The 72,089-nt window shown below is 42.9% G+C and overlaps 1 protein-coding gene and 1 pseudogene across 1 annotated transcript; both read left to right on the plus strand.

Annotated features, from left to right (window-relative positions):
* Positions 1–1,097: 1,097 nt before the first annotated feature.
* Positions 1,098–1,441, plus strand: LOC147427874 (uncharacterized; annotated as a pseudogene).
* An 11,586-nt stretch (positions 1,442–13,027) lies between these two features.
* On the plus strand, positions 13,028–34,316 carry LOC147427875 (uncharacterized). Its single transcript, XM_086496438.1, has 5 exons — positions 13,028–13,314; positions 33,633–33,674; positions 33,748–33,799; positions 33,873–33,963; positions 34,046–34,316. The coding sequence occupies exons 1-5, from the start codon at positions 13,191–13,193 to the stop codon at positions 34,127–34,129; spliced, it is 393 nt and encodes a 130-aa protein (XP_086352564.1). The 5' UTR covers positions 13,028–13,190; the 3' UTR covers positions 34,130–34,316.
* The last annotated feature ends 37,773 nt before the right edge of the window (positions 34,317–72,089 follow it).

Genomic DNA, 72,089 nt, shown 5'->3' on the forward strand with positions numbered 1-72,089 from the left:
AAGAGGAGAAGAAAACGCTAAAGGAAAATGAAAGAGAAGAAAAACACCTATTTATATGGGCACAAAAGGTCTTTTGACTTTCCACCTTCATCTGTCTTTTGACTTTCCATCTTCATTTTTCTTTTGACTTTCCACTTTCCTCTGTCTTTTCATTTCCTAAAGTTACCCTTCACTTATGCATTTAATATGTTTTGAAAGAATTTTTATTTTTCTGAGATAGGGGAGACCTAATAGCCCAATTAATTTTCATGACAATGTAATTGAATCACAATTTACAGCGATATATTTGACTATCCGGGATGCCCAAGTACTTGTAAGGAAATCTACAATATTTACTTGGGCTCTAATGTGGAAATTTGTATCTTTTTTGGTGTGGCTTTTCATCTACACTTGCCCCACGTCTACTTTAGTAGCATTTGTAGCAAAGTTTAGTAGAGACAATTTATATCACCATAAACACTTTTTTTGTGCAAGGTCTTTCTCTTTGTTTGCACTACACCTACTCCTGCTTCATGTATGTGCCAACACACACACACACACACACACACACACACACACACACACACACAGAGGGGGGGGGGGAGAGAGAGAGAGAGAGAGAGAGAGAGAGAGAGAGAGAGAGAGAGAGACTTACTTGATGAAGTTGCAAGCCAGCGAGCTGGTGGGCATTGCAGAGAGCGACAACGATGGGAGGTCACCAGTGCTAAGGTAGTGCTACAACTCATCGATCTATTCGCACAGTTTTATTGCAGATTGGCATAGCGTATCGCCATCTCAACATTTTTTCTAAAAGAATAATGTTCACATTTTACTTATAACACCCACATGACACTTTCTCAAGAACCCTCTCTCCATTATATAAGTTTGATGATAAATGCATTAATTAACAATGACGATGATGCCTATGCTAAGTAAACGAATAGAGCGCATCATGATGGAAATTATCCGCTCGTGGGCACTCGGAGGCTGTGGAGTTTCATGCAAGAGTCCCGAGCAAAGACTGAGCGCTTTGCTCAAACTGGAAACTCCTATAAGATTGATTTGCACTCCAAATGACGATGCCATGAAGCTCTCCCTCTGCCGCTGTGAGCTGGCCGATGCAAGTGGCAAAGTCCTAATCGGGGGAGCTTCTCGAAGTTGATGTGGTAGGTGGAGATGATGAGCCACAGAGAGGAGATGGCATTTCTGATCCAGGCATCGAGGCGGTGGGCTGGAAGATGGAATTAGGGTTTCCACCATCGATGCTAGCGAAGAAGGTGATGGAGGGGTTGGCGGCTTTGATAGTGGCAATGGCGGAGGGAGACAGACGAGGCTGCCAAGTGGCCTCAAAGAGGCCATCGATGGCGAACGCCAAAATGAAGAAGAAGTCGAAGGCAAAGCTGGCGGGGGGCGATGGGGACATCCAACAGAGTTGCATCGCCGCCGCCGATGCATTCCATGAATATCGGCTAGACCGACGCCCCCCTTACGGGCGTTGGCACTGCTGCCATTGCTAGTGCGCCCTTCTCACAAGCCGCCCGCCTCCTGCACTTAGATACAGACAACATGTCTTACAAATTCACGCTCACGGACTACACCAATATGTCTGGTACCCCAAAGAACACACGATAATGTGCTTGCAGAATATGAACGCCCTCACCTACTCCATTCTCTGCAATCACGCCTGATGATGATAGAACCCAGCTTGCTACAGCCACTACAAAATCACCAATCCCCCATGAATTGTATCATCGTCTAACCTATCGTATAGAGAGAGAGAGAGAGAGAGAGAGAGAGAGAGAGAGAGAGAGAGAGAGAGAGAGAGAGAGAGAGAGAGAGAGAGAGAGAGAGAGAGAGAGAGAGAGAGAGAGAGAGACCCTTACTTGATGAAGGCTGCAACACTACGGCGCTAGTGTGCACTACAGAAAAAAAAAAGAAGGTAAATGTACTCCCTTTCCATTGACAGATACTCTTTTTTTCTGTAAACTATGAGCATTCCCGCTGGTAAGCTATAAAGTGCATCTTCGGGCATTACCTAGCCGCAATTGAACCCATGATCCGGGTCACGGAGGTCTATTGTTTCAACCAACTGAGCTAGCTCCTGTTGGAAAAGTACGAGCATTCCTGCTCATCAGCTACAAAGTGCCCCTTCGGGCATCACTCACCCGCAATCGAACCCATGACCCATCACCTGGGTCGCAGTGGTCGATTGCTTCACCAAAACCGAGCTAGCTCCCGTCAACGAAAAAAGATAAAATATTGGCAGATACCCTTTTTTACTCCCCTTGGTTATAAGAGGGCTACCCTATTGTACTCCTTTCTCCTATAGAAGGGCAATCTTTTAACAATCCTTTCCATTACAAAGAACCTTCCATGTGCCCATCTCCTCGTAGCCAGACATGCAGACAAAAACTGCTATGCAACATGCCAAATTAAACTCGAGCATGGGAGTTGTGCGGTAAATCCATCTACGCTAACCATGTGCCCATCCTTTCCATTACATAGAACCTTCCATGTGCCCATCTCCTCGTAGCTAGACATGCAGACAAAAACCGTTATGCAACATGCCAAATTAAACTCGAGCATGGAGTTGTGTGGTAAACCCATCTACGTTTCCTTGCAAGCTAGCATGCCATTGGGTTTCCTCTTTCATTCTAAAGGGGAGATCTTCCAAGATTTCACATAATGAACCCCAAATCCAAGATTGGACCATCCTAGTGACAGCTAGCTGGCACGCCATTGGGTTTTCTCTTTCATTCTAAAAGAGGGGATCTTCCAAGGTTCCCCTGAATGAACCCCACAAGATTGAATCAAAATTACTATCTAATGGGTCTACTTGTTACTTTAGACATTGATTTGTTTTGGAGATTGCCTTGTCCCTACCCAAAATAGCAACAAAAAAACACACACAAAGATGCACATGTTTTGCAAGCCCGCTACCTCCATGTCCGCCTTTGCCCCCGCTTATACTAAGCTTCACCTCCATCTTGCCTCTGCAAGAGGACACGCCTTGTAGGCGTGCTCTACCTTGGCTGCACTCAATGACACAGCCGATGTTTCTTCTCCACCGAATTTCGTCATGAAGCTCATAGCACTTGTTACATACTTGGACACCAAAGTCGGAAATCCGGCATGACACACAAGAGAATCACTTAAAAAGTACTTCATAATTTTATCACACTTTTAAAACAGTCGACACGGCTCGTCGTAGTTATGTGCCCAGAGGTATTGGCCCCAAAATGTGGGACCCCTTTAGGTATTTCTTTTTTATATTAATGCTTGACCAAAGTTACAACTCCCGTGGGCCCTCTCTCATTAGAAGCTCGTCAGCTAACTGAGGAAAAGAGGGGCCTTGGGTTCTATTTAAAGGCCCTTGGCCTCAAAAACGGTTATATGAAAAGCTTTAAACTCGAAAGCAATTTTACATGAAAAGCTTCTAACTCAAAATCAACCAGCATGATTAACGAGAATCCATACAGCCTGCCATGTGGCATAGTGCAAATCACGAAAGTCTGTATTGTTGCCACCTCAGCATGCCAATGCAATCTACAAAGATTTGTATTATTGCCCACGTTATCAAGTGGTCATGTCATGTCATCATTTGCGACACCACCTATCGTAGTCAACGCCCATAATGAACCCTAAAACCAAGATTGAACTACCATAGCTAGCATGCCATTGGGTTTCCTCTTTCATTCTAAAGGGGGGATATTCCTAGGTTTCCCTAATGAACCCCTAAACCAAAGCCAAGATTCAACCAAAGTTACTATCTAATCTAATGCTTTACTTTTCAAGGAAACCCAAAAATAGTGAAAAGTCAATGGGAGAGAGAGAGAGCGTGCATACTTGCCTCCGTGTTCGCCTCACTACCCTCTACCTCTGCCTACACTATGCTTCACCTTCGCCTTACCTCTACCAGAGGACGCACGTCCTGCAGCCCTATTCTACCCTCGCTGCTCTCCATTACACATGCAATATTTCTTCTTCCTCATATTTTATCAATGCATTCACTACTCCTCTTGCCACTTGCCATCAAGCACATCACCTATCATGCTGCCTGTGCATCTACATCACCAAGAGAGAGATGTCTGTGTCCGCATGCCACACACACACACATACACACACACACAAAGAGAGAGAGAGAGAGAGAGAGAGAGAGTTAGATGGTGCGTGTCCACCTACACATGCTTCTTCCCTAGGTTTGCATGTGGACTTGCTGTTCCCCTTCCCATCAAGCACACAACAAACATTGTTTGCATCCTTGGATGCTCGCGATAGTCAATAGAAGATAGGATGCAGATCACTGCTTGTAGAGAAAATCTTCCTCTCTCTCCCCCTTTCAACCTGACAGAAATGCATTCTCGCATGCCATCTATCTCCTTTTTCACTTAAAGCCATGAAAGCATCCCCTAAGATACCACTTAATGAAGCCTTTACAAAAGACCAACATATTTTTATATTTGAAAGGAGGAGAGTAATGCCGTGTGCTAGTCTCCACCCAACCATGCTATCGTATAGCCTCCCTGTAGCGTACACATTGTGGTTAACCATTTTGGTTTGACCATGTGTTTGTGGATGATCAGTCGTACTAAGATTAAGTGTAGTTTCCAACTTTTGGAACACAGCTCTCCAGAAGTGATTATCGATCTCCGTCACTAATGATACTAGCTAGAAGACCATAGAGTCTATATATATGCTCTATAAATAGCCGTGCTAATTTCAGTGTCTTGACCGTCGTCTTAGTGGGGATGAATCGACACATCTTTGTTAGACAGTCTACAATTACCCATTTGGCATCATGGCCACGATTTGTATTAGGTATTCCTACTACAAAATCCATACAGATACTCTCCCACTTACATTGTATAGTCTCTAAAGGATGTAAGAGGCCACCTACCTTGAGGCGCTCTATCTTATTAACTTGGCATTGTTGGTAGTTTAGTACGTACTCTTGAACATCATGATGTAAGCCTAGTCAATAAAATTGTCGGCGAACTACGGCATATGTCTTACAAATACCTTGATGGCCAACACTTGGACTATAGTGACACTCAAATAATATTTGGTGCCTAGTGTATGAGTCCTTTGGCACACATACTCTATCCTTGTGGAGTAAGTAGCCATCGCCAACTGAATAATTCTTCCATCGCTTAAGCTCATCCTGAGTAGGGGTGGAGCTCTGTGTGTAGGAGTTTTTATATGCGCTTGCAGAAACATGTTGATTTGATCGTGCAAAGACATGTGATTGTGAGGGATCCCTTCTTAAGACTGCACTCCACACCTTAGCATATGATTGATCTTGTGCACACTTGCTACGTAATGATTCAAAAAATTCACTCTTTATTTTCGTGAAAGCAACTGAATTAATCTGAGGCATCCAGCTTAGTGCATCTACTACTACATTGTATCTCCCCTTGCATTATAGTAGCTTACAATCATAATCTTGAAGGACATCCACCCATCTAGCTTTACGACCCTTCAAGTCTGTTTGAGTAGAAAACCATTTTATACTCTCATCGTCAAAAAATCACTTCAAACTCGACACCATATAAATAGTATTGCCACTTTTGTAAAGCGTGAACTATGGCATAGAGCTCCCTCTCATAGTCAAAATAATTCCGTTGAGCTCTATCCAAATTTTAACTTTCAAAGGCTATAGGTCTTCCCTCCTGGAGAAGTATTGCACCAATTGCTTTATCACTAGCATCAGTCTCTACCACAAACGGCTTAAGTGGATCAACGATTGCTAGGATGGGAGTAGTGGCTATAGCTACCTTGAGCTGTTTAAAACTGCGTTGTTGGGATTCTTCCCAAGAAAAGGTCTTAACTTTTTCTTTAAGTTGATCCGTCATAGGAGTAACAATTTTGGCAAAATCACGGATATATTATCGATAAAATTCAGCCATGTCTAAGAAGATTTGAAGCTCCTCAATTGTGTTGGGATGTGGCCATCGACGAATGGCAGCGACCTTGTCAGTGTCCATCTTGATGCCATAATAAGAGATCATATGACCAAGGTAATGTATCTCTACTTTAAAGGAATCACACTTGCTTGGCTTAGTGTACAGGGCGTGAGTTTTTAGCTGTTCGAACACTAAGTGTCCTATGTGTTCATCTTCAGTCTTACTGTAAATGAGAATATCATTAAGGAAAACCACAACAAATTTTTCAAGATAGGGATGTAAGGCACTATCCATGAGTGTCGTAAATTTAGATGGAGAATTGGTTAAACCAAAAGGCATAATCAAAAACTCATAATGTCTGAACTGTGTTCTAAAGGAAATCTTACAGATATCTTTCAAAAGAATACACACCTGGTGGTATCCTGAATGAAGATCTATCTTTGTATAGTATCTTGCTCCATGAAGTTGATCAAACAACTCATCCATTTGAGGCAGAGGATACTTGTTCTTGATGATTATGGCGTCTAATCCGCGATACTCTACGCACATGCGCATACTCTCATCTTCCTTTTTTACAAATAGAATTGACAATGCCCAAGGCGAAGTGCTAGGTCTAATAAAACCAAGAGCAGGTAGTCAGCTAGCTGATGCTCAACCTTCTTGGCCTCACTATCACTCATACAATAAGGTGGTTTACTCACCGGTTTAGTGCCCGACAATACATCTATGCTATGTTGCACATCACGTGTAGGGGGTAAACCCGACAGTCACTGGAGAATACATCACTATACTCCGTGAGTAAGTGACTCATCTTTTTTCATGCAAAAGGAGAAAGTAAAGTAGAATTATGCTAGGATGGAGAATCTTGTAATTCCTTTAATGTTTGTTTTACAACAGTTGCACGTTGCTCAACATAATCAAAATTGAGAGCACTTTGCTCTTTAGAATTGCTAGCACTTACTTGGGACCATGAAATGAAAATCAATGAATGATTTATTGCCTCAAACCTATATACATATGGATGTACACGTTCGTATTCAAAGCATGTGTTGTAGCTAGTTCTGCCCTATATTGTGATGGTGGCTATCAATACACACCATACATGCGTGTTCCTTAGATACACTCATTTTCCATGTTTCTCAACCGTGCAATTAAGTTATGAGCATTGACACAATGTGTAAGGACCTTAGGATCGTGAAATCAAAATTGATGAATGATTTATTGCCTCAAACCTACATATATGTGGGTATATACATTTGTGTTCAGAGCATGTATTGTAGCTAATTCTACCCTGTATGTGATGGTGGCTATCAATGACCTTATGAGGATGCCTTAGAACAACCCTTTTACTCTTGTGGGATACCTAGAACTTGCAATTTCTAAAAAATGAGTGTGGCCATAAGGCTTTTAACAGAGCTGTGATAGTATCTCCAAAAATACAGACCATTACTTGAATAATTGCAAATATTCACATAATGCTCGCGTATGGAGGAGCATTTATTGACACCGTTAACTTTCATTTTGAGATAGTGTTGGGCATGAGCTTCACGTAGTTACTAGTAGATCTTCATTGTTTTATTGGAATGTTTTCCACTAATAAACTACTTGAGGCTAAGACACCAAGATAAAAAGACATTCGTAAACTGGTTGCAAAGAAAGACATTAGTAAACTGGTTGCAACTTAAGAAACTATCCAAGCAAGCTCTTGGATTTCAATCTTTTAGACGTTCAAGGCTTGAACACTAGATGTGGTTTCTTATAAGAAGCCTTTGCTTGATTATCAAAAGGAATTTTATGGAGTTGATTAAATAAGACATAGGGAATGTAACAAAATTGGACTTGTAACATGGAAAGTAGCAGAAGTAGAATAACTATAGTGATCATTTTTAAGAGAATTCTTCAAGAGCATAAAGAGAAGACTTGATGATAGATAGCAACATATTCATTATACCTAATTAGCTTGGCATAAACAATACTTTGCAAGAGAGAGAATTAGAGAAGTTGACAACGGTTGAGGACTGAATTTCCTTGGAACCTGTCCCCCCTCCAAAAGGCTTTTGTATTATAGATTCTCCCATAATGAGAGACTTGGTCCAATACAAGATTTGTGTTTCTTAAGACCTAATCGATGCAATGAATATGGAAAGCTTCATGCATCAAAATTATGCCCTTAATCAAATTAATGAAAGCATTAACTTGTCCCCGGCCTCAGTTCCAAGACCTCAAACAACTTCAAAGGTGGAGAGAGCTAGGAGGGAATGAGGGTAGGGAAGAGAAGAAGACGTAACATACGAGAAAGAAGTACCTTCCTCACCATAGATTACTCTTGTAGCTTAGATTAGCATAGTATATAGATGGTAGAGAAGATAAGCATGCCAGTGAATCTTGGCTCTTGGTTGGATTTGCATTCCATAGCCAAGAGTTGTTGGTGTAGGCTCTCAACTTCTCAAGCTTGGAGAAGGAGATGGAGTTCTTTGCTTCACACCATCAAAGTGTGTGTGTGTGTGAGAGAGAGAGAGAGAGAGAGAGAATGAGAATAAGAATGCCCAAATCAGTCTCCCCTCTCATGCTTTGTTGACCCCCCTCCCCACCCCCCCCCCCCCCCCCCCCCCCCCCTCTCTCTCTCTCTCATATTATTTAATTATATCATTTGGACAAGTGTCCTCTTTTTCCTCTTTAAGAGAAAGAGCTTAAATATTTATTTAAATGCATCTAAATTCTCATTGGACCCCTTTAAAACCTATCCAATAGGATTCAAGCACATCATGAGGGCAAAATGGGGAGGATCTTGACATGTGTCTTTTATGCTTCTTAAGAGATCATGTTTGAATTGAACACTTCAAGAACCTTAGTCATTTAAGCATGACAATCTTTTATTCCTCTTGAGAGATCATGTTTGAATTGAACACTTCAAGCACCTGAGTCAATTAAGCATGACAATCACCTCAAGCTTGGGCAAGGTTCCCACAAACACGTTAAGCACCTTACTTAGTAAGCACGACAAGCACCTCAAGCTTGAGAAGGGTTCCCACCTCAATATCAGCCTCACCTTGCTTAAGGTCCTAGGTCTAAGGACTTTTAACACTAACATTTGGAGGTCTTTGATGAAGCTAACCCTAAGGTCTTCTAAGCTCCATTATATGCACATGTCTATATTCTACCTCTTATTCCCATTCATCTCCCCCATATTAAATGATCAGTTCAATATGAGAAAGTCTTTTTGGAATAGGTAGATATTAGATTTTATGACATTACCTCTCTCTTGAAACCATAGTCTTCCTCTAAGGAAGAAGAGATAAATTCTTAGTCATTAGTATACGTTTCTTAGCGGGTAGAGTGTAACATTTAATGGCCTAAAAACTTGTGTGTAGCGGAAATTAACACGAACATAGTGGGCATTTCATTAGAATAGATTCCTAATGAGAATTACAAGAGTGCTTGGGTGGAGAGAGCAACAAAAAGCATAACACCTAGTTAGATAGCATGAACAATACTTTCAAAAGAGAGAGAAATTAAGCTATTGACAACAGTTGAGGACTGGATTTACATGGAGCCGGTCCCCCCCTCCAAAAGGCTTTGTATTATGGTTTCTCCCATCAAGAGAGACATTGTACAATACAATTTTTTGTGTTCCTTCAAGACTAGCTAGTGCAATGAAGATGAAAGCTTCATGCACCAAGCAAAACACTTATCAACCACAACATCAATTGTCTCCGGTCTCAGACCCAAGACCTCACACACCTTCGAAGATGGTGAGAGCTAGCGGGATATGAGAGTAGATTGAGAGGAAGAAGGAGTATTCTTACGAGAAAGATGTACATCTCCTCACATAATCACTCATGTTAGCATGGCTTAGCTTAGTAATTAGCATGGTAGAGGAGATGAACATGCATTGAAGCTTGGCTCTTGGTTGGATTTGCATCACAAAGCCAAGAGTTGTTGGTGTAGGCCTCCCTTCTCACAAGCTTGGAGTAGGTGATAAGCTTTCCATTAAAGCTTGAGAAGGAGATAGAGTCTTCTTTACTTCACACATGAGATTGTGTGAGTGTGTGTGTGATAATGCCTTGCAAAAATCAGTCCCCCTCTCTCTCTTGGTCGACCCCTCTTGCTATTTTCTCATGCTACCCTCTCATTGGACCTCCCTAGGGCTAGCCAATGACAATTAAGCAGCATAAGTGATAGCCTTCTGACATGTGTCCCCCTTTCCCCTTTTGTGACAGCTTTAGGTAATTTAATAATTCAACTAAACTCTCATTGGACCCCTTTGCCTCCTGGCCAATAGGAATTGAGCAAGCCATTGGGCTACTGAATGCTCATTGGACCCCTTGGGAGACTGTCCAATAGTCTTCTAGAGGGATTAATTCTAATTGGTTCTTTTATTAAGTGTTTTTAAATTAATTAAACTAGATTTACTCTAGCCTAATTCTCATTGGTCCACCTCCAAGGCCATCCAATAGGAATTGGGTACACCTTGTGGGCATCTGGGCTAGGGAGCTGACATGTGTCCCTCATTCCCTTTGTGTAAAGGGAGCTTGTGTGTGTGTGTGTGTGACTTCTCTCATCCCCTACAAGCAAGGCTCGCCCCCTCCTATGTAGGGATTGTTAAAGACTTTTGGGGCACACACTAAGCATCCAATTTTCCCAAAGTTTGACCTTTGGACACAACCTTTGAATTTTGGAACCTTAGCATTTTGGAAGTCTTAATGGGCTGAACCTTAGGGTCTTTTAAGCCCATTATTGCACATGGCTCTTTTGCAGATGCCCCCCCCTTTGGATCCCTATTTTCCCTCCTTTGGATCCCTACTGTGGCCGGTCTGCTAGCTTAACCAATATTCTAGCTTTTTCTCCCCTGGCACTTCCCCATATTAAATGATCATTAACATGAGAAAATCATTTAGGAGAATTAGATATTGATTATTATGACATAGAGGATCCCTTTTTACACTACGACATCATTCCAGAGTGGATGACTAGTCCATTTGGTGCTTGGGAGACTTAACTGTTGCAACCATGTCTGCTCTTTAGTCCATATCATACTCTCAAAGTAGAGTGACAAATTCTACTTGGTGTTTGAGTGACATCGTCATCACGAACATGATTCTAAGCATGCATACTATTTAAATTTGTGCACAAAAGAGGATTAGTCTTATAAGACAAAAACATTGTTCATTTAGAAAGTATTTACATCTGCTTAGTCTAGTGTAGATTGTAAGCATCAACAAGGTTCATACCATCCTTAAGGTGTGTTCCTTGCATCCATCTAGCATCTTCATACTATCCTTAAGCTATGTTCCTTGCATCCATCTAGCATATTCAAAAGGATAGTTTTTAAATTTAATAAGGTACCATCGGATAATCTTACCATGTCTTAGTATCTTGTATTTGTGCATCGATTCGGGCTGCAACACCTCTTCTTGATCTTTGATCTCTGGTGGGTCGTCAATTATTGATTCTTTTGGTGGCTCGCCTTTGGAAGGCTTGAGTAGGCTCACTTGAAAAGCATTGTGAATGAGCCAATGGTTGGGCAACTTGAGTTGATAGGCCATCTTGTTGATTGGTTTTAAGATTTGGAAAGGACCATAATGGATCCATACGGATACCATCTTGGGAGATAATGTGACCTAAGTATTGAATCTCTTGAAGGAAATGTTCACTCTTCTTTGGATTAATGAAAAGTTTATTCTCCCTCAAAGCTTGAAAAATTACCTGGAGGTGTTGCTTATGCTCCTCAATGGATTTGGAGTAGATGATGATATCATTGAAGAACACTCCAGTAAACATACGGTAGGGTCGAAAGATTTTCTCCATCAGGAGGTTGAATGTGGCTGGAGAATTTGTCAAGCAAATAGGCATGACAAGATATTCATAAAGACCAAACGTTGTGTGAAAGGCAGTCTTTATGATATCTTCATTCACTATCCTTATCCTTTTTGATGATAGCCGCTTTTAATGTCAATCCGACTGAAGTAGGTCGAGCCTTGTAGCTTATCGAACAGATCTTCTACCCTTGGTACATGAAATTGGTTTTTGATAGTGATACATTTTAGTGCTCGATAGTCCACACACATGTAGTATGTGCCATCTTTCTTTTGCACTAGAAGGACTGGTGAACAAAAGGGAGAGGAACTAGGCCTCACCATCCCTTTATCTACCAATTTATGCACTTGCCTCATAATCTCCTCTTGTTGAGCTTGAGAAACTCTATAAGGAGGCTTATTAGGCGGTGAGCTCCCACGTAGAAGCTCTATGTTATGGTCTTGTTTTGGAGATAGCTCTCCAGGGATTGTTCGATAAAACCATTTTGAAATCCATTTAAGAAATTAGACAACTCTAATTCCTCTTGATTCCTATCATCTTTACCTAAAACATTAGGGTCATTAGAGGATTCTTTGACAAAATTCATGTATGCAAAAACTGCGTTTTTAATTGACTTATCAAAAGTAGGTGAATTTACAAGTGGTATAGTATGACCAGACTCATTAGCATCTATATACATGCTCTTTTCCCTGTAGGTGAAGTAGATTCTCCTTGCAAGGAACTTTATGTTGGCAGCCATGCAGTTGAACCATGGTACCCCTAGGATAGCATCCTCATGTTGGAGAGGGGAGATTAAGAACTTTATGTTGGCAGCCATGCAGTTGAACCATGGTACCCCTAGGATAGCATCCTCATGTTGGAGAGGGGAGATTAAGAAATCTTCTTTGTCGACTTGAGTTTGGATGTAGATATTTATGATACATGTCTTGAGTTGGAGTAAGGAATTGAATATTTTGTTTAGTCTTGTCATTGTATTTCTTTACTTGTTGAAAAGGGTGTTCTTGTTCAAGAGGATACTGAAAAGGGTTTAATCTTTTCTACAATATAGTGAGTTTAGTTTCAATGCTTCATATCTCAAAATAGTTAGCAATAAATGCAATTGTCTAAATGCAATTTCACGTGTGAAAACGATAGTAACTTCTTCAATATGTACTCATAGAAGTCACATGAACACACTCAAAGTTTACGGAGAGCAACACACAAATATTTTTGTATGCAAGTAAGCTTGTGCAATATATTTCCTTGATCTCATAACCACACATGTACACACACTTTTTCATTCAATTATTGCATATCTAAAAGCCACCACATGCCTTGTTCAAATTACCCAACATGACTTCTTCAAGAATCGAGACGAGGCTGCTACGCTAACGAAGTAATAAGGATGAAAGTTGATTTAATTAAAACTTACTCCATGTGCTCGAAAAGGTTCAGACCTGCTTGAACTGCCACATTTGCGTTTGAAAGGAGGAGGAGGAGCTTCGACTGGCGATGGGAGACGAGCTCCCTTCACAGCTTAACCTGGATGCCAGATGGGATGCCTGCCATGATATAGCACTGCGTCGCCTCTTTTATTCTACTTTTGCGGGAGCAGCCTCGGCCCTCCTACTTTTCAGTTAGTATTCTGTTTCTGTTCAACGGATTAGGGTTTCAGATTCTGTTTTGCATATCAGGTAAGCTTGTAGACGCTCTTCTACTTATGGAAATTAATTAGAAAGGTCAGAAGAAACATTGAACTCCATACACCCCTGTTTTCCTTGATATTTTTGTGCGGCATTTTGTCGCCAAAACTTTCCTCCTTATGACGCGTCAAGGTAGACAGCAATAGACTTGAAGTTTCTGGATTTATTTGACATTTTCAATACACATTGGCAGCTTGTTATCATCCTATGCTTTCTAATGACATTTGTATTTTCTTTAGTGTCAGCAACATGCTTTTTTCCAGTCAATAGTATTCGAAGGTTTGTTTGCTTTTATGCTAAATTCGCTTTTTCTCATAGATACATAGAACAGGGAATGGTGTTGATAATGGGAATGTGAGGCGAAAGGTACAAAAAGATGGGGAAGGGGGGGTAGTCTCAAGAAGATTCAAAACTGGAGATTTCTTAGAGGGACTAATAAGACATTAAAAATCTCCTAAAAGGGCTTCCTACGAAGGGCTGCATATTACATATAAAACGCCTTATAAACCTTGTGTTGCCAATGTCAAAAACAGATGGGCTTCTGAGAATAAAAAATAGATCGGCTTCTAAGAATGGAAATGGGGCTGGAACAATTCCAGAATAGGGCAGAAATTGTATGAGTCTTATTGAAGAAAGAAAAATTTGCGTGGATGAAGGGTAAGGTCCAATACAAAAGGGGTCACAGATGACATCACAGACCAAAAACAGATGCGCTTCTGAGAATGAAACATAGATGGGCTTCTAAGAATAGAAATGGGGCAAAAATTGTATGAGCCTTATCGAAGAAAGCTCAAAATTTGCATGGATGAAGGGTAAGCTCCAGTACAAAAGGGGTCACAAATGACATCACAGACCAAAAATCACTATAGCCACTTGTGGAGTCTTGTTGAGGAGATGTACATCAGAATTCCAACTCTCAGAGTGACTCATTGAGCTCTATCAATGACAATAATCTCTTGAATCAATAGCTTTTTGTATTAACATTGCAATGACAAGACATAACCCATCTCCGATAACAAGGGATTGTAACTCAACATAGAACAATTTGTGTGCCACATCTCTCACCTAAATTATGGATGAGCACATCACTGACAATGTAGCAGTGTCGCTCTTGCGATGTCATTCTAGTTGCAATGGACATTTGTTTTAATAGAAGTGATGGTCCCCAATCTCTTGCAGTATTCAGTAAAATACTTTTTGGAGGAGTTTCCTCCATGAAAACTCTTGAGTGTTTAACTGGGCTTGGATTGGGATTATCTATGCTCAACCTTCCTATAAAAATGGCAAGCTCCTTTGGCATAGTTACTGGAACGGGAATGGGACGGGAACGGGGAGGAGGAGGGGAGGCCGGAACGGGAACAGGGCCGGAACGGTCGACTAAAGTAAGGCTTGAATTACCTCCATTCAGCTTAGTCCCAAATCAACTCCTAAACAACCCCAAATCTGCCCCACAAACATGCCCGCAAACAACCCCAAGTATGTCCCCCAAATCTGCCCCCAAATGCCTACTTTTTCTTGTTCCGCCCCGCATTCCGCCGTTCTGTCTCGTGTTTTGCCCCGTTTCCCCCGTTTCGGAACATTGTTCTGGTTACATCTTGTTTCGGAACAGCGTTCCATTCCCGACTCCGTTTTGGGAACGGGACTCGTTTGGAACGCTGTTTCAGAACGTTTGGGCTGCGTTCCGCCCGTTCCCTGTTACACCGGTAACCAGTGAGGGGTTTCAATTGTTCGCTCTCTTTCACTCTCTCCCTTGTGTAGAAAATTCCTGTTTTGCTGTCACTTACCGCGTGGCAGTAGTTCCAGCTGGTTACAATGGTATCTAAGCTAGGTTGATTGCTCTTCAAAGGGCGATTTGATCCACATTGGACAGCCTGTTTCAATGGCTATGGTTAATCTCCTAGAGATCAACTATAGTGATGAAGAGGTGGAGTATGAGGAAGTTGAGATCGAGGTTGAAGTCCTTGATATTGAAGACACCCATGGCCATGATGAGCCTTTAAGAGTGAGGATGAGAGGCAAGCTAAAGTTGACAATTTGTTGAATCATTTCTTGAGGTTGCCAAGGATCCCCGATATGTGAGGCATATGAAGGAGACGGCCATGAACACACTCTTCAAACAATGGAAGGATTTGGCTTGACCTTTGATTCCTCAACTCAAAGCACTGGCCTTGAAGGCGAAGGTTCCTAAACAACCTGACCATTTTGGGGCCCGACAACTCATGGGAGGAACCCAACTTTCCAAGGTGAGTTTTTAAGGCCCCACTCTCTATCAAGGTGAAAAGGTACGTAGTGTACGGTACGGTTTAGGTACGTACGGAACGTACTTCCGTACTGAACCCACCTTTAGGTACGTACCATTTGTAAAAAAAGAAAATTACACTAAATTTAAGTTCACCGACCTTTCAAAATTCAGCCTCATTAACAAATTAACAATGCAATGCTTATAATGAACATATTGATCATAAAACTTAATGACTCAAGACTCAATACTCAATGAGAAAACCAATGACCATAAATCATGAAACCAAATAATAACTACAAACATCATGACTCAAGACTCAATACTCAATTAGCTGCATTATCTGTCACCACCTGCACAACATTCTCCTTGCCAACCTCCTCTATGGCTGTTATGATGTGACCAAGTATAAACTCAACCGTGATATTTTCCCCTGCTTTCCCTGCATCCACAGCACGCAAGAAATAGGTGCCCAAAGCAGAAGACACTAGGATATTGATTATGTGTCGTCTGCGTATGTCTGCCCAACCATCGGAGATACTGGTGCATCCGAACTCCTTCCATCCAGCTTTCACTGGCATAAGTGCCTTGTCAATTAAGGCCTTCTGTTCATCTAACATAGTGGCACGCATCTTGGTGTAATCAAGACATGTCCATGTCTCAGTAGGCCCAACCTGTGCAATGGCTTTTACCATTCTTTTCCACTGATCTATGCGCAAAACATTGAAAGATATGTTGCACTCAATAAGAGTGCGACATATCTCCATCTCTGCCACCCTCTGATGCTCTTTGACCCAAGTCTGAGAAGAGATGCGACTAGGCAAAGTGGTCTGTGTTGGTGTTTCAGATGTACCTTTTTCACGTGGCAAGGAATCCTCATCTTCACCGCCAACACGTGCCCTCTTCCTGGAAGTAGGGGGTTGCATGGAGGCCGAACCTCCTCCCACCTCTGTCTCCGCACCTAAAGTCTCCAACTCTCCAACAAAAGCATCGTGTAAAGCATCCTGTGTGCTGGGAGCACCTCTCAAACCAGGAGCACCAACATGAAAATACTCTTCAATAAGCTGCTCCCTCAAAGGTGGTGGTATTATCTCACATGCACCAATCTGATCAGTGCACCCGATGCTCGTCAAGTGCTTTTTGACTCACGTAATGGTGCTGGTGTACTGGTCCCCACAATACTTGCATTGCCATAAGCGTGTGTCGGAACCTTGCCGAGAAGTGGTCGTGAAGATGCTCAACACATTGGTGTGGAGCGACCAGTTGGGGTTGGTTTTACGCGGTATAATGAATTCTGCACAATGCAAATGCAAAAGAGTGCACACACAAGAGGAGTACGGAGTACGAGAAGAGTACAAAGTGCATGGTGGCAGAAGCAGTACCTTTTCACGCGCGTAGCTCGGCTCTGCAGGTCTCTGTGCACTTCTCCGTAACACAACAGAGAGTCTTTTGTAATCCTGGTCGATTAAAAAAGCCTAAGGCTCTCTCCCCTTCACCCTAGTATCCCAATATGAAAGCGACCCTAGCGCGAGTGGTCCGTGGAGAAAACGCCCCAAAAAAAGAAAATTCTTGCCGTACCGTACCGCACCGTACGATTGTACCGTACGGATCTGTTCAGTACGTACATACGGATTCCACATTGCTCTCTATGGCGAGAGCGGTCTACTATTGATTGCACAAATCTCTACAATGCTTTGGACTTGCCGACGATGTTGATGGCGATGAGGATGATGACGAGACGGGCTGAAATCTGAAAACGCTAATGGCTGAAATCTGCAAATCTTTATCTGCTGAATTCTGACTCTTATGTCGATGATGACGGCGGCGAAGACGACGATACGATGACGACGCGTTGAAAACACAGATGCTGAAATCTGCGTTTTCCGGGCTGAAACTGCAAACTTCGATGGATCTGATCGTGTGGTGAGGATTTGTTGCGGGAAGGTGAGATCTGCAAGGTTTGGGACTTGTTCTGCGGGATCTAACTGCTGAAAACTGAAAACGCTGGTGCAAGGGATGATCTTGTCGTGGAGAATCTACAAAAACGCTATGTTGACTGCTGATCCAAAAACGCTAGGGGCTGATCTGGGACCTTGATGCAAAAACTCTAGGCATTCTGCTGATCTGCTACTGTTGCACTGCCACGGGGCTGATCTGCAACCGCCAGGCTGTCTTCATGCAAAAACACTAGGTTGGATCTGGGGTCTGTGGCTGAAAACGCAAGGTTGACTGCCCCGGGGGGGGGGGGGGGGGGGGGTTCTTGTTGAGAAGGTGCCTGTTGAACCTTGGTTCCTACTGCCTCTTCTGCCAGAAAGTGCTAGCGCTAGCTTTACTTATATACTTGCTTGCTAAAATTGCCCTACCTAGTTCCCAAGAAAAGTCACTTAAAAATAATAAGTGAAAATTGGCTAAAATAGGGAATTGAGGTTTTCTGCACTGTAAAATGCTCCTGATGGTTTTTGACTGTAATCTGATGATCATGCTGAGTGCAACCAGAGGATATGCATCTAATCTAAGTGTCTGGACATGCACGGTCTGTGAACATACTCATAAATGTGCTAGATCACTTCCTAAGCTAACTGAATTGAACCCATGTCATGAAGTAGCTTGTCCACGTACACATAGGGTTAGATGTGCACGTAACATCCCCTCCTCCTAAAGTGAGGTATTGGTACCGAACTGTATGGCGTCGAGGGAGATTGCTAACAGGGTCCGGAATCTTGGAAAGGACTATTCGCCGGCCCACTATGATTCGTGGGTCATGCGATACTTTAAGTTCATAAAGGTTTGCACTCGCTTGCTTCTTTGGGCCGCGCCGAAAGCGACACAAAGTCGTATGTGGCTCCTTCAATCCTTCTACTTTGTCTATAGTCATGCACCGACCTTCTTCAAGATTAGGAATCGACATGCCCAAGAGGACTTGGGTTACGTGCGACCGCAACAAGCAAAAAAAAATAAATCTTGTGGTTCTTTCCTTGAGTGATACAGAACACTGCCAAAGCTCTGATACCAATGTAAGGTGCAGCGGAAGTGAATGTTGAACTTTGCTCAAGATGAGTGCTCCGAACTGTGCTCAAGGGTTCCTTTTATTTACGGAAGGGAGAGCCTTCTGTTCCTTCAGTGAGAGTGCAATGGACAAAAACAAAGTGGTGAACACTGTGAATGAAGGTGTTGAGACTGAGAGATGGAGAGAGAAGAATATGACACCCGAATGTTGTCAAACCCTCCTCCGAAGGCCCCACTTTCTATGGCAAGAGCGGTCTACTATTGATTGCACAAATCTCTACAATGCTTTGGACTTGCCGACGATGTCGACGACGACGAGACGGGCTGAAATCTGAAAACGCTAATGGATGAAATCTGCAAATCTTTATCTGCAGAATTGTGACTATGTCGATGATGACGATACGACGACGACGCGCTGAAAAAAGCAGATGCTGAAATCTGCGTTTTCGGGGTTGAAATTGCAAACTTCGATGGATCTGACCGTGCGACGAGGATCTGCTGCAAGAAGGTGAGATTTGTGAGGTTTGGCATTTGTTTTGCGGGATCTGATTGTTGAAAACTGAAAACACTGGTGCAAGGGATGATCTTGTCGCGGAGAATCTGCAAAAATGCTATGTTGACTGCTGATCCAAAAACGCCAGGGGCTGATCTGGGATGCAAAAATGCTAGGCATTTTGCTGTTTTGCTACTGTTGCACCGCCACGGGGTTGATCTGCAACCGCTAAGCTGTCTTCATGAAAAAAGGCTAGGCTGGATCTAGGGTATGTGGCTGAAAACGCAAGGTTGACTGCCCCGGGGGGGGGGGGGGGGGATTCTTGCTGAAGAGGTGCCTGTTGAACCTTGGTTCGTGCTGCCTCTTGTGCCAGAAAGTGCTAGCGCTAGCTTTACTTATATACTTGCTTGCTAAAATTGCCCTACCTAGTTCCCAACAAAAGTCACTTAAAAATATTAAGTGAAAATTGGCTAAAATAGGGAAAATAGGTTTTCTGCATTGTAAAATACTCCCGATGGTTTTTGACTGTAATCTGATGATCATGCCATGTGCAACCAGAGGATATGCATCGAATCTAAGTGTCTGGACATGCACGGTCTGCGATTAGACTCACAAAAGTGCCAGATCACTTCCCAAGCTAACTGAACTGAACCCATGTCATGAAGTAGCTTGTCCACGTCCACATCGTCACAAGACGGGCACCACGTGCAGATAGAAAAGAATAGACTGAACAGACTTTTAGCACTTCAATAACAACTGAACTGAATGAGAAAGACGACACGCGACACGAAGTGGCGGAATTTCACCTCAGAGAGTATTGGCCCCATACCTTGGCGTCCCTTTCGGTATTTCTTTATATTGCATCAACACAGTACAAGCCGGTACTCCAGACTCTGCACCTTCTCCAGGAAGCATGCAAGGCCCTAAGCCCTAAAAACAGTTTATAGTAAAAAGTCTTCAAACTCAAAAGCTTCTGGTCCCAAAAGCAATGCCAAAAAGCTGCCAGCGTAATTTACGAAAATCCGTACAACCTGCCACGTCATCAGCCAGCGTAATTTTCAGAAATCTGCTACATCATCAGCAGCTACGCAATTTCTTTTACGTGTGTGTGGGTCCTGCTTTATTTCCTTTATGTCACTTGGGGCCCCATCGGACGGGGTCCCCATAAGTTGGTAGGACTTCTTCTTCTCTTACTTGTTCTTCTTAGGGTTTAGGCCCCTCGGGCGACATCTGCAAGTTGGCTCCATTCTTCAGGGGTTTGACACATCGACAATTTGTGACACACGTAGGGTTAGATGTGCACGTGACAAGTGGCTGCGGAAGATGGAGGATGTGGTTGAAAATAGTGACCTTCTCTCTCCAATGGTGGACATCAACAATCTCCGAATGTGGAACCTCCGAAACCTTGTTGTGGCGATCTCCTAGATTTTCAAAGATGCCGCATGTGGAGTCGCCTAGGGCAAGAGAAGGCATAGAAGGAGAGCACCTGCAAAGGCACAGAGACACAAGGGAGAGGGGTGATGTGAAACAAAAATTCTACTAGAGAGGAAACGATGCGAGAGAGAGAGAGAGAGAGAGAGAGAGAGAGAGAGAGAGAGAGAGAGAGAGAGAGAGAGAGAGAGAGAGAGAGAGAGAGAGAGAGAGAGAGAGAGAGAGAGAGAGAGAGAGAGAGAGTTGTCTTCACATTCTCAGTGCGGCTCCACAGCTCCTTCCGGATACCCTCTGCCATTTGGTTGGACATCATTCACACCGTCATTTGGCAGTGGGATTCTTCCTCAGTAACATCTAGAGCAGCCGAGGCTCGTCGATTTGACTTCCTTCGGCGTTGGGCTCGATCTCCACTCTTCTTTACACTAATAGGTGGACAGATTACATGGCATTATGCACCTCCTCAGTGGTTTCTCCTCCACTCATCATATAGACCACCATGAGATTGTTCTAGTAGAGTTGTCACTATAGTGGCTATCACCCTTACATTCAGCTTGTACACCCCACGTGATAGGCTTTTTTTGGCATCCGCTGGGGATTATATTGTACTCAGTAATATACAGCCCTGATTTTTCCAAAAAAAGAAAAAAAGAAAGAGAGAGAGAGAGAGAGAGAGAGAGAGAGAGAGAGAGAGAGAGAGAGAGAGAGAGAGAGAGAGAGAGAGAGAGAGAGAGAGAGAGAGAGAGAGAGAGAAATGAAATGATATATTAACGTCTACAAAAGGCCAAAATGACCTATGAGACCAATTGATTACAATGATGAGTCTAGTACCAAGTCTGGGTACAAACAAAGAACTACGAACAAAGAACTGATAGGAGTGCTACCGACTCCTATGGGTGGCTGGTAGGCTGAGCAATGGTATCATGCCATAAAGGTACAAAGTGGGGATAAGTGTCACCATAATACAATATAGCAGTAGCATGAAGCCTATCTTGATTGACACTCTGGGTGTCGTGCTAGAATCCTGTGGATCCTCTGCCGCAATCTCCGCCGGTGCTGCGTGGCTCCCCTCCTCAGTCGCGGTCGTCTCGATCTCCCTAACTCTATAGCTCGATCAATGAGAGTACCGCTAGTGTGTGTATGAGTGGGAACCGAGCTCTGTGATGGTGGTGTCCCCTCTGCCTCTGTGGTACTCAGACTAAAGAAATCTGAGATGCGTCTCTGGGACTATCTCTGTCTTTGCCCGTTCAATAGAGCGTCTCTATGTCTCTGAATCTCAAGTAGGAATAATCCGAGACATCTTTGATCCTGATATCTCATGACTCTATCTAATGAGTCAAAACCATCTCTGAATAGACAATGAAAGCGTCACCGTATCTCATAGTAGACTGTGCAGCGACATATGTAGTGAAACTCTGTCTTTGGCTCTGCATGGCATAACTGACATATCCTACTGTCTGTTGGTATGCCTCTGAATCTACCTATCTCAATCCCAAGCTGGTGTGAAGATGTGCGAATCTGGCCTATAGCACATCGTAACCCATGAGATAGATGTGTGTCCATGTAACTGGACCATGTGACAAATCCGTCTGTCGTGAGTTGGAGAAGATGCTCTCTATAGAAAACCCTCTTCGTACCCAACTCCTGTGATGGCTCTATCCATGTCCTCTTGCTATCAAGCTGGATAAGATCCTGCTGAATGAGTCTAGTAGTCTCCATCCGTGTAAGAGCCAAGGATGGTGCATCAAGAGAATACTGGAAAGGGGGCAGCCTGTCCATGCTGAAACCATGCCTCTGAAACCATGAGCTCATCTGTGCATACCAACATGATGTATCTCCCTGTAATGCCAACTGTCTGGATGACTCAAGAGCAAGCCTGGCATACGTGTCCCTGGTGGTGTCCCATAAGCTGTGTACAAATGATACTGATCCGGTGAGTGCCTCAACCTCCATAGGTGGGGCAGCCAGCTCCGCTCGTATGATGTCATGTGGGACTGAGGCCTTGGCTCTAATCAGCCTAGAAATCATAGATATCAAGGGTCTCTCCATATTACTCCATCCAGCTTTGTCAATAGACGGTCCCCAAACCTGAACTTCGTAGTGCATAACTGAAGCGACCAAAGTATCGAAAAGCCAGAGCTTTGTTCGAGGTTCCTAGAACTGAACCTGCGAACAAATCCTCTCTAAATCGCCTAGGGCTGCATAGGCACGAGTCAATCTAGTGTCTGCTGCCACTTTCAGTGTGAACCTCGGCCCACTAAAGACCACCCCAAGATATGTGTATGCATCAGTGTACTCCATACTGTCCTACCCATATGTGAAAGTAGGTGCTGATCTCCTAACCCACTGTGGCGTGGTATTAAATACCATGACCTTGGTTTTACCAAGGTTGACAGACAATCCACTATCCTCTGCAAAACTATGCAATGCGTCCAAATGTCTCTGCATACCCTTTGGTGAGTCTGATATCAACACGACATCGTCAGCATACAATAAAAGAGGGATCCATGTCCCTGCAAGCTGAGCACCTCTATTTCCTCCTCTGTCAATATAATCAGAGACCTCATCAACATACATACCAAATAGAGTAGAGGACAGTGGGCAGAGAGAGAGAGAGAGTCAGAGTTTCTTGAATCAATCAACTTTGGTAATAATAATTGAACGTGTATACAATGAGGGCACATATATACACACCTCAATAAATTGCCCTATCCAGACTTTGACAAATAAGTAAAATAAATACCTAAAAGCCAAAATAAATGTCACGTGCACATCTAACCCTATGTGCATGTGGGTAAGCTATCTCAGATCTAGGGTTTAGGTCAGCCTAGGAAGTGTTTGGGCACCTTTGTGAGCATGTGCGTAGGCCGTGCATGTCTAGGCACTTAGATTAGTGCATATCCTCTGATTGCACACATCATGATTATTAGCATGACATTCAGTTACACATAGTTACCCGGAACAGGAACAGGAACAGGGAAAGGGAAAGGGAAAGGGAAAGGGAACGGGAACGGGAACGGGAACGGGAACGGGAACGGGAACGGGAACAGGAACGGGAACGGGAACGGGAGGGTCCGGTACGGAACGGGGCCGGAACGGTCGACTAAAGCAAGGCTTGAATTACCTCCATTCAGCTTAGTCCCAAATCAACTCACTCCTAAACGACCCCAAAACTTTCCCCAAATCTGTCCTCAAACAGCCCCAAATATGTCCCCCCCAAACAGCCCCAAATCTGTCCCCAAATGCCTACTTTTGCCCGTTCTGCCCCGAGTTCCGCCATTCCGCCTCATGTTCCGCCCTGCTCCCCCCGTTCCGGAACACCGTTCCGGTTACACCTTGTTCTGGAACGGTGTTCCGTTCCCGACTCCATTTCAAGAACGGGACTCGTCGGGAACGTCGTTTCGGAATGTTTGGGCCTAGTGCTAGCCGTTTGTGGCAGAAAAGGCAGAAGAAGTTGCAGTGCACCTTCTCAGCAAGACCGGCAGGAGGCCCTAGCGTTTTCAGCCAATAGAAGCAACCAGTGTTTTTGGATTCCCTCCATCAGCGTTTCTGCAGCAAATTCAGCTTAGCGTTTTTCATCAACAGCAGATCCAGCTTGGCGTTTTCCAATTTTGTAGACCTAGCCTAGCGTTTGCAGATTCCGGCGTCAGATCAACCCCAGCACTTCAACGTTTTCAGTTTTCAGCCTTTAGACACCGCAGATTGAATCATTAGCCTTGTAGACCTCACCTACCCTCAGCAGATCCTCGCCGTACCGTCGAGTCAGCCAACATTTTCAGATTCAGCCCGCTATTTGCAGATTTCAGCGTCTGCGTTTTCAGCGCATCGTCGTCGCGTCGTCGTCCTCGTCGACACAGTGTCACAGATCAGCAGAAAGTCAGCGTTTTGCAGATTTTAGCAATTCAGTCCTAGCGTTTTCAGATTTCAACCCGTCCTCGTCGTCGACATCGTCGGCAAGTCCATTGTACTAGATTTGTGCAATCAATAGCATAGACCTCTCGCGCCATAGAGAGGGGGCCCCTTGGAGGAGGGTTTGAGAACCGTCTGGTGTCGTATTCTTCTCTCTCTCTCTCTCTCTCTCTCAATCTTAGCACCTTCATTTAGAGTAGCATTTACTTTGTTTGTGATCATTGCACTCTCTCACTAAAGGAACGAAAGACTCTCCCTTCCGTAAGTAAAAGGAACCCTTGAGCACAGTTTGGAGCACTTATCTTGAGCAAAGTCTACTTTCACTTCCACTGCACCTTACATTGGTATCAGAGCTTTGTCAGTGTTCTTTATCACTCAAGGAAAGAACCACAATAAATTTTTTGCTTGTTGCGGTCGCATGTAACCCAAGTCCACTTGGGCGTGTCGATTCCTATACGCGTTTTTGAAGAGTGACAAGTAACCCAAGAAAGAAGGGCTCGTCCGGCCTCCCCTTGTTCCTCTTTTCACTCATTGAGAGCGGACCGTGCACTTAGCGGCCGGCCAATCGACGTGAGGTGGGAAACAACAACCTTGGTGTGAGCGCAAGGCCGCCAAGGGGTGCGCCCGCAGGGAAGAGTCGAGCTCAGGTAAGAGAAAAGCCTTCTCAAACACTGATTGCAACCACGAACCTCAAGAACTCAAGAACCTCAAGAACCCAAGAACCTCAAGTCTCCAGAACCCAAGTTCCTCGAGAGCTTAGGTACCCAAGATCTCAGTGTATGGTCATCATGCGAAGCGGAACAAATACTTTGCGTGAAGGTGATGAGGAAGAATTTTCCCCACCAAGAGGATTTTTTTCCGATCCTCCCCCTTCCCCATTTACGCCACGGGTTATACCAAATCCTATGGAGGCTTTGGTCAAGTCGATGATGGACATGATGCTACAACAAGAGGTGCAACACACTGCCTTGGATCGCGAGCGTGATCAAGCGCGCTTGGTAGTCGAAGAAAGAAAGGCAGTCTTGGATGACCCAAGGAAATCCTGAAGCTGTCAAGTTTGATGCATTATGCACACTGCTGTTGCAAGAGTCACTTTCCAGAAAAAACAGGACCGGGCAGGGTGTAGTTGAACAGGCTTTTATTGCTTCTCAAAGAAAGGGTGGTAACAGTAATGCAACCACTTCTTATGGGTCTGCTACGAGTGGCAAAACTTCTGTTATAATGCTTCTGCTGGCAGCAATTCATGTGGAAATTCTGGTGATAAGGGCAAAAAGAAGATGCGTTGTCATTTTTGTAAAGCTAATGATCACTTGATCAAGTAGTGTTCTAAGTTGAAGGCCAAAGAGGTTAAGCAGAGAGACCAACGCATGCAAGAGTTGGTCACGCTCTCAGTCTCAACACCTCATTCACAGTAGCATTCACTTTGTTTGTGATCATCGCACTCTCACTAAAGGAACGTGTAAGGATTCTAGGTACTAATCCTTAATTAAGTACTTAAACTCATGATTAAGACCTAAGAAACTTGAATTGAACTCAGAAACAAGACTTAGAAAACTCTGTGTTTGATTGATTGAATGACTGCTTGATAACTGAGTACAATAAGCTCCTTATATAGGAGACGAAGAGACACAAATGAAAAGACAGTTCTCATGGTGAAGAGACGCGACTTTAAACGTAAAGACACATCCTTTCGCACCTGTAGAGCGAAGGGGTGTGACCAGTCGTCGAAGGAGTGTGGCTTTTGGCGAAGAGACACGTCTTTTGAGCGAAGGGTCGTGACCATCCAAGCGTAGGGGTCCTCCTTGGCATGGCACTTCGCGTATCTGCAACTAGGAGTAGATGTAATACTGCAACATAGTCACAATCGTGACAAAACGGAAGGCTCTTTCTTCTGTAAGTAAAAGGAACCCTTGAGCACAGTTCAGAGCACTCATCTTGAGCAAAGTCAACATTCACTTCCGCCTCTATCACTTTGGGAAGTTCATTTGAGATGCTAGCACTCTTTAACACCCTCTCTACAGCTCATAGTAGTGAAACCAAGTCGATGAAGAAGCTAACAGTGAGACCGAGTTGATGAAGAAGCTACCACGGACACCCCAGCAACAGCTATCATGTTGGATACACCTCGGATTTGCTACCCTCAACTTTGTACCTTAGAAGAATGCCATCTTGAGTATCGGTTGCCTTTTAGAAAATTTGAATTGTAGACCACACTACGTCCAAGAATCCACATTTGTGAATTTTGAACATATCACGTCCAATATACTTCAAAGATAATGAACTTTTGGAACACATTCTGTCCATAATCTGACCAACAACAATGGATTGGTGCACTCATCCACAGTGTTTTAGATACGTCCGATTCAGATGCATGTGCCTTGAACTCCGACCCATGGGTTCAAACACCGATAACTTGAACTCCAACACATCTGCAACAGAATGGGGAGGATCCGCGAAGCTAAGGGCTGAACTGAAAACGTTGGTGGCTGATGGCTAAAAACGCTGACTTACTGATGCTGAAAACGCTGGGCTAAACTGGTGAGAAAACGTTGGGGAGCTTGAGGGTGCCTGCCGGTCTGCTGCGGTGCCTGCCCTTGTTGTGTCGTTGCTTCTTTTGCTTCTACTAAGTGCCTAATGGGTTTCTTTCATAGATATTTAGCAATTTTCCCTACCTACTTTTCCGACAAAAGTCATTTATCAATAAATAAGTGAAAAACGTGTGTTTTGGCAAAAAGGGTTCAATGCTCTGAAAAATGCTCATGCTAACTGACTGTGCAAGAGAGGGTATGCAACTGCGATCGGCTTGGGCATGCACGTCCTGCTAGAGGCTCACAAAGTGCCAGGCTAGATCCTACGCTAAGATTGACGCTAGACTATGGCAGAAGCGTGTCCACGTGGCACAAGTGAAGTGCGCACGTGACATCCCCCCCAAATAAAAGTGATGCACAACTGTCGAACTTCTATCTGTACTTCTGATGTTGACTGATGAATGCCTTTGATGCTGTTGATGCATCACCAATGAAAGCTCCTCCAAACGGGTGGATACTACGGATGTAGGTACTGTTGCGATGTAAACACCGACCATACGAGTTACTAGGTAGTCTTACTTCTGTCGCAGAATACCAGCGTTCGTGCTGACTCTACCTGCAAGCAAGCATTACCACCCGAATAGTCCTGTCATGAAAACATTGCAGGTGAAGCTGAAAGGTAAGGGTGCTCGGAGAAAAATCCAAGGGTTTCTTGTCGACGGAAGTGGATGCACGCTACATGCGAATGCAAATGCAGAAGAGGTTAGGGATCCTGTCTCCAACTCCTGCTATATCCGTATACAAGGCTAGGAGATCTTGGTACTCAAGATCTAGGTTTCGTGTATCCGATGTCGATCTTCCTTTAAAGGCATGGCAATGAAGATGGGATCTGGTAAGTCCATGGTTGGGACTCGAAAGATTCTTCAGGAAAAAAAAATTTGAGAGAGGTTCCTTGGGTTCTTGGTGGTTCTTGGTTCTTGATGGGTCTTGGTTCTTGATGGTTCTTGAGGTTGTTCTTTTCTTTAGGTTCTTGGTTCTTCCCTCGAGTTCGCAGAGCCGAAGTACACAGAGAGCTCTGGTATCAATGTCAAGTGTAGCTGAAGAGAATAAGGATTTTGCTCGGATGTAGGACTCCACACACAAACACAAGGGACACTTTACTTCACTTGAAAGAACTAAACTGAACTGAAAGAAAGAGAGAGACAAGAGAGAGAAAAGAGACGACACATTGATGTCGAGTCCCAACCCTCAAGGGGCCCCTTGCTCTGTTGCCAGAGCAAGTACTTTCTTTATTCTTGCACAATGTTGATACAATGACTAAATGCTGAGATGCTGATGCTAAGGGGTACTGATGCTATGGTACTTGATGACGATTGTGACGATGCCGAGATGATGTCGTCGTCAAGTCCTGGATCTGTGACGATGGCGACGAAGGTGTCGTCGTCAAGATAGGGATCTGCGATGACGATGACGAAGGTGTCATCGTCAAGATAGGGACTGTGATGACGATGATGACGACGATGTCGACGATCGTCGAGTCGCACTAATGCTGAAATGCAGAAATGCCAGGCTGTCTTGGTTGAAAATGCAAAATGCGAGGCTGATCTAGGTTTTGCTTGGCCGATGCGGCGAGGATCTGCAACGGAATGTCACGTGACACATCCAACCCTATGTGTCCGTGGACAAGCTACATCATGACCAAGGTTCAGTTCAGTCAAGTTAGTCTAGAATAGGAAGTGATCTGGCACTTTTGTCAGTCTGTTCGTAGACCGTGCATGTCCAAACACTTAAGAGTAGATGCATATCCTCTGGTTGCACAGCATGATCATCAACATTACCATCAGAATCCATCAAGAGAATTTTCCACTGCACAGAACCTATTTTCCCTATTTTTGACATTTTTCACTTATTTATTAAGTGACTTTTGTTGGGAACTGGGTAGGGCAATTTGCATAAGGTAATATATAAGAAAACCAAGCGCTAGGCTTATCTGGCAGAAGGAGGAAGGAGAGCAACAGGCACCCAGTGCAGCAGGCCCTCTGGAGCACCCTCTCAAGCAAGAACCACCCCCATAGACCTAGCATTTTTCAGCACCAGAGCCCAGCGTTTTCAGCCTTGAAGACTCGGCAATTTCAGCATGACCCATTAGCGATTTTCCCTACACAACAATTAGCGATTCAGCCCCTCAGATCCAACGTTTTTGTAGGCCTTGAACCAGCGTTTTCCATCCCTGCAATTCAGCGTTTTTGTACCCAGCATAACAGCGTTTTTCAACCAGCCCTACAACGTTTTTGACAGCAGCATCTCAGCGTTTTTACAGCAGTAAATTCAGCAAGAGATATAGCAAATTCAGCAGGCAAAGAACAGCCTAGAACATAGTGTTTTCAGTGCGTCGTCGTTGCATCGTTGTCATCAACATCGTCATCGACATAGAGTCAAAATTCAACAGATAAATATTTACAGATTTCAGCCCTTAGCATTCTTAGATATCAGCCCGTCTAATCATCGTCCTCATCGTCGGCAAGTCCAAAGCATTGTAGAGATTTGTGCAATTATAAGTAGACCGCTCTCGCCATAGAGAGTGGGGCCTTCGGAGGAGGGTTTGACAACATTCTGGTGTCGTATTCTCTTCTCTCTCTATCTCTCAGTCTCAGCACCTTCATTCACAGTGTCTATTCACTTTGTTTGTGGATCCATTGCACTCTCTCACTAAAGGAACGGAAAGCTCTCCCTTGCGTATAAAAGGAACTTGGAGCACAGTTCGGAGCACTCATCTTGAGCAAAGTTCAACATTCACTTCCGTTGCACCTTACATTGGTATCAGAGCTTTGGCAGTGTTTTGTATCACTCAAGGAAAGAACCACATAATTTTTTTTGCTTGTTGCGGTCGCACGTAACCCAAGATCTCTTCGGCACGTCGATTCCTAATCGTGTTTTTGAAGAGTGACAGGTAACCCAAGAAAGAAGGGCTTGTTGAGCCTCCCCTTGTGCCTCTTTTCACTCATTGAGAGCGGACTGTGCACTTAGCGGCCGGCCAATTGACGTGAGGTGGGAAAAAGCAACCTTGGTGTGAGCGCAAGGTCGCCAGGGGTGCGCCCGCGAAAAAGAGCAGAACTCGGGGGAAGAGAAGATCCTTCTCTAACACAGATTGCAAGCGAAAGAAGAACCTCGAGAACCTCGAGAACCGCAAGAACTCAAGAACCTCAAGACCCTCAAGAACCTCAAGAACTCAAAAACCGCAAGAACCCAAGACCCACAAGAACCCGAGTTCCTGGTGAACTTAAGAACCCACGACTTCAGTGTATGGTCATCACCCGAAGCAGAATGGATACTTCGCATGGAGGTGATGGGCATGACAGTAGCGAAGAGGAATGTCACCACCAAGGAGGTTTTTCGGACCCTCCTTCCCCATCTACGCCATGAATTGTACCAAATCCTATGGAGGCTTTGGTCAAGTCGATAATGGACATGATGGCACAACAAGAAGAAGTGAATCGCATTGCGATGGCTTAACAAGAAGCGCAACGCATCTCCTTGGAGCGTGAGCGCCAAGAACGACAGGCATCGACGGATGATTCGCGAGCGTGAACAAGCGCGCTTGGCGGACAAGGAATGAAAAGAAAGAAAGCAGAAAGAAAGGTAGCTTTGGAGCGTGAGCGCGATGATGCGCGCTTGGCGGCCGAAGAAAGACGAGTGGTCTTTGAGGCGAAGCGCGAGGTGCAGAGAGACTTGCGCATGCAAGAATTGGTCCGACAGGTTCTCACCTCAAGACCCGAGCCGGACAAAGATGTTGGTGGTTCATCCAGTGGCGCAAGCCGAGATTCGGACTCCAACAACCCCGTCACTGAAAAGTTGACTTCCAATAAGTATTATAAGATGGACGCTACTGTTATTCATTCTTGGTTGCATCAATTTAATGCTTATTTTGCGACAACGAAGAAGATAAGCAATAGCAAGGTTTTGACGGCAGCTATGTACCTTGCCGGTAATGCCATTAATTGGTACCACGCATGGCAAGAGGCACAGTTGGCCGCGCACCTAGAGGAAGCCGACGAAGACGTGCCCCTTTCCTTCAATTGGGCCGACTTCCAAGACAAGCTCAAGGCGCGGTTTATGCCTCCTTAGTACCTAGCACGATCGAAAGAAGATTGGCGCAATCTCAAGCAAAATGGTATGCCAGTCATGTCTTTCTCTAACCGTGTTTTGCAGCTCGGCACTCAATTACGCATTTCGGATGAAGAGCGCAAAGAGGCTTTCCTTTTTGGGTTGGATGAATTTATCAAGTTTGATGTATAAGTCTTCGACCCTGCAGATCTCAACAAGGCGGTATCAATTGCTCTCTCCCAACATATGAAGCACAACAAGAGCAAGCCTAAGGAAAACAAGACTTCTCAAAGTACCTCTCAGACTCAAAACGGTAAGAATGGTAAGGTTGGTAAGAATGGTAACTTTTCTAACCAATCTTCCAAAGTCTCTCAGAAAAGCTCCCAAAATGAACCTAAGGGTAAAGCTAACACAATTGCTAAACCTAAGCTCACTCCCAATGAAAAGGTAGAACAAGGAATTTTCGGTGGATACATCACATCGGAAGAGCAAAGCACTTATTCTAAGGAAGGTCGTTGTTTTCATTGTCACATTAAGGGTCACATAAAAGGAACATGTCCTAAGCTTGAATCTAAGGTCACTAAAGAACCCACAGAACCCACTTCCTCTGTCAATTCAATAAATGAGAACACGAGTGTGACCCAAGTCTCTCATGATCCTCCCATTGATGAGTCTCTCATTAAGTGTTATGATCATGTGAATGGTCAGCGTTTTGTTATATTGCTTGACCCAGGTAGTATGCATGATGTGATTAGTGACTCTCTTGTCGAAAGAGCCCGCTTGGAGGTTAGCAAGATATCTCCCTTTTGAGGTGTCGGGCTTTGCTCCCGGTATGGACTCTCTCATCACACAAGAGTGCCTTGATGTTTTGTTCACTGTCCAACAAGCGTCCTTCTGCAGAAAATTTGTCGTCTCTCCTCTCTCAAGATGTGATATGCTTTTAGGCATTCGATGGTTTCGTGAGCATAACCCTCTCATTGATTGGCCAGCTAGTACGTTCACTTTCAATGCTAAAAGTGACTCTCCCATTGTCATTCGTGGGGAGCAAGTTGTTCATTCTTCATCTCTCATTTCCAATGTGCAGGCGAAGATTGACAGGATTCAGGATTCAGGAGACTCTCAGTCTCTTCTTCTCCACAGCATGACACACATGATTTGGATGATGATGATAAGCATGATGATTTGCATGATGATTGGCATGATCAAGATGTGATTACTCACAAGCATCGGAATGGGGAGGATCCGCGAAGCTAAGGGATGAACTGAAAAGACTAGTGGTTGATGGCTGAAAACGCTGATTTGCTGATGTTGAAAACATTTGGCTGAACTGTTGAGAAAACGTTGGGGAGCTTGAGGGTGCCTGTCGGTTTGCTGTGCTGCCTGCCCTTTATGTGTCCTTGCTTCTTCTGCTTCTACTGAGTGTCCAATGGGTTTCTTTTATAGATCTTTAGCAATTTGCCCTACCTACTTTTCCAACAAAAGTCACTTATTAATAAATAAGTGAAAAATGTGTATTTTGGCAAAAAGGGTTCAATGCTCTGAAAAATGCTCATGCTAACTGATTGTGCAAGAGAGGGTATGCAATTGCCACCGGCCAGAGCTGCATAATCAAATTCCAATGGGTGTAGTTATCGCCGTTCAATTTGTCGCTGGTGCTTGAGCAAGGGGGGGTTGCAAGATTTGGGCTTTGTACCTTCTCGCACTCCAAAAGGTGGCCGCACTAGCCAAGCCACTCCTCAAAATCCACTGTCCCTTTCTTGAGCTCCAATTTGCACTTTTCCCAAGTCGCCACAAAGCACTTTAGTTATGGTCGAATGGTTGGCACGAAGCTGCTCCCAAAAATCAAGACCTCTGTTGCCTTGGCCGCACTAGCCAAGCTGCTCCTCAAAATCCACTATCCCTTTCTTGAGCTCCAATTTGCACTTTTCCCAAGTCGCCACAAAGCACTTTAGTAATGGTCGCAGGGTCAAAAAAAATTCGCACCTGATGCAAAGATATCAGCCTTTCTTACGATGCCCATTCCCAGAATTGTGATATTCTTCCCCCTGGGGAGAAGTTGCTACAAAGTTGAGACATTGGACGAGGCTAGTCTAGAATTGGCACAGAGTCACGTTAGCTTCAACAGAGCTTGTTGTGACCTGTGTGTTTGTGTGCTGGAGAGGACTGCACGGTGCTATGCGGGTTTTTTTTTTGGGGGGGTGGGTGGGTGGGTGTGTTTACGAGAGGAGGGGAACTTGGGAGCACTTTACGGGAGGGGCTTGGCAGGGCAGAAAGCAGCCTGTACACAGCAATGAATACTTCAGCAGATACAGACAGTGGCAAAGTAATTCGGAGGCGCCCCCCCCCCCCCCCCCCCCCCCCCCCGCCCGGGGTGTGCTCTCTCTCTCTCTCTCTCTCTCCCTCTCTGTTTGTGTGAGTGTGGGCTTGCACATCTTAAGCACAGATTGGTTGAAGAGTCTTTTCCTTACTGTTTTGCTGGACTATCTAGTTCTCCCTGTTTTATCACGCTTCATTATCTCATCGAGGCATGTTCTTGGTGTGCAGGGAGTCCAGTGACAAGGTGGGCGACAGTAGCTTTTGCTACAGGTTTAGGGTTTGGATCTGCATACACAGATTGCGCTTATATAATGGCTGGTGCATTTCCCAATCCACAAACAAGGCCCTGGAGTGGCTCCCAGGGCCTGTCAGTTGCCCCAAGTTCGACACCCAAGGTACTTGATACTCATGCCCAAATTATGTTTACATACAATGAACTGCTTAAGTACTTGTCGTATTTGCCAGCAGGAGCAATCCTCACATTGACATAGTGGCAGTTTCATTGGAGGGAGACCTTGTCACTGCAGAAACAGGCTTCCTAATGCTTCAATCCACTGAGGTTTAGTAGCATTGTGTCTTGGAGCCTTTTGCCTTGTTTGCTGAGGTTCCCTGAAGTTGTCATACCTTGGCTTGATGTCCAGAAAAAGACCAGTTTTTCTCTTTCAAGGAAACTAATGATGAGAGTGGCACATTCTTTTCAAGCACATGAGGTGTGCTCTTTGTAGTTATATACACACATTCTGTGCGTTGTGACATTTTGCTGGGGGTCATGCAAAACCAACATGGTGACTTCATTTCGTCTGGGAGAGATTAAGCTCCATTTGGTTATAATAATTCATCCTCACACGATATGTGGTTTTGGAAGTTTATGTACTGGAAAAGAACTGTTTACTTTTATTTTCCCATTGTCAACATTATGCGCACTACGTATATTGTGAAGATGTGCAGTTTGATGAAGAAGATGACAATTGTGACAATAGGCGGCATTTATGTTTGTGTGACGATGTGCAGTTTGATTAAGGAGATAATAATTGTGACAATGGACGACATTTATGCTTGTTTGATAATAGCATTTGGTATGACGGTGAAACGTTGTGCGTGCGCGTGCGTGCGTGCGTGTTTGAGAGAGAGAGAGAGAGAGAGAGAGCCTATTACTCTTATGTCGGTTATATACAAAATATTGGCTAAGATGATTGCACATTGCATCAAGGAGCCTTTTTTTGTGGGTATTCCTCTGGCTCAGTATGGCTTCATCCCTCATTGCTAAATCATGGATAATTTGGCTAATGTCTTTTTTGGAACGGAGTATGCCAAATATACCGAGCAAGATGTATTCGTGATGTAGGTAGACATCGAAAAGGCCTTTGATACCGTACAATGGGATTTCATTGACACAATGGGGACCCTTGGATTCGGCCTAAATTAGCCAATGTTGTGTATTTTTTGTATGCCATTGCCACTCAACGCCTTCTTGTATTTGGATCACTTCTTCGCTTGGTCGTCTACATGGGTTGCAATTACCCCTTGGAAATGACTTTATTGGGCATGCTTATGCGAATGGCTTGTTCATGCATCGCAATAACCAGGTCGACATGGGAGAGATTATGCAGGCATTGGATACATTTGGGCTTGCGATCGACCTTAAGATCAATTTTTGGAAATCCAAACTACTACTCTTATTTTGGACCTTCGTTGCCACGCTCTTGCGAGGAAGGCCATGTTGTTACCTACCCTTGCACAATAGTCTCAGTCGTGGACAATCATGATTACCTCATTATGTGAGTATGTCACCACTTTTATGTTTGATCATTGGCAGACCTCTCTTTGGGAGATCGTGTTTGGCAAGATGGTTGGCCACATTCAAGGTTGCTCGATTGCCTCTAGTTTACTCATTGTTTGGAAAGCTGTTACGACTCATTTTTCTTGGCATGGCAAACAACAATCAGATGGGGGTTTGTTACGCTTGGAAAGCATTCACTGGGGTAGGGCTTTTTCTCTTACCTTGGTTAACCACTCTCCACGCTAGACATTCTTTCTTTCTTGCCGAGGTATACACATGGTGGATGATGTGGTTCACTCGTTTGAGAATACGCTAAGCGTCTCTCAGGTAGCTGCATACTTTGGTTTGGGAATGCATTATCGTTAGATTTTGTGCGTGCTTAAGCACATGCTGGTTGTTTTCCTATCAATTACGACATTGGCAATGTAGAGTGAGCATTTTTGTGAGATTACTTTGAGAACATATGGGTTGAACTTAATTGACGATAGCAACATAAATATAGTACTTAATTAACTTGGCATGAACAATACTTTTGCAAGAGAAAGTATTAGAGAACATGACAATAGTTGAGGACCGGATCTATTTGGAGCTGGCCCCCTCTCAAAAAGGCGTTTGCATTATAGATTCTCCCATCAAGAGAGACTTGATACAATACAATCTTTGTGTTCCTTGTGACCTAGGTGATGTAATGAAGATGGAAAGTTTCATGCGTCACAAGCATAACATAAACTTTGCAAAAAGCATTAACTATCCCAAGCCTCAGTTCCAAGGCTTCAAACACCTTCGAAGGTGGAGAGAGCTAGCGGAGAATGAGGGTAGGGAAGAGGAAGAAGAATCATCCATAGGAGAAAGAAATAGTTCCTCACTTATCATCACTCTTCTTACTTAGCATAACATAATAGCATAGTAATGAAGATGAAGAAGATGACAAGCTTTAGCATTGAAGCATGGCTCTTGGTTGGATTTGCATTCCATAGCAAAGAGTGTTGGTGTAAGCTCTCCACTTCTTAACAAACTTGGAGAAGGAGATAGAGCTCTTGTACTTTGCACTCCACATAATGAGAGTGTGTGTGTGTGTGTGTGTGTGTGTGTGTGGGGGGGAGAGTATATTTTCTATCATGCTTGGTCCACACCTCTCTCTCTCTCTCTCTCTCTTTTGTATTATTTAATTTATATCATTTGGAGATGTGTCCTCTTTTTCCTTTTTGAGAGAAAGAGCTTAATTATTTATTTTTATATATCTAAAATCTCATTGGACCCTTTAAAGCCTATCCAAAAGGATTCAAGCACATCATGAGACACATGGGGAGGATTTTGACATGTGTCTTTTATGCTTCTTAAGATATCATGTTTGAATTGAATATTTCAAGCATTTAGTCATTTAAGCATGGAAACTGTTTATGTCTCTTGAGAGTTTATGTTTGAATTGAAAACTTCAAGAACCTTAGTCATTTAAGCATGAGAAGCACCTCAAGCTGGGGAAAGGTTCCCAAAAACATTTTAAGCACTTTAGTTAACAAGCACGACAAGCACCTCATGCTTGGGTAGGATTCCCACCTCAAGGTCAGCTCTAGCTTGCCTAAGGTCAAATGATTTTTTAACACTAACTTTTGGAGGTCTTTAATGAAGCTAACCCTAAAGTTTTTAAGCTCCATTAGGTAGCATTGCTCTTTAACATACTATTTCTCATTTGGACCCCTTTAACCTTGGCCCCGTGTTGAGACAGATCCATAAGAACATGTCTATATTCTAACTCTTGTTCCCGTTTATTCTCTCACATTAAATGACCTATTTAATATGAGAAAATCATTTGGGTTGGTTAGACATTAGATTTTATGAAATTACCTCTCTCTTGATAGAAGAGATAAAGTCTTAGTCATAGTCCTCGACTATGAGGTAGAAGAGATAAAGTCTTAGTCATTAGTCTACATTTTTTAGCGGGTAGAAGGATCCCTTTTCACTCTACCACATCATTCGAGAATGGATGACTAGTCCATTTGGTGCTTGGGAGACGTAGCTGCCGCAAGCATGTCTACTCTTTAGTCCATATCATACTCTCAAAGTAGAGTGATAAATTCTACTTGGTGTTTGAGTGACGTCGTCATCACAAACATGATTCTAAGTATGCATACTATTTGAATTTGTGAACAAAAGAGGATTAGTCTTATAAGACAAAAACATTGTTCATTTAGAAAGCATTTACATTTGCTTACTTTAGTGCAACATTGTAAGCATTGACAAGGTTCATACTATCCTTAAGCTGTATTCCTTGCATCCATCTAGCATCTTCAAAAGGATAATTTTTACACTTAATAAGATACCGTCGAATCATCTTACCATGTCGTAGTACCTTGTCTTCATGCCGAAGGATAGCTTCGGGTTGTAGCACCTCTTCTTGATCTTCGATTTCTGGAGAGTCTTCAATAATTGGTTTTCTTGGTGGCTCTTCTTTGTAGGGCTTAAGTAGGCTCACACGAAAAGCATTTTGTATGAGCCAATGGTTGGGCAACTTGAGTTGATAAGCCATGTCATTGATTGGCTTCAAGATTTGAAAAGGACCATAGTATCTTTTTGCTAATTTAGCGTAATACTTTTGATGGCCCGTAGGATTTTACTCGTTGTTTGCCTCAATCAAGCCTTGGGAAACTTAAGTAAGACCCAATCATTTTCTTTGAACGTTAAAGCCCTTCTGTGCTTGCCAGCAATAGCTTTTTGCCTTTGTTTAGAGATGGATATAGCCTCCTTAATCTTTTGAAAAGATTCTTGTAGGTCACGGCTATACTCATCAACAACAAAGATCTTCCCATGTACTTCAAGTAGCAAGGGACTTTTAGGTCTTTCCTCTATGATCTCAAAAGGTGCTTTTCCCATAGTAGTATGGACGGTATTATTGTATACATACGCTACAAGGGGTAAGTACTTCTCCCATTGTGATCGTTGATCTACTTGTGTAACATAAGTCTTTAGTAGATCGAGTATTGTAAGATTGACTATCTCGCTTTGACTATCCGTTTGTGGATGATAGGCCGAAGAGAAATTCAATCTTGTACCTAGATTTTTAAAAAGACATTTCCAAAAACTATTGGTCATTCTAGGATCTCTATCTGACACGATGGATGTTGGTACTCCATGGTGTTTGAAAATATGAGATATGAAGAGGGTTGCCATTTGGTGTGTCTTAATAGTCTTTTTGACAGGAATAAAGTGTGCTTGCTTGCTAAACCTATTGACTATTGTCTATATTCCCGTATTCCCATGGATAGACTTGGGTAGTCCAAAGATAAACTCCATGGATATACTCTCCTATAGTGAATTAGGGATTGACAATGGCTGGAGTAATCTATGTTTCTTCCCTCTATCATACTTAGTCTTTTGACATACCATACATTTTGAAACATACTCATGTATGTCCAATTTCATGGTAAGCCAATAGAAGCACGTCTCTACTCCTCAATGAGTAGGTTAAATGCTTCTATGCCCCGCATAGGGAGGACCATGGGATTCATACATGACTTTCTTACGAAGGGAGTGGGTAACACATAGCCTATTGCCATGGAGAAGATCATCATCTTGCAAGGTGAATGGTTCCTCTTTCTTTCCTAAAGCAAGGGCTGGCATTACATCTTTAAAGTCAGACTCAGTAGCATACTCATCTATCATAGAAGATAGATCATTGTGAGTTGCTATAGACACTGTATTAACTTTTGGTCGTCGTGAAAGTGCATTGGTCACTTGATTGTGCTTTCCAACAATGTGAGCAATATGAAAATAAAATTGGGAAAGAAAATTTGGCCACCTCATTTATTTGTGGAAAAGCTTGGTTTGCGTCATGAAGTACTTGAGACTTTGGTGGTCTGTTCGTAAAATAAATGGAGTCCCCAATAAATAGTGCTTCCATGTGTTTAGGTCATGTAGAACATCTAAAAGCTCTTTTTCATAAATGCCCAAGACCCGTTCATCCGTATTGAGCCTTCGGCTCTCATATGCTATGGCATGTCCTTCTTGAAGCAAGACTGCTCCCAGGCAATCACCACAAGCATCACATTGGACCTCAAATGGCTTTGAAAGATCCGGAAGCATGAGGATTGGTTGAGAGGTAAGCTTCTCTTTGAGCTTGTCAAAATCATTTTGCTCCTTAATAGTCCATGAATGCTTAACATTTTTCTTTGTTAAGTCATGTAATGGTCCTGCTATTTGAGAAAATTTTGCTATGAAGCGTCTATTGTATGCACCAATAAAGCTTCTTAGCTCATGTAGATTCCTTGGATTAGGCCATGCTTTTATTACTTCGATGAATCCATACAGATACCATCTTGAGAGATAATATAACTTAAGTATTGAAGCGCTTGAAGGAAAAATTCGCTTTCTTTTGGTTGAGAAAAAGTTTGTTCTCTCGCAATGCTTGAAAAATCACTTGGAGAGGTTGCTTGTGTTCCTCCAAGGACATGGAGTAGATGATGATATCATCAAAGAATACTCCAATGAACTCGTGGTGGGCTCTAAATATTTTCTCCATCAAACGATTGAATGTGGCTAGTGCATTGGTCAAGCCAAAAGGCATGACGAGATATTCCTAAAGACCAAACGTTGTACGAAAGGCGGTCTTTAGGATATCTTCATCCACTATCCTTATTTGATGATATCCACTTTTAAGGTCAATCCTACTGAAGTAGGTAGATCCTTGTAGCTTATCAAACAGATCTTGTACCCAAGGCACAGAAAATCTGTTTTTGATAATGATATGTTTTAGTGCTCGATAGTCCACACACATACGGTATGTACTATCTTTCTTTTGCACAAAAAGTACTGGTGAAAAGAATGGAGAGGAGCTAGGCCTCACCATCCCTTTTTCCACCAATTCATGCACTTGCCTCATGATCTCCTCTTGTTGACCTTGTGAAACTAAATAAGGAGGTTTAATAAATGGTGAGCTTCCTAGTAGAAGCTCTATTGCATGGTCATCATCCCCTTGTTTTGGCGGTAGCTCACTAGGGATGTCATCAATGAAAAAAATCTTGGAATCCATTTAGGAAATTAGACAACTCTAATTCCTCTTGATTCTCTTTATTGCTACTTGTGAAAACATTAGAATCATTTATAGATTCTCTAACAAAAATCATATACGCATAAATAGAGCTTTTTATTGACTTATCAAAAGCAAGCGTATTTACCAGGGATATGGTGTTCTCCGACTCATTAGCATCTATGTACATGTGTTACCATATGCATGTGGTAGTGATGTGTGTGAACACACTAGGACCACCGGGGCATTTTTTCCCTCTTTAGGAGGTTTTTTCCCCCGTGCATTGTATATACGCCCATCACTCTAGGGATATCTATCTTTCCATTGCACACTAAGTAACACACTCTCTATTGTGTGCCTTGAGCTTCCTTCGTCTTCTCCAAGCTGTGTGTGTTTCTCTGCAACCCTAATTCCAACAATTGGTATCAGAGCAGGTCACGTCCTTCCGGGCTTGGTCGCCAGCTGCTCCAGCACACGCGTGCTCACTTTCTTCGATTTCAGTGAGGTTTGGCGAGCGTTCGTAGGTCAAATTTTTTTTTTGGGGAGGTCGCAGAGCTCGATCTGCTCAGAATTTTGATTTGGGCTCATTTCGGCCTCCGTTTCTACTACAGGCAGTACTGCACAGGCTATTTCGTCATTTTGTGCAGAATTTCTGTCAGTGCTGTTTTCTGCATAACAGGTGCCTTATAGTCTTCTACGGTTTGTGCTATATAACACAGGTTGTTCCCGCTCCGTTTCTCCTATTTTCGGGCAGTTTTCACATCAGGTGCAGCATTTACCATGGCTGACAACAACAACACAGATGTGTTCAAGATGTTTGCTGCTGAGGACAGGTTGGATGGGGACAACTACCCTATGTGGGCTTATATGATGCAACATGTTCTTGTGTCAAAGGGTGTCTGGAACATTGTGCAGGGCATTGATGTATGTCCTGGTTCTGAGGATGTAGGCGATGTTGAGGATGTTGCAGGTCTTGCTGCAAGGATTGCAGCTGTTAGAGTTGTTTTGCCTACGGCAGAACAAGCTCGTTGGGATGTTAAGGATGTGCAGGCTCATGCATTGATTGCGTTGTCTGTGAAGCGCACCATTGTTCCTCACATCCGTTCAGCAAAATCTGCAAAACAGGCTTGGGATATTTTAGCAGGTCTTTATGCAAGCCGCAATGAGGCTAAAATTGCTTTGCTGTGTAAAGAGCTGGAGTCGAAGATTATGCATGAGGAAGATGATATGGACACTTTCCTTGCTAGTGTCAAGGATATCAATGAGCAGCTTATTTCTGCAGGTGAAGTCATTTCAGACAGTTCCCTTGTGCAGACTGTTCTTGATGCCTTACCAGATTCCTACCAGACTTTTGCTAGTACTTGGAGACTGATGACCCAAGGAAATCCAGAAGTTGTCAAGTTTGATGCGTTATGCACATTGCTGTTGCAAGAGTCACTGTCCAGAAAAAACAGGACTAGACAGCGTGCAGTTGAACAGGTTTTTATTGCTTCTCAAAGAAAGGGTGGTAACAACAATGCAGCCACTTCTTATGGTTCTGCTGCGAGTGGCAAAAATTATGTTCCTAATGCTTCTGCTGGCAGTACTTCGTCTGGCAATTCTGGTGATAAGGGCAAAAAGAAGATGCGTTGCCATTATTGTAAAGTCAATGATCACTTGATCAAGTCGTGTCCTAAGTTGAAGGCCAAAGAGGCTAAGAAGAAAGAGGGTGGTTCCACTGCAAATGCTGGTTCCACTACAAATGCAGCCATTGTTGAGTCTTCTGTGAAAGGAGACTGTGTTGCTGATGTTGATGCAGAATGGGCTTTTAGCGCAAAGTGCACTTACAATCCTGCTGTCCATGATGCATGCTTGTCAGTTGCTGCAGATTCACATGTGTGGTATTTCGACAGTGGTGCTACAAAGCACATTACCTCACATCGTGAATTGTTTACCTCTCTCGAGTCTGTCCCTCATGGGAATTCAGTCACTTGTGCCAACAATGCCTCTTATCCAGTTCAGGGAGTTGGAAAGATTGTGCTCACTGCTGCTAATGGCAGTTCCTTCACACTTGTTGATGCACTTTATGTACCTGAGATCAAGAAGAATCTCTTGTCTGTATCTGTACTTGCTAGACTTGGACTTGTAGTCAAATTTGTGGATGACAGATGTACAGTTCATGATCTCAGTTTTGGTGATGAAATTGTTGCATCTGGGCTTTTGTGCCGTGGGCTGTATAAGCTCACTTTGTATGACAAGTGTGGAAAAAATTTTGCAAATGTTGTTGCAGATTCAAGGGCTATTTCAGATGCAAAACTTTGGCATGCACGTTTTGGTCATCTGAATTTTGCCAGTTTGCTGCGTTTGCAGAAATCTGATATGGTTGCTTCTTTGCCGCCTCTTGAAGCACCTGTCAAACATGTTTGTGAAGGCTGTATTTTGGGTAAGATGTAGCGTTCTAAGTTTCCAAAGGATGGTTAAGTTCGGGCCACATGCAGGTTGCAGCTTGTGCATAGTGATATTTGTGGGCCCATGCAAACTCCGTCCTTGGGCAATTACCTGTACTTCGTGACTTTCATTGATGACTACTCCAGGCATGCATGGGTATTTTCGCTTAAAGCGAAGTCCGAAGTTTTTATGTGCTTCAAACAATTTCTGGCTATGGCTGAAAATGTCTCGAAATGTACTATGGGCACCCTCCGTTCCGATCGAGGGGGGGAGTATATGTCTCATGAATTTAATGCATTTCTGGCTAGTCGTGGGATAAAACACCAATGTACAGTGCCTTATACACCTCAGCAAAATGGTGTTGCTGAGAGGAAAAACAGGTCACTGACGGAAATGGCACGATGTATGGTCAAAAGTCAAGCTTTGCCGCATTCTTTTTGTCTTGAGGCCATCATGTGTGCCACTTATGTACTTAACAGGTGTCCTACGAAAGCTTTGCAGTCTATTACTCCATATGAAGCATGGCATGATAGAAAACCTTCTATTGAGCACATGCGTGTTTTTGGCTGTTTGGCATATGCTTTGGTGCCACAAGTGAAGCGCAGAAAATTGGATGATAAGGCTGTCAAATGTATTTTTGTTGGTTATAGTGCTGAAAGCAAAGGTTACAGGTTGTATCATCCGCAAACAAAACGTATTCTGGTTTCTCGGGATGTAGTGTTTGTGGAAGATTCTGTTCAGCCCTTGCTGTCATGTACTAGAGACAGTAATGTAAGCTCACAGGACATTTATGACACTTTGTTGCCTCTTTTCAGTGGTGGAAATACTAATGTAAGTTCCAATGAGGCAAATGTACAGCCTATGGGGGTTTCTGAAAATGTTTTAGATCAGCCTATTACTGATGCAGATGTACATGATGTACTTGATGAGGAAAGAGCTGAAAATGAGCAGGCTAGAGGTATGCCAAAATGGCTGGTGCACACTTTGCGTGACAGTAAATTGGATGCACCTTTGTCTAGTCGTACTCGTTCAGGCTCTCGCCATGCATCTTATGCATCAGATTGTTATGCTTTGGCTGTGTCTAGTTTACATGATGTTGAGGAGCCTCTGTCTTTTGATGAAGCACAGAATTCAGAAAATTGGATGGCTGCCATGCAATCAGAATATGATGCACTTATAGAGAATGACACATGGACTTTATGTGATTTTCCTCCTGGCAAAAAGGCCATTGGTACGAAGTGGGTTTACAAGTTGAAACGCAAGCCGGATGGTGAGATTTATCGCCATAAGGCTCGACTTGTTGCAAAGGGTTATGCACAACAAAAAGGCATAGACTATGAAGAAACTTTTGCTCCCACTTGTCGTATGACTACCGTGCGTTTTTTATGTGCATTGGCAGCTCATTTTGGTTGGGATGTACATCAATCAGACATTGTTACTGCTTTTTTGAATGGTGACATATTTGAGGAGGTTTATGTAACGCAGCCTCGCGGTTTTGTCATAAAAGGACAAGAGGACAAAGTGTGCAAATGTAACAAGGCTTTGTATGGGTTGAAGCAATCTCCTCGTGCTTGGTATGAGAAAGCTGACACTCATTTGGTCAAACAAGGCTTTCGTAACAGTCCAACAGAAAGCACATTGTATGTAAAGCGTGAGGGTGATGTATTTCTCATCGTGGTTCTTTATGGTGATGATTTGCTGATCACTGGACCAAATGAGAGACATATTGCTGAATTTAAGGCTGATTTGAATGCTACTTTCAAGATGAAAGATTTGGGGCTGTTGCATCATTATTTGGGTATACAGTTTAAGCAGTGTGATGGTGGTATTGCCTTGTGTCAGAAAAGTTACATAGAGACATTGCTATGTAAGTTTGGACTTGAGGATTGCAAACCTATTGCCACTCCCATGGAAACAGGTTTGAAGTTGAGTCTACATGATGCTGGTGATCCTGCTGATGTCACTCTTTACCAAACTGCTGTTGGCTGCCTCATTTATGTATGCAACACGAGGCCAGATATTCAGTTTGCAGTCTCACAGGTCAGCAGATTTATGCATAGCCCAGGGTCTAAGCATTGGCAGGCTGTCAAGAGGATTTTCCGCTACCTTAGTGGCACTTTACATCTTGGCTTGTTTTATCCCAAGGGGGGATCATTGCCGCCAGACTTACATGCTTTTTCGGACTCAGATTGGGCTGGTTGTTTTGACACGCGAGTGTCCACAAGTGGTTTTTGTTTCATGCTTGGCAGTTCATGTATATCATGGTTGAGCAAGAAGCAACCTACTGTGGCCACTTCGAGTTGTGAGGCTGAGTACAGGGCAGTCTTCACAGCTACGGTTGAGTGTGTATGGCTCAGACGCCTTATGGCTGATTTGGGTGTTGGATAGGACACTTCCAACACTATCTACACTGACAGTCAGAGCGCATCGGCAGTTGCGAGGAACCCAATTTTTCATGCTCGCACAAAGCACATTGAGGTGCATTACCACTATGTCAGGAAGAGGCTCTGAGCAGGGGAGATCAGCTTGGCTTATGTGCCAACACAGGAAAACCTTGCAGATCTTTTCACAAAGGCAGTGTCTCGTGAGAAGCTTGAAGCTTTCCGCAAAGCTTTGGGCTTACTTCCCTTTGTGGACTGATCCTGTCCTCAGGGCATGGCACTTCCCTTTACTCATGTGCTAGCTCTCGTTCACCGCATCACTCCAGGGGGGATTTGTTACCATATACATGTGGTAGTGATGTGTGTGAACACACTAGGACCGCCGGGGCATTTTTTCCCTCTTTAGGAGGTTTTTTCCCCCGTGCATTGTATATACGCCCATCACTCTAGGGATATCTATCTTTCCATTGCACACTAAGTAACACACTCTCTATTGTGTGCCTTGAGCTTCCTTCGTCTTCTCCAAGCTGTGTGTGTTTCTCTGCAACCCTAATTCCAATATCATGCTCTTTTCTCTGTAGGTGAAGTAGATTCTCCTTTCAGGGAACTTTATGTTGGCAGCGATGCGGTTGAACCATGGTGGCCCTAGGATAACATCCTCATGTTGGAGAGGAGAGATGAAAAAGTCTTCTTTGTTGACGTAGCTTTGGACATGAAGCCTCAACTTCCCAATCAAGGGAGTAACGGATGCTTGCTGTCCCTTGAAAGTTGCATCGACATTTACAATTTCTCCCATCTCAAAAGCTTGAATGTCCAACTTAGTGGCCAACTCCGTCGATATGAAGTTGTGAGTAGAGCCAAGGTCAAAGAGAATAAGGGCATCATGTTCCCTTACCTTTCCCCAAGCATAGGAGAGGTATGAGCCTTTCCTCTTTTGGAGCTTCAACCATGGAAGCTCTAGGAGTGTCATTGAGTACATTTCTTTTGGGGCAAGAACGATAACCATGTCCTTGCTCCCCACACTTAAAGCATTTATGGTCTTTACGAAAGGCCTATAATTCTTCGGGAGAGATTTTATTTTTACCTTTGTAAGATCCTTTCTCCTTGGCCTTGTTGTTGTTGGTGTTGATGTTGCCTTGGGATGAGTTTTGGAGCATTGCTCTTCCCTTTAGCATTTCAATCCTTGTTTTCCATGGGCTTGAAATTTCTTCTCGCCCCTTGTTGGAAATTGATCCTTGAAGCAACCACAGTGTGGTGGATGACTTCGGTGATAGTGCTAGGCCGTTGTGAGTTGACATACTTGGCCGTTCTTTAGGTAATCCCACACAAAATTGTTGCTTTTGTTCGGCGAATTCTATCCTTTGAAAGACTGTAGCTTTGAGATGTAACTCCAAAAAATGGTCTATATATTTGTGGATAGACTCGTTGAAGAGTAGCTTCAAACTTCGCCATTCGATGAGCACTTTGTCCTTGGCATCACTTGCAAGGAAGTACTTGATTATGGAAACTTGTAGAGTTGTCTATGTCTTTGGGGCTTCGTTGTTTCCACGAAGGTTAGCCAGCATTGACAAGCAGATTTTTGGAAGTGCATAGCTACATGGCGTAGCTTGGAGGACTTTGTGAAGCCCTTGTCTCCAAAGGTTGCATCAAATTGCTGGATGCAGGCCAATACTTTGTTGATGGCACCAAAGGTGCCATTATAGGTAAGAAAAGAGATACTCTTTCCTCCCTCTTTGAATTTCTTGAGCTTTTGGGACCTTCGACATGCTGGGTAAGTATTGAGATGCCCTCTCCTCTTGTATTCTCTAGGAGAATAACTATTGCTTTTGTTGGAAGAGGAGGAAGGTGAAGAAGAAGGAGAAGAGGGTGACCTCTTTCTTGACCTTTTCTTCCTTTGTGTCCTCTCTTCCCTTTCGGAGTGACGAAGGAGGACTGTGTTGACCGTTTCCACTTTGGAGGAGTTGGTGATCGTCTAGACCGCCGTCTTCTTGTTATTTGGATTCCTCCTCTCGTATGGGAAAGAGTCTTCTTTCGGGAGTCTCATCAAGAGACCTCCTAAGCTCTCTCTCCTCTTGGAGAGGAAGGGAAATCCCATAAGCACGAAGTTATTGGGTAACTTCGGCTTGCAAAGTAGGGTTGTCATAGCTTTCTACTCTCTTGGTTATTGTAAGCCATGCTAATTATACTTATGTGTTTGCTTAGTATATTCTTTGGCAATTCACAACCTTAGTTGCTACTCCTCTTAGCCTTTGAAATCAGCACTTAAGTATCTATATCCACGACTCAAATTGGTAAATTATAGAGTAGTGGAGTGGGTCTAACATAGCAGAATTGCCGAGGGATAGCTCCTTTCAGACTTCTTATGACTCAATAATGGTAAAGCCGTGGGCAAGTCTAAAAAGACCCCATTATTAAAACCAAAGCTCCCGAGGTGTGCACCATATCCCACATAGTGGGCTCAACAAAATCGATAATAGATCCCAGTCCCACTTACCCTAATATAATTAAAAAAATCAACCATTAATAGGCTACTTAAGGACCTCTCTTCTTAAGTAAGAAAAAAGAAACCAAATGCTCTGATACCAATGTAATAGAAATGGCCTATGAACTTTGAGAATAGCGGAATTAAGAGAATTAGAGTGAGCTTTTTTGTGAGATTACTTTGAGAATATAGGGGGTGAACTTAATTGATGGTAGCAACATAAACATAGGACTTAATTAACTTGGCATGAACAATACTTTTATAAGAGAGAGAGAGTATCATGACAATAGTTGAGGACCGGATTTGCTTGGAGCTGGCCCCCCCTCCAAAAGGCGTTTGTATTATAGATTCTCCCATTAAGAGAGACTTGATATAATATAATCTTTGTGTTACTTGTGACCTAAGTGATGCAATGAAGATGGAAAGCTTCATGCATCACAAGCATAAAATAAACTTTGCAAAAAGCATTAACTATCCCAAGCCTCAGTCCCAAGGCCTCAAACACCTTCGAAGGTGGAGAGAGCTAGCGGGGAATGAGGGTAGGGAAGAGGAAGAAGAATCATCCATAGGAGGAAGAAATAGTTCCTCACTTATCATCACTCTTCTTGCATAGCATAGCATTAATAGCATAGTAATGAAGATGAAGAAGATGGCAAGCTTTAGCATTGAAGCATGGCTCTTGGTTGGATTTGCATAGCTCTCCACTTTTCAACAAACTTGGAGAAGGAGATGGAGCTCTTGCACTTTGTACTCCACACAATGAGAGAGTGTATGTGTGTTTGTGGGAGAGTATACCCCCTGTCATGCTTGGTCCACCTCTCTCTCTCTCTCTCTCTCTTTTGTATTACTTAATTACATCATTTGGAGATGTGTCCACTTTTTTCTCTTTGGAAGAAAGAGCTTAATTATTTATTTTTATACATCTAAAATCTCATTGGACCCCTTTAGAGCCTATCCAATAGGATTCAAGCACATCATGAGGGCCACATGGGGAGGATCTTGACATGTGTCTTCTATGCTTCTTAAGATATCATGCTTGAATTGAACACTTCAAGCACCTAGTCATTTAAGCATGGAAACCGTTTATGCCTCTTGAGAGTTTATGTTTGAATTGAACACTTCAAGAACCTTAGTCATTTAAGCATGAGAAGCACCTCAAGCTTGGGAAAGGTTCCCACAAACACTTTAAGCACTTTAGATAGCAAGCACGACAAGCACCTCATGCTTGGGTAAAATTCTACTTCAAGGTCAGCCCTAGCTTGCTTAAGGTCAAAGAACTTTTTAACACTAATTTTTGGAGGTCTTTAATGAACCCAACCTTAAGATCTTTAAGCTCCATTAGGTAGCATTGCTCTTTAACAAACCATCTCTCATATGTACCCCTTTAACCTTGGCCCCGTGTTGAGACAGATCCATAAGAACATATCTAGATTCTAACCCTTGTTCTCGTCTATTCTCCCACATTAAATGATCAGTTTAATATGAGAAAATCATTTGGGTTGGTTAGATATTAGATTTTATGATACCTTTTGTTGCCAACAACATCTATGCTTCTATTTTGCACAAGTCTTGGCTGGCTGATCATTGTAATATGATACGGTCTTTGTATAAATCATATCAATGGTGGAAAGCCATTTTCCTCTAAAGGAATGTTTGTTTCTATGGTGTTGCTTTTGCTGGGAGTTCTCCTTGGTGGAACTCTCCTTAGTGCGCATAGCATCAGCTCACCTCATAGTGTCAGATATTTAGCTTCATATCAGCATGTATGCACCTCCGCTTTTCCAAACAGTTCTTGTTTTGGCATTCTCCCATCTTCCCTTTAACGAGTTGCGGTCTTTTTTACATGGGTCAGATTTTGGTTATGAATGTTCCATCAGTATGATGCGGATCCCTTTCCTTTGATCAAGATTTCACTTAGGCAATCCTTACATTTCGGCTTGATATTGTGGTCATACCCTAGGCTCAAGCATAAAAGGGTGAGTATGGTTTCCTCTTTTGGCGAAGAACATGGTTTTGTACTTGAGGGCACAATGGGTGGTGTAATGTATGAAGTGTAACCCATCAAACACTGATCAAGCTGTGGTACATTGGTGTTGAGAAAAGATTCATTAATTTTGGAGTCTATTGAGGCATTATGTAGAAACTGTAATGCATCCCCTCTCCCAAAGCACTTAATGTCTTGCACCCATCCCGTGCTCAAGTATTTGCTTTTATGCGGCTTTTGAACTTTTTTTCTTCTTGCATTCCTTGCAATTGTAGGAAGTTGGTGCGAGGGGTTTTGACACTTCTTCATCATGTACTCGACAACCCTTGCCATGCCCATAACCTCAATTGGAAGAGATGTGGATTTAAGTAGGAGCGTATATAACGTATATAACATTTATGTTTGAACTTGGAGAAAGATTGTAAGAAAGTGCTTTTGGGCATTCTCAAACTCCTTTTAAGTAGATGTTGAGATGCTTCTGCCCACACTTCAACACCATAAAGAAGTACCGGTGTCACAAATGTGTCAATATGGTACTTCTTAAGAACCCAACATTTGACAAATCTAGTACCTTTTGGTTGGTTGGAACCTCAAGGCTAAGGTACTTGAAGCTACACAATGTATACCTTCTTATGGTTGGTTTTCACAAGCGTAACCTTTGTTATGGATTCATTCACAATCAACCCGCTATGCAAGCAAAAGTTCTCAAGGATAACCATATCCTTTGTGTATCATCTAAACTATGCGCTAGAAGCATTACATTAGCATGTGTACAACAAAAAGCATGATTATTGCATTGCAAAATAGTAACCTCATTGAAACCTTCTTGTTACATAAACGGCAAGTACATTTGTTCCAATTGATCAATGCATAGTTAAAGAGAGTTGGTGATAATGAACATTTTTGATAAACCTCAATAGTGCTTGCAAATAATTTTAAAATTCCTCTTTCCATTTTCAAAAGACATATCACTTTCTTATAGATGCAAAAATTTCACTTGGTACTTGAAATTCTTCCATACTTCTTCACAAATTGTCACATGGAATTATATCAAAGGCTTTCTTAAAGTCCACAAAGCCAAAATCTGATCTCTTATCTTTCGCTTGTTTTTCCTCCATGAAAACGCGAAACGTGACAAGATGATCAATGGTTCTATGTTTGATGGTGAGATGTTTGTCCATTTGTACGCTTGCCATTCTTTTCAATCCATTCACTCAATTTTATTTCCATTATGCACCCAAATAACTTTGCCATATGAGACCCAATCATTATAGCCCACTTGCCATTCTTTTCAATCCACACAATTTTATTTTCATTATGATCCCAATAACTTTACCATAAGAGAGATAATCATTATAGTCCATTAGGTCTTTACATTCCTTGCATCCCCTCCTTTATGCAAAGGTATGTCCTTGATTTTATTGTCCCTATGCTCATTTTCCTTGATATGCCTTGTGATGCGCATTTTGTTGTATAAGAGTGCGGTTTTCATATATATTATAATTTTTATCCCTAAAAATTCAACTATTATTAGTGATAATATTTTGCTTGATTTCATTCGATATAGTGCATATAATTAACCCTTCCCTCGAGCAAAGAACGCTTTGCTTACCCACCCTATGCGCCCCATAAATTGCAACTCTTGAAATAATAACAATGGCAACAAAAGAAGGTATTTACAATTTCTCATTGGGAATTTAAAAAATGACAATGTTTTTGGAACGTGACTCTCATTCCTTCAACTTTTTCATATCCACATTCTCAACATTCTTTTTTTGGGCTATCACTTCTATAAGAGAGAAATTGGAAACTACATTGCTACTATATATATTAGCCAAGAGTTGGTTGTGCATACATTTTTTATCTAGCTTACCTCATGTGTTATGGTTTCAAACTTCTTCTCTTCCAATAGATGGTTATGCTCCACTTTACTCATGCACTCTTTTGAAGCATTCAAGCCAGCAAGAGATTATTTACATTCTTTGACTTCCTCTTCAAATTTCATCAAACATATTGTTTGCATACCAAGTGTCTTCTTGAAATGCTCATTCTCAACAACAAGAACTCTTAGCATACCATTCTTCATTGCAAATCCTTGTAAGTTTTTACCTTGCTCTTCATGATCTCTTGCAATGATATGAAGTATGCCATTCTTGATGGTTGATGGAGTGGTTGTGTTGAGATCTTCACCCTTCAAAGATTTGAGATCATTTTTCACAACGGTTGCGGACTCTCGTCACTCACTCAGATGGGTCAATCAGGAGGGATCTAGGGTCAAATTTAGGCGCGCGAAGCGGCTTTGATCTTGAGGAAAAAATGGTGCGGATGTGCTCACCCCTAGTTTATTCGTTTCGTGGGGTATGGGTCAAGGCCGACCTCTCGGTTGCCACACAAATGCCCTATCATCACGCTAGCACGTGTCGTTGACCATGTTGGCATGGCACATGATCACACCCTAGTTCACCCACCCTCTAGTTCACCTTTAGTTCACCCTTAGTTCAATACATGATTCAACGACTAAAATTAAAGCCACCTTGCCCCCCATCTCCTCTGAGCCATATGGTCGTGCTATAGAGTGATGAAGGTTGCCGACCTTGTTGAAGAAGAAGAATCTGGGGGAGGAGAATTTCTTTGAAAAACCAAGAAATAGGCTTGGTCATTCATTGCATATTTATAGCTATTTTTGGGATCATGATTCACATCCCTGTGGTTAGCGGCTTTTGTACATTTATCTTGAGGGATGTGACTTTGATATGTTTATATTAATAGAAATTCGTTTGGAGAGAGAGATCTCTCTCTCTCTCTCTCTCTCTCTCTCTCGTACCATACAAGCTCTTATCATTCTACAATTCTGCCGGCCAGATTGCCCCATTATATTGCCTTGTGTCAACCTTCGCTTTGAATCAACCTTTGCCCACCATCGTTGCCCCTGGCGTCTACAGCCTTTGCATCTCATCATGCCCGCCATTGCTACCCTCTTAGGTTGGCACGAGTAGATCGTGATGCTTTGCTGTTGATATATTCATCTCGCAATCAACAGTCCTCAAGACACCTTACCCACAACCACATCCACCCACCTTATACATACACTAGATCACCTGTACACTCATCTTGAGGCTTGTGGTCTTTTGACGTCGGTAATGACGGAGCTTGCTTGCACATCTGCAAGTGACTTTTATGAGTGTGCTATGCGCACGTCACCAGTATGACGAGCAACCATTGAGTGTGAAGGGCATCGTCCAAAATTGTGCACATTGAGTATCGCTCAACGTGTGCAGTTTCATGAAGAAGATGGCAATTGTGACAATGGATGATGTTTATGTATATGTGACGAAAGCATTTCTATGCAGCAGATGGTGAAACGTTGTGTGTGTGTGTGAGAGAGAGAGAGAGAGAGAGAGAGAGAGAGAGAGAGAGAGAGAACCAACTCTGTGTGTGAGCGAGAGAGTTCGTATGTGTGCGTGACCACCAACTCTCTCTCTCTCTCTCTCTCTCTCTCTCTCTCACACACACACACACACACACACACATACCAACTCTCTCTTTCTCTCTCTAGAACCAACTCTGTGTGTGAGCGAGAGAGTTGGTATGTGTGTGTGAGAGTACCCAACTCTTTCTCTCTCTCACACACACATACCAACTCTCTCTCTCTCTCACACACTCGGTTGGTTTTCTCTCCCTCTCTCTCTCTCTCTCTCTCTCTCTCTCTCACACACACACACACACACACACACACACACATACCAACTCTATCTCTCTCTCTCTCTCACACACTCAGTTGGTTTTCTCTCTCTCTCTCTCTCTCTCTCTCTCTCTCTCTCTCTCTCTCTCACGCTCTGTCGTCACAGTGTCAGCCCCGCTCTGTCGCCCTCGGCACTCTGCCCAGCCCATCGAGAAGCACACAGGCCTTCAGCAGCGGCAGCAGGTCACCGACAGCCTATTCGAAGTTGCGGCCTCTGTTGTCCTCGGCCCTCTGCCCAGCCCGTCGAGCACCACACACGCCCTCAGCAGCGGCAGTAGAGCACGAACAGCAGCAGCCACGGTCTCTATCATCCTCGGCAAACCCTGTCCACCGACTCAACCCACCGTCTTGGACCTCAATCACTTAATCTTAATCTCTTCGTTTCTGGGTTAGGTCTTTTGACATGCAGGCACCAGTTCGCACGCAGTTTTGCGACAATGACTACTCCTAGCACTCCGGCTTCATGTGCTCGCAAAAGTTTTCTTGCTGTGGCAGTTGCCCCTAGGAAGGACTCCTTCGCCCGCCAAGAAGCCAGAATCTCGGCTCTTGAGACCCAAATTCAAGAGCTCGTTAGGGAAAATGTAGCCCTCAAGAAACGCCTACACAAGCTCGAGGTCACAAAGGAAGAAGAGAGCCAGGATCTCCTTACAAAAGCACGAGAGATTGAAGCCTCCATTGCGGAGTCTGTCACAAAGGTCCAAAAGGAAGTTCGAGAAGTCACAGAAGGCATCACACAAAAAATCGGCACCGAGTTAAAGGCTGCCCTCCAAGAACGCCAGCTACGAGAATCCCTCGGTCTTAAAGTAAGGATTGGAGGGCTCCCATCACCATGGTGCACCACCGAGGACACTCTCGAAGAAGCAATCATCAAGCTAAATGACATCTTGCAGCCCATCACTAGTGAGCCTGACACAGTCTCTTGGCTAAACGACACAAACAGACGCTTGCCACCTGGGCAATGCACACTTACCTTCAAGGACAAAGAAGAGCGGTTGAGGCTTTTACGCCAATCCCGCCTCCTCAAGCGAACGAATTTTTGGATCGCTGAGGAGTTAACTACAAACCAACTCAAACTCAAAGCAAGCGAGCTCAAGAAAATGCACGAGGCTCGTAAACAAGGAAAGTGGACAGTCTATCGAGATGGGCGAGCTCTCATTCAGCATTTTCGAACTCCTAAGAAGACCCCGTTGCTATCGGCAACAATAATCACTTAGGATTTTTTCCCCTTGTTTTTTTTTTTTTTTTTTCCATTTTGTCCCCCTCCTTCCCATTTTAGGTTACGCGGCTCATGTGCCCGTTTGTATGACCCCCTTAAAAGCTAGTACTCCCACGTCGAGTCTTTACACCAACCAATTGAGTTGTACCAGTCATATGATGGAGCTACCTTTGTCATTTGTGTATTTGGTCCCATAGGTCATATTTGACCTCCGAGGACGATAATCAATCAATCAATCAATCTATCTATCTCTCTCTCTCTCTCTCTCTCACACACACACAGTAGAGAGTATAGAAGACCGATTTCCTCTCCGGGGTAATGGGATCAATGGAGCAGAAAGACATGAATGGAATCGATTAAAGGAACACCTCGACCTTTGGGATGTCGGCTCTCTTGGGGAATTCACTTGGCAGAATTACTCAAGAGGTCCTAATGCCAGAAAAGCAAGGTTAGACAGATGCTACCTGAGCACTGCATTGGCCAGAAGCTTCAACAGAATCAAGGCCAAACCTAGGATCACTTCTTGCACCTCAGATCATTATCCTCTAGTGATAACCCTGGATGACAAATGTAAGAAAATAATGAATCACTGGTTTCACACGGACCCTTCCCTGTTTCAATTGGAAGAAGTACAAACCAGCATAAAGGCAATCTGGGTACATGCCTTCTCCAAGGGTTTTACTCCCTCCAAGGCGTGGACAGTAGCTATAGATAATACTCACAAAGATCTGATAATGTTCAGAAAGAAAGTCTCAGAAATAAGAAGGAAACGCAAAGACCAAATCTATAGCGAATTGGCTGAGTTGGAGTGTAGCAAAAGCCTGAACACTGATATTCAGGACAAGATTGCTACACTTAGGCACCAACTCCGGTTTGAGGAGGATCTCACCCTCAAACATGCGGTAATTTTCTTTAGGGATTGGTGGGCAGGCAAAGTTGACAAACCTACTAAAGAAATGTTTCAAATTCTCAGAAAGAAACATAGTAGAGAGGCCATCCCATTGTTGGGGGGACAGAACGGCAAGGCTTTCAATGAAAGGGAGAGTCTAGTTATTGTCAAGGAGCATTTCTCCTCGCTTTTCAGTCCCAAGGAAACTCTGAATGATGAGGTAATCTCTGCCCGAGCCGAAATCAGACAATCTAGAAAACAAGTGATCCCCCCTCACTTAGCAGTACAACTAGATTCAGGTATCACAGTAGGTGAAATCAAGAAAGCCATTGAGTCCTTAAAGCCAAAGAAGACTCCAGGCCTTGATGGACTCCCGACAGAGTTCTACCAGACTTTTAAGGAAGTGCTTGATCCCATACTTCTAAAAGTCTGGGAAGAGTCAGTCAAACATGGAGCCCTACCAGTGCAGCTCAATACTGGAGTCATTAAACTTCTACACAAGAAGGGGCCCAAAGAGAACATTGAAAACTGGCGACCTCTCACCATGCTAAATTCAGCCTACAAAATATTTGCCAAAGCTGTTGCTATCAGGATATCCCCCGCCCTTGCTGAATGGCTGTGCACAGAACAGAAAGGATTCATCAAAGGCAGGAGAATCATGGAAGCAGTCATCGCATTGTGGGAAGGAATAGAGCACGCAAAAGACACTGACCAAGATTTTGTTTTTGTCAAAGTCGATTTGGACAAAGCCTATGATAGACTGGAATGGAATTTCATACTCAACTGTTTAGCCATGATGGGATTTGGTCCAGGCATAATCAGATTCGTGAAGACCTTGCTAGGGAACGCCCAGGTAAGAGTAGCAGTTAATAATGGCATCTCGGAACCCTTCCCTCTCAAGCGGTCGATTAGGCAAGGATGCCCCCTTGCCCCCCTACTCTTTGCCACTGCTGCAGACTCTCTCAATTGGCTGGTCAAAACCAGAATGCAGGAAGGGATTCTCAAAGGAATACTGCTACCTGATGGCAGGCAGTAATGCCTGTCTCAATTTGCGGACGACACCAATGGTTTTCTCAATAATGACGAATAGACACTCCAAAACTTTTGGAAATGTCTAAAGACATTCTGCACAGCCTCTGGTTCTAAGATCAATCATGCTAAAACTGGAATCAGGGCTTCCCTCTCTCCACTTCCTGAATGGATCATAGAGCAAGGATGCACAGTCCTTCAAGATGGGGTCATTTTCGGACTTTTAGGTATTCCGTTTGGCTTTAAAATCTCCATGGCCCAAAGGTGGCAATGGGTTTTGGATAGCTTCTCCTCCAAATTAAATCAATGGAATGGGTTCCAGTCCAACATCGCAGGAAGAGCACTGGTCATTAAGCATTTTTTTTCATGCTACGTGCTATTTTTTCTCTCCTACTGGAGACCCCCGGACTCCCACCTAAAGGAAATAACCCGAGCATGTAGAAATTTCCTCTGGTCGGGGGACCCACTAAGAAAAGGCCTAGCTAAGGTAAGTTGGGACATTTGCTGCCTACCCAAGGCTCAAGGAGGACTTGGACTCCCTAACTTCAGCAAATGGGCGGACAAGCTGGCAGTTAAACTCATCCTCAGGGCATTAGACAATCCAGAAGAGGAATGGGCAACATTGCTATTCAGAAATATCAACAAGTTTACAATTAAAGGTTACAAGGGGATGCTCCCACTACCTTGGATCTCCATATTCTTTGGCCCTGAGGAGATAACCTCTAGTGGTTCCCCCCTTCTCAGATCACTGTGGGGAGCCTGGAATAGATATAGAGAGCATTTAAGAGTAAACTGGGATTCCAAACATAGCTACCACCTATAGCTACCACCTAAGAACCCATGAATCGTTGTGGTGGGCTATGCCTCCTATCCCCCCCCTCAGCCACGCACAGATTAGGATAGCCAAACGCATCCACAACAGAGGAATCTCAACCTGGAAAAACGTGTGGCACAAATCTCAAGCACATGTGGCTTTCCCTTACCGAACTCACTAGTCGTTACCCCTTGCAACCCTGGGAAATAGCACTAATAGAAAGATGGAAGGCCCTCTTCCCAAAGGAACTAGAATGGACCCTCTCCAGTGAAAGCGACCCCTCTCCAGTGAAAGCGACCCCTCCCCCAAGGATTTCCACTGGACAAATGGGAGTGCTTTGCCCAACCCCCCTACTTTGAACCCAATCCTGAAAGAACCTCTCCACATCTCTCTTAATAGGAAATGGAAAGTGTCACTTAACTGTAGGCAATGGACTTTCAAATTCCAGGCCTTGTGAAATAGGGGTATCCCCGCAAAGCATTCCATCCTACTCTGGCTAATTCTGCACAGAGCAGTCTGGACAGGCCATAGAATGAAGAGCGCTGGCCTAAAAAACGGAGCTTGCCTACGGTGCAACAAAGTCGAAGAGGACATCCCCCACCTTTTCATTAACTGTCCTAAAAGCATAGAGATTTTGGCCCCTCTTATTGAAGGTCTAGGGTTCACACCCAGTTGGAAGCAACTTCTTCTAGGAGACTCAGTTTCTTATTGTCGGTTGTTTGGAACAGGATAAGAGGGGAGTTCTTTTGGATCATTTGGTCTAACCGAAATGACACGTTGTTTAACAGGGCTTACCAGACTAAAAGTCTGAGAGAACTTTTTCACTGCTTTTCCCTACAGGTTAACCAACTAAAGCTTGATCAATGTAGAGTGTACGAAGCAAGATTCAAAGTGCTTACCGACTGCATGAGTTATTACAATAGCACCAACATCAACAAGCAACAAGAGGTTCTCCTTGATGGATCTTACACACACCTGCAGAGGATGCTTGATGAATGCAGAATGGACGTTGAAAGGCTACGAAGGCTACACAACAATGGGATACATCTGGTCGCCCACATGCAGGATCTTTTAGAAAACCTGTCAGCTTAAATGCCTTGTGAGCAGAATTGTGTTGATGATCCCCAATTTTTTGTAATTACCTCTGAATGTAAATCGGTGCTATCGGATCATATGGAAACAACATTTTGTAAAGCCCTACAATGTAATTTTGTTCTCTACTTAATATAACGCTCTCGCGCCCTTTATGGTAAAAAAAAAGAAAAAGAAATGAAAAGACAGATGAAGGTGGAAAATCAAAAGACAAAAAGATGGAAAGCCAAAAGACCTTTTCTGTCTATATAAATAGGTGTTTCTCTGCTCTTTCATTTTTTCTTTAGTGTTTTTTTCTAAGTTCTCTTTAGCGTTTTCCCCTCCCTCTCTCTCTATCTCTCTCTCTCTCTCTCTCTCTCTCTCTCTCTCTCTCTCTTCCTCAATGTTGTATTCATCTTTCTTAGGTAATATTGTTGCAAATCTATGTACTTCATCATTGCTTGTCGCCATTATGTGTTATAGATTAACGCATCGTTTTTCTTGTTTTTGAGCGGAATCTTTGAATTAGGAGAACCTTTTAATTTTTTTGAAGCCATTAGGAATACCTTTTAATTTTTTGATATGTGCAAAAGAATTCATAAAATGATAAAGTCACCTATAATTTGGTCTTGAAGGCTATGCATAGATATGTTCTCTCTCTCTCTCTCTCTCACACACACACACACACACACACACACACACACACACACACACACACACACACACACACACACACACACACACACACACACACACACACACACACACACACACACACACAATCACAAACCATTGGGGGGAGGGCTTCCTTGCATGGTTGGTGGCTCTAAGGGAAATTCTACAACTCCAAGGGAAATTCTGTAGCTCTCAGGGATGAGTAGTAGGGACACCGTGGAGAAAGAGACAGGGGCTGATAGTATGTAGCTGTCAAAGAGGGACAATCGGGGAGGGAGGCAAAGCGGGTCCGATGGCAGCGACTGTGATAGAATAGTGGGCAGAGAGGGAGAGACAATGGGGGGGGGGGGGGCTGAGAGAGAGAGAGAGAGAGAGAGAGAGAGAGAGAGAGAGAGAGAGAGAGAGAGAGAGAGAGAGAGAGAGAGAGAGGTGAGTGGGAGGGGGAAATTCCTTCGCCTCCACTTCTCCGCTTCTCTAATGCTCCTTGCATAAGCTTCACCACGCGGCACAAGGTAGTACAAGGAGCATTAAAAGTAGTCTAGATGAATTTTCAAGCCTGGTCGTGAGAATCATAGTCTATTTGGTGGCTTAAGGTATGCCACTCCACTTTAGCTAGGTCTAGGTCCCTATTGTGGGGTGGCATTGCGAGGGATTCATGAGTTCATGCTTACCAACCTTGCCATTATTAATCGTGATTTTTTTTGCTGAAGGCAATAGGTTGCACAAGCAATAAACTTAGCACAATTATTTGGGTGGAATTAGTACGCTCATTTACAAAGTTTTACAAATCTCAACTTAAGGGGAGTACTCATAGACACCTCTCTAAATGGACTATGATGATTGTTAGCAAGTTGAACAAGGTAGTTCCAGGAAAGCTTCGTCGGGAAGGAATCTTGTACCAACTAGAGATGCACAATAGTACGTATAATGAGGTGCAACCTATTTGTATATTCATGGCTTTGTGTTTGCTACTCAAAGTAAGAAATGTGCCAACAATAATTATGTTGATCCAAGTGGCCACGAGAAGGCTTTGAAGCCATCCTCCATTGGAGTCCGTAATCTAGTTGAAGAGATTCTGCATGGGGTCATTATGAACAGCCATGCCAAAGATGTCGACGATTTTGCATGGGTTCATTCTGAACATCCAAGTCAAAGATGTGGACAATTACGTGTAAATGTCAAAGATGTTATCGTTTATGTGATGAATGTTGACTTCAATCCAGTGCTAGCATTACAGAGCCTGGAGAAATGTTGTGCTCACTTGGTGGTGTTTTACTTCATGGGAAGGCGAATGATGCCTCAAGGCATGTGATATTGGGTCTCAACGATGCTAAATAGTAGAAACAAAATAATTCATTTCACAATGGCGGGAAAAGGTTTCTATGTGGCTGCTTGTGCATCTGAGAAAACAGATTTTCATCCATACCCAAAAATTGTTTGAAGCACATAAATACTTTGGACTTTGCTTTAAGTGGATATACCCATGCATGCCTGGAGTAATGATCAAGAAAAGTCACAAAGTAAAGGTGATTTCCTAAGGACGGTGTTTGCTTAGGCCCACACATCACTATGCACAAACTGAAACCTACATGTGGCCCTAACTGAACCATCCTTTGGAATTTCCCAAGGTAATTTTCCAAGGACGGAGTTTGCTTGGGCCCACAAACATCACCATGCACAAACTGCAACGTACCTGCATGTGGCCCTAACTGAACCATCCTTTGGAAACTTAGAATGCTACATCTTACCCAAAATACAACCTTCATAGACATGTTTGACATGTGCTTCAAGGCGGCAAAGAAGCAACCATATCAGATTTCTACAAACGTAGTAAACTGGCAAAATTCAAATGACCAAAACGTGCATGCCAAAGTTTTGCATCTAAAATAGCCTTTGAATCCACAATTGCATTTGCAAAATTTTGCCCACACTTGTCATACAAAGTGAGCTTATACAACCCACAACTTAAAATGCCAGATGCAACAATTTCATCACCAAAACTAAGATCATGTACTGTACATCTGTCATCCACAAACTTGACCACAAGACTAAGTCTAGCAAGTGCAGATGCAGACAAAAGATTCTTCTTGATCCTAGGAACATAAAGTGCATGAACAACTGTTGGCAGAATCTTTTCAACTCCCTGAATCGGATAAGTGGCATTGTTGGCACAAGTAACCAAATTCCCATGAGGGATAGACCCAAGAGAGGTGAATAAATCATGATGTGAGGTAATGTGCTTTGTAGCACCACTATCAAAGTACCACACATGTGAATATGTAGCAACTACATGCATGTATCATGGAAAACAAGGTTATAGGTACACTCTGCACTAAAAGCCCATTCTGCATCAACATCAGCATTACAGTCTCCTTTCACAAAAGAATCAACAATAGCTGCATTTGTCGTGGAACCAAAATTAGTAGTGGAACCAGCCTCTTTCTTCTTAGCCTCTTTGGCCTTCAACTTAGGACACTGCTTGATCAAGTGATCATTATTTTCACAATAATGAAAACACATCTTCAATCTTCACCACAATTTCCAGATGGATTGCTGCCACCAGGAACATGTGATTTTCAACTCATACAAGAACCATGAGAAGTGGATGCATTACTGTTACCACCTTTTCTTTGAGAATCAATAAAGGCCTGTTCAACTGCACACTGTCTAGTCCTGTTTTTTCTGGAAAGAGACTCTTGCAATAGCAATGTGCATAATGCATCAAACTTGACAACTTCAAGACTTCCTTGGGTCATAAGTCTCCAAGTACTAGCAAAAGTCTGGTAAGAATCTTGAAAGGCATCAAGAAAAATTTGCACAAGGGAACTGTCTGAAATGACTTCACCTGCAGAAATAAGTTGCTCATTGATATCCTTGACACTAGCAACGAAAGTGTCCACATCATCTTCCTCATGCGTAATCTTTGACTCTAGATCTTCACGCAGCAATGCAATTTTTTCCTCATTGCGACTTGCATAAAGACCAGCCAAAATATCCGAGCCTGTTTTACAAATTTTGTTGAATGAATGCGAGGAGTAATAGTGTGCTTCACAGACAACACAATCAATGCATGAGCCTGTGCATCTTGTACATCCCAACGAGCTTGTTTTGTCGTAGGCAAAACAACTCTAACAACAACAAGACTTGAAACATCCTCAACATCGCCTACATTTTCAGAACTAGGACGTACAACTATGACCTGCACAATATTCCAGACACCCTTTGACACAAGAACATGTTGCATCATGTAAGCCCACATAGGGTAATTGTCCCCATCCAATTTGTCCTCAATAGCAAACATCTTGAACATATCTGTGTTGTTGTCAGCCATGACAAATGCCTACACCTGATGTGAAAACTACCCAAAAAGAGGAGAAACGAAGCAGGAACAACACATGCTATATAGCAAAAACCCTAGAAGATTGTAAGGGACTTGATATGCAAAAAAATGGCATTGACAAAAAGTTTACAAAAAATGACGAAATAGCCTGTGGAGTACTACCTGTAGTGGAAACAGAGGCCGAAATGAGCCACAATTAGAAATCCAAGCAGACCTGTGAATGCTCGCTAAAGCCCCCAAAAAAAATTATCAACCTGCAAATGCTCGCTAAAGCTCCTAAAAATCAGAGAAAGTGAGCAGGCATGTGTTGGAGCTACTGGTGATTAAGCTCGGGAGGATAAGCTCGGGAGGATGCAACATGCTATGGTACCAATTGTTGGAATTAGGGTTGCAAGAATGCAAGAAACACACACAGCTTGCAGAAGATGAAGGAAGCTCAAGGCACACAATTGAAAGCGTTTTACTTAGTGTGTAATGGAAAGATAGATAGCCCCAGAGTGATGGGCGTATATACAATGCACGGGGTAAAAAACCTCCTAGTGAGGGGAAAAATGCCCCGGTGGTCCTAAGTGTGTTCACACACTTCACTACTACATGTATATGGTAACACAAGTGTGGGGAGCAAGGACATGGCTATCCTTCTTGTCCCAAAAGAAATGCACACAATGAGACTCTTTTTCTGTTACTCCCTTGATTGGGAAATTGAGGCTTCATGTCCAAAGCTACGCCAACAAAGATGACTTTTTCATCTCCCCTCTCCAACATGCCGATGTTATCCTAGAGGCACCATGGTTCAACCGCATGGCTGCCAATACGAAGCTTCCGAAAAGGAGAATTTATTTCACCTACAGTGAAAAGAACATATATATAGATGCTAATGAGTTGGGTTGTACTATACCTCTTGTAAATTCACTCTCTTGTGATAAGTCAATATGAAAAGCCGAGTTTTCGCGTACATGTTTTTTGTCAAAGAGTCCATAAATAGTTCTAATGTTTTATCCAATGGAAATGGTAGGAATCAAGAGGACTTAGAGTTGTCTAATTTGCTAAATGGATTCCAAGAATTTTTTTCGATGACACCCCTGGAGAGTTACCGCCAAAATGAGGGGATGATGACCATAAGATAGAGCTTCTACCTGGGAGTTCACCGCCTAATAAGCCTCCTTATAGAGTTTCTCAAGCTCAACAAGAGGAGATTATGAGGCAAGTGCATGAACTGGTAGACAAGGGGATGGTGAGGCCTAGTTCCTCTCCCTTTGTTCACCCGTCCTATTAGTGCAAAAGAAAGATGACATATACCATATGTGTGTTGATTATAGAGCACTAAATCGGATTACTATCAAGAACAGATTTCTCATACCATGGGTAGGAGATCTATTTGATACACTACAAGGCTCTACCTACTTCAATAGGATTGACCTTAAAAATGGATGTCATCAAATAAGGATAGTGAATGAAAATATTGTAAAGACCGCTTTTTGCACAACATTTGGTATTTATGAATATCTTGTCATGCTTTTTGGTTTGATAAATGCTCCGGCCACAATCAACCACCTAATGGAGAAATTTTTTAGACCCCACCGTAAGTTTACATGAGTGTTATTTGATAATATCATCATCTACTCCAATTCTCTCAAGGAACATAAGCAACATCTCCATGTAATCTTTCAACCTTTGAGGGAGAATAAAATTTTTATTAATCAAAAGAAGAGTAAATTTTTTCCCTTCAAGAGATTCAATACTTAGGCCACATTATCTCTCAAGATGGTATCATATGGATCCAACAAAGTTAGAGATAATAAAAGGATGGCCTAACCCAAGGAATCACATGAGCTATGAAGATTTATTGATATGTGTGCATACTATAGATGCTTCATAGAAAAATTCTCGCAAATAGCAGGACCATTACATGAACTAGCAAAGAAGAACGTTAAGTATACATAAACTGCAAAAGAGAAAAATTCTTAAATGACAAGCTCAAAGAAAAGCTTACCTCTCAACATGTGCTTACACTACCGGATCTCTCAAAACTATTTGAGATCATGCCATAGCATACAAACGTCGTAGACTCAATTTTGATGAGCGAGTGTTGGGAATATACGAAAAGGAGCCACTAGCTGTTCTACATGCCCTTGACAAAGGGAAGCATTATCTTTTGGGGACTCCATTCATCCTACGAATGAATCACCAAAGTATTAAGTAATTCATGATGAAAACCAAGATTTTTGACAAATAAATGAGGTGGGAAAACTTTCTTTCGTAATTTAATTTTTATATTGCTCATATTGCTGGCAAACACAATCAAGTGGCTGATGCACTATCATGATGACTAAAAGTAAATGCAGTGTCTATAGCAACTCACAATTATCTATCTTCTATGATAGATAAGTATAATATTAACCCTGATTTCAAGGATTTAATGTTAGCCCTTGCCTTAGGGAAGAAAGAAGAACTGTTCACCATGCAGGATGGTTATCTTCTCCATGGCAATAGTCTATGTGCTACTAACTCCATTCATGAGAAAATAATGTATGAATCCCATGCTCCTCTCTATGTGGGGCATAGAGGGATTCAAACTACTCTTTGAGGAGTAGAGACCTATTTCTTTTGGCCTACCATGAGATTAGACATACGAGAGTATGGTTCAAAATGCGTGGTATGCCAAAAGACCAAGTATGATAGAGGGAAGCAACTTGGATTACTCCATTCATGGCCAATTCCTAATTCGACATGGGAGAGTATATCCATGGATTTTATCTTTGGGATTACCCAAGTCTATCCATGGGAATATGGAACTTTGTACAATAGTCGATAGGTTTAGCAGACAAGCACATTTTATTCCTATCAAAAAGATTGTTAAGTCACATCAAATGGAAACCCTCTTCATATCACATATTTTCAAACACCATGGCTTTCTAACATTCATAGTGTTAGATAGAGATCATGAATGACCAGTAATTTTTGAAAGGGTCTCTTTGAGAATCTAGGCACAAGGCTAAATTTCTCTTCGGCCTATCACCCACAAACGGATGGCCAAAGTGAGATAGCTAACCTTACAATTCTAGATCTACTAAAGACCTATGTCACGGAACTAGATCAACACTCACAATGGGAAAAGTACCTACCTCTTGTAGAGTATGCATACAATAACACTATTCATACTACTATAGGGAAGGCACCCTTCGAAATCATTGAGGGAAGACCTAAAAGTCATTTGCTACTGAAGATACATCGAAAGATATTCACTGCTGATGAGTAAAGCCGAGACCTACAAGAATCTTTTCAAAAAATCTATATCCATCTCACAAAACTGAAAAAAATCTACTACTAACAAGCACAAAAGGGCCTTAAATTTTAAGTAAAATGATTGGGTCCCAACTTTCCCAAGGCTCAATTGAGGCAAACGACGGGCAAAAATCCTACGGGCCACCAAAAGTATTATGCTAAGCTAGCAAAAAGATACTATGGTTCTTCTCAAATCTTAAAACCGAGATGGCCTATCAACTAAAGTTGCCCAATCATTAGCTCATACACAATGCTTTTTATGTGAGCCTACTTAAGACCCACCAAGAGAACCAATAATGGAGGCCCCCCCTGAGATTGAGGATCAGGATGAGGTGCTGCAACTCGAATCCATCCTTCGACATGAAGACAAGGTACTAAGACATGGTAAGATTATCCAAATTAGATGGATGCAAGGAACACTTGTCAATGCTTACAATGCTACATTAGAGTAAGAAAATGTAAATTCTTTTTCAATGAACAACATTTTTGTCTTATAATACTAGTTCTCTTTTTATTGTGTACAAATTTGAGTAGTATGAATGCTTAGAATCATGTTTGTGATGACAACATCTCCCCAAAACCAAGTAGGATTTGTCACTCTACTTTGGAAAGTATGATATGGACTAAACAATAGACATACTTGTGGTAGCTAAGTCTCCCAAATACCAAATGGATTAGTCATCCAGTCTAGAATGATATCGTGGGGTAAAAAGGGGATCCTCTACCCGTTAAGAAACATAGACTAATGACTAAGGCTTTATCTTCTCTACCTCATAGTCGAGGATGACTATGGTTTCAAGAGAGAGATAATGTCATAAAATCTAATATCTAGCTATCCCAAATGATTTTCTCATATTGAACTGATCATTTAACGTGGTAAAATAAATGGGAACAAGAGTTAGAATATAGATATGTGCTTTTAGACCTATCTCAACACGGGACCAAAGGGAGAGAAGGCTACATCTCATGAAGGGTCCTAAAGGGAGATGGTCTACCAAAGAGCAATGAGTAGGTAATGGAGCTTAAAAGACCTTAGGGCTAGCTTCATTAAAGTCCTCCAAAGGTTATTTGTGAAAGTCACCCTTAGACCTAGGACCTTTAGGTACTTTAGACCTTAGAGAAGCTAGGCATGTGCTCGAGGTGCTTGTCGTGCTTGAGATGACTAAGGGGTGCTTGAGCTGACTAAGGTTCTTGAGATTCTTGTCATGATTCATGAATACGGTGCTTGAGGTGCTTGATGACTAAGATGCTTGAGGTGCTTCATGACTAAGATACTTGAAGTGCTTGATGACTAAGATGCTTGAGGTGCTTCATGACTAAGATGCTTGAAGTGCTTGAGGTGCTTGATGACTAAGATTCTTGATGACCAAGGAGCTTGAGGTACTTGAAGTCAACATGTTGCCTACAAAGGAGGGGGCGAGCCCCAAGAGTAGGGATGAGAGAGAACACACTATTACTCACCCAAGGGGCACCCTTTCCACAAGAGTCATATAGGACACATGTCAAGCCCTTAGCAAGGTTTCCCTCATAGTGTGCCTAAAACCTATTGTCTGGCCTTTAAGGAGGTCCAATGAGAATTTAGATTAATTAGTTAATTATTCAAGGATAATTCAAGCACTCTCTCTCAAAGGGGAAAGGAGGACACTTGTCCAAATTCTATCACTATTGCTAGTTATGACTAAAGCATGTGATTGGCTAAGCTTGGCAAGGTCCAATGAAGTGAAAGGATGAGCTAGAAGGAGGGGTAGACCAAGGAAAATAGGGGGGTTTCTTTTGGCATACACTCTACCATACACACTCACACACATTCTCTCATTGTGTTGAGCAAGAACTCCATCTCCTTCTCCATATTGAGAAGCAAAGAACCTACACCAACACCTCTTGGCTATGGAATGCAAATCTAACCAAGAGTCATGCTTCAAATCAATGCTTACCACTTCTTCATCTTCATTAATATGCTATGCTATGATCTATGAGTAATGATATGTGAGGAAAATACATCTTTCTCGTACGATACATTTTCTTCCTCTTCCCTTCTCTCACTCTCTGCTAACTCTCTCGAATTATGGGCATAACTTTGGTGCGTGAAGTTTACCATCTTCATTGCAAAAACAAGATCTCAAGGAACACAAATCATGCATTATACCAAGTGTTGGGTTCATGCCCTTTTTTTCAGTTTTTTGGTGTCAGCCCGTGGGAACAAGCCCTTATGGCATGCAGGAAAGCTTCAATTATTTCTAGCAGTTTTCATGGCAAAGCTCTTTTATATTGTAAGGTTTTACAAAGAAATTACAATCAATAGCATAGCGTGTTGTTTTTTCCCTTGCTGTGTCGAGTCTCTCTCTCTCTCTCTCTCTCTCTCTCTCTCTCTTTGTTTTTTCTGCTCCTCCATGCCATGGTAGCTCCAAGGTATCACCCACCATAGCCTAAATCTTAACACCAAGTCTCTCTTCATAGGAGAATCTATAATGCAAAAGCCTTTTGGAGGGGGGACAAGCTCCAAGTAAATCTTGTCCTCAAATGTTGTCAATCTCTCTAATTCTCTCTCTCTTTTGAAAGTATTGTTCATGCCAAGATAACTAGGTATATTGTTCATTTTTCTACCTTTAATCAAGTGCTCTCCTTATGCTCTTTAAGAATCATCTTAAGGAAATTCTCACTGTTGTTACCTTAATTCTGCTACAATCATTGTTATAGCCATATTCCAGTACATCATGGGTACTATGCAACATGAGAAGGCTACAAGAGGTTACAAGAATTCAATTGGAGTTCTAAGTGTGAAGATAATGAAGGTTGCATGCACGCATGCATGGCTTGCATGGCTTCTTGCATGGAAGTCAAAGCGTGTGATGCTGTCCCAAGTCGGGGAGGAAGAACAAAGCCCACAGGCCGTGGGTAGCCACCCTAAGTCGGGGAAAGGGGCAAGTTTTGACAGGAGCAAAACCGAACAAGGTCGGGCTCGTTGGGTTTGTAGCACAAAGCCACGAGATTTTTGACACTGTAGCGCCCCTTGATTTGGCCCACAACTCACATGGCGAGCAGCTTTTACCTGGTGCAAAATCCGCCATCACAGTTCTGGTTTTTTTTTACACCAAAGTGTCCTGGCCGCCAAGTGGACGCCCATGGGGTGCCCAAAGAGATCCCCCTAGGGGTCCGTCCCACTCTTGGGTGCCCAAGGGGCGCTCTCGAAGGGACCCTCTCATCCGGGCATGGTTGCATGGCATGTCCCATGCGCACCATGCTCTGCCAGTATTCCATCAACACGGTCGATTCTCCTTGAGCACGGCTTGGGATTCAAGCACGGGGAAATTTCCCACTAGTCGACTATCATGAATTTGGATATACTACTTAGGAATCCATGTCACCAGTTATCAGCAAGGGCATTGCCCTACGACCACAATACGGCCTTTTGTCGCGTATTTCAACCATGACAGATTATTAGGTTTGCGACTTTCCATTCTTGCTAATTTTCATAGCTGTATGTCTACGCTTGTAATGCAGGAGAATATGCTTCTGTAAATCTCGATCTTGTTGCTCTGCGCGAGTACGGAGCAAGGCTCCAACAAGGATAACCCTTTCAATGGCTCTCAATCGAGGCAACATTGCCTAGCCATATACGTAATTCAGGCATGGCCTGTCTCTCATACGGCAACGGTAATTATCAATTCTTATTTCAATTCTACAAAGCCGGCATGTGAAGGTCAATCCACTATCGGCAGTATTCATCCAATGGGATTTTACGGGAGCAAAGCTCAGTCGAAGATGCTCATGGGGCACGGTTTGTGTAACACCACTAGAGCATTGAAGTTGCTTACAAGCTTCCAATTTGCTTGGCGAATCAGGCACGGCCCTTGACATAAAAAAGTAGATCATCTATTGCACCAAGCAACAATGTTTGGAAAATTATTTCTCATTTTGATTCTTGCCGGCAACTCATTTGATTCTTACGACGACAAGATTCATCGATGGGTGTACTTAATGAGGATATCATTCATGGAGCCCTCCAGGTACGAGATAAGATTTTACACGTCTTATTCTGCTTTGCCATTCGGTTTACAAGTAGACAAGGTCTTTTTTTTGTGAATCATCCAACAAGGTCGACTTTCTTTTGCTATGACATCTGTTTGTTAGCATTAGTACCCTTTAGCTATGAGCTCTCAGGCACTCCATAAGTCGTTAATGGAAACAAGGCTTCCAGTTTGGCAGCGTGCATAATAGCTATGGCTATGAGCCATCTTCCAGCGAGGTTTTCCTTCGGAATTTCAAGAAAAACTGGCTACAGCAGGATGACCAGGTTAGACAATTTTAAGTTTTCCTTGTTTTTCCCTGTTTCACATCTACTTTGGAGATATTGTCTGCTATGCAAAGCAAAGTACTTTGACACTTTCACTTGAGGCAAGGCTTCTTAGACATGCCACGATACTGCCCATTGACTTGAATTCAAGAACATTGGCACACATGTTTGGGGAATTGGAAAAATAGGGAATATCAGCTCACTGAATCCCTACCAGTCTAGACTGTGCAAGGCACTTATGGTTTTGGCTCTCACGTTTGAGGCCCATCACTTTTACCAAGGGCTTAAAAGTCTGGATGCACGGCATGCTAGCTAGGTGGATTCACTTCTACCGCCTCATGAAATACGCTTCCGCTATAACACTAGACACTCTATCAAGGACAAGAGGAAAGTGCCAATGCTAAGTTATCCTCATACAATCACGATCCCTGCAAGGTAGGTAGGTCAGGATGTGTTTTGCGTTTTTCTGTTACCTCTCTCGATGAGAGAGTCATACTAGAAAACTGTGGCATGCTTATAGGATAAGTTGCGAGCCAGGCATAAGATGCATAAGAGCACACAGATTGGGTACACACTCTAGAAACTTAAGGAAAGTTCCTCATCTCAGCATGCTCTCCTTCTCTCTCTTTCTTATTTCTCTCAACGAATAATGAAAATTTTCTAAGAAGCTTTTGATACATGATTTTCTTGTGAGTCAGTCTGAGCCAAGGTGCTCTAACTCTCAGCTAGAAAGTGGGCAAGACGCCATCTAAATTAGTCTTCATTGGTTCGCCGATTGAACACTAATTTCCATAAGGGCTATGAGCCACACACATTGGCTAAGAGTCATTGTCAGATCTCGGGTAAGACCCAATTGTTCTCTAGCTTGAATAGATCTATCGAGTGGACTCCTCATTGATGTTAATGGCCAAGCAAGAGTCTTGCCATTACATATGGGTATTTTGTAAGCACTACATGTTTTGGTGCGACAATTGAGCTGAGTTTTTTATGAACTTACACTCGCATAGCTGATTTATAACATGGCGTATAGATACAACAAGAATTTCAAACAACATGGTTGTCCATAAGAGCTAGGGGTTTCGCAGTGTGTTGATCTCTCGTTTTCTCTATAGCACTAGGCGTGCATATAGGAGCATAGTTTTGTGGTATGACCACATATGTGATTACTAAATCACACAATACGTGTTGATGGTCATTTTTGGACACCTTCACACTTTTCTTTTCGAGAAAAAATTCTCTTCCAAGGGATAGTCAAAAGCGGTCAAAGAAATTTTGATATGGTAGCTTACAGGTTAAGAAATGTACTTGACTTTCGGATAAGTATCACGTGATTTCCAACTCATGGTAAGTACCTGTTTTTTGGATTTATTTTCCTTTCCAATTAAGTTTGTTTCAGTTTTGTAAACGGGATGTTTAAGCTAGAAGGCTTTCATCCAGTTTTCTCTTTAGCCAAGTGACAAGGTCAAGAAACAGCATAGCATTTTGCAAAAATAGTGTTATTTTCTCTCTTCCCTGTTCATCAAGATACCGTGCTAGGTTTGACTCTTGTTGAAACAATTACAGACCTACATGGTACGGTTCTATTTGGCACATGTTGTCACATGGGATACAACATGGTCTAGGAACTCACGGAGTTTGGTTTAGCCAGTGTGGAGCAATGATAATGAGGATCCCTCTCACTCATCTTGCAGAGTGTTTGCAGTTACCTCCACACACAAGTACATCTTGTACTTGATGGATGTCACTTTTCTTGACATCCCTATTTGAGACATATTCCACATGTGGCAAATATGAGTCTCTGGGACTGACATTGGCGCCTAATTACTAATGATGTGTCACGACGAAGTCCCTACGTGTTGGTCGCATCCATTTATTAGACCATTTGGAGCACACCGTATCAAGAACAATTTTAGTGGTGGCCAGAAATTGTCGGGTACTAAGTACAGACTTGTAGCGATTACAAGTGCTGTGAAACCACCTTAGTGGAGGGTCGTTTCTACATATAGCCAAGTATGCTACGTTCATGAGAATGTCTCATGGTTGGTACCTAGGTGTGACTGAGCTTTCACATTCTGTTATGGTCCACTCTTGTTGCTACGCTTTCACGTACGTGCCGTGGAAAGTCTCGTCATGGAATTGCGGTTCAGATTTTTTTGTGTTAAATGCATGCACACTAGGTGTTATGGGTCCTAATGTTTAACACAGATTTGTTTGGAGCGGCATGCAAATTCATGGAATTTCTTGTTTTAGTAA

The sequence above is a fragment of the Adiantum capillus-veneris genome, chromosome 23 (genome assembly GCF_014529385.1).
Source record: "Adiantum capillus-veneris isolate H3 chromosome 23, ASM1452938v2, whole genome shotgun sequence".
Taxonomy (NCBI): Eukaryota; Viridiplantae; Streptophyta; class Polypodiopsida; order Polypodiales; family Pteridaceae; genus Adiantum; species Adiantum capillus-veneris.

Excerpts from the sequence above, each read along its gene's own strand:
- LOC147427875 (XM_086496438.1), top strand. The coding sequence starts at position 13,191 with ATGGGAGACGAGCTCCCTTCACAGCTTAACCTGGATGCCAGATGGGAT. Across the intron at positions 33,675-33,747 it reads GACAGTAGCTTTTGCTACAG|GCCCTGGAGTGGCTCCCAGG; the intron begins GTTTAGGGTTTG and ends TCCACAAACAAG. Across the intron at positions 33,800-33,872 it reads CCCCAAGTTCGACACCCAAG|GAGCAATCCTCACATTGACA; the intron begins GTACTTGATACT and ends ATTTGCCAGCAG.